This window comes from Lepidochelys kempii, chromosome 6, assembly GCF_965140285.1.
Source record: "Lepidochelys kempii isolate rLepKem1 chromosome 6, rLepKem1.hap1, whole genome shotgun sequence".
Lineage (NCBI taxonomy): Eukaryota > Metazoa > Chordata > Testudines > Cheloniidae > Lepidochelys > Lepidochelys kempii.
Window position 1 is genome coordinate 71,049,131 of NC_136385.1, and position 72,089 is coordinate 71,121,219.

Sequence of the window (72,089 nt, forward strand, 5' to 3'; positions counted from 1 at the left end):
TTCTTGCTTCTGTTAAAGTATTTGTAGAGACATGGGTTTCTGAAGCAGTGTCCGTTTGGTCTGCATTGGGCCTGGAGACTATAAGCAGAAGCTGCTCCTTTCAAGCACACCCAGTTCTTTGCAGTATTTTTTGAATTTCACTTGCTTTGATGTCAGTACTCATCCTCATACCATGTAATCTTTTAGGGCCTGATTTACAAAGGTACCTAAAGATGCAGATAGGCAGCTAGTAGAATTTCCAAAACTGCCTAAGGGAGTTGGGTGCCTAACTTGCTTATGTACTTTTGTAGATCCCACTGGGGTATAGCTACATATTTAGGCACCTAAATATTTTTATAATCTGGCCCTTAATATTTAAGAGTTGAATTTACAAATTCTTCAGAGATTGAGCAGCTCTTTACTGGAACTGTGCCAGGAATGAACTGCTGTCTTGACTCTGAATAAGCTTAACCCAGAAACCAGAATTTATTTCCTGTTTCATGCCAAACCCTCCACTATCTTCTTTGCTTTCATCTAGCTACACATTTAGGCCTTGTCTAGACTAGAAAAAGGTGCTTTTTTCAATTAAGTTTTAGCAGATCAACTTATAGCCTAGGGTTGTGCCTTAGCTATAACTGACATGTTTGAATCAAGCTAAAGGTGTTAAATTCTACCTACATTTGTGTTAAATGATATTTCCAATTGAGTTAATCTAGCTTGACTAAGATAAATAGACTGAATAAAATACCTTTTTCTTTCTTCTAGACAAGCCTCAGAGATTAGCATTTGTGGTCCTGTTTCAACTCAAATTGTTGACCACTGCCAGTTTGAAATGTGGCAGGAAGTTCTGGTTCAGCCACCTTCCTTCAATCAAGAAGGGTTCCAGATCGCAGTCCATTGGCTCAAGTCTGGGAAGGCACCAGCAGTTTGTAACATCACCCTTGAGTTGCTAAAGACAAATGAGAGTATTGTTGTGATGGGGCTGCATAGAGTCTTCCAGCCAGTCTGGTGCATTAATATCCTCCTCCAATAACTAGAAGAAGAGTATTATTTTGCCTCTGTTCAAAACGGGTGATAAATGTAGCAATTATAGAGGCAAAGGGAAGTCTTTGCTTCTGTGTTAATGTTTGGAATCAGCGATGTACTTTGCGGCAAAGGCCTGGACGTTCAGTGTGTCATTCCACTCTTGATCAGATCTTCACTTTGAGATAACATTTTGAGAAGATGGTTGAATTTAATAAGCTCTGTGCAGCACTTCTGATAGACTTCCATCAGGCCTTTGATTCAGTGCCTTGAGCAAGCTTGTGGCATCTGATAAGGCAACTTAGTGCCCCTAGGCTGATAGAGTCATTCATAGAAGAGATCTGTAATGGAACAGAAAATTGTGTTTTAATTCATGGTAGATACGTGACATGATTTCCTATTTCCAGGGGCGTTTGGCAAGGCTGCATCTGAAACCAGGTTGCAGCCAAACCAGCTTGAAGAACTATTTAAATATTGTCACAGGTGGTGCTTTCTCTCAAGGAAGGTTATGTCCCTTTGGGATTTGCCTGGATTGTGATATAACTCCAGTTAATTGATTGCCAGTTAACTCAAATTCACTAACACATTTATAAATGCTAGTCCAGATTCTCCACAAACATTTGTATACTAGCCTAAACCACAAATGTTTGTGTCTTAGAGCAAATGTATGTAGATTATCAAGACTCGCTTTTGCAGATGTGCTAATTTATTCAGCAATCAATTAACTCTCATTAAAACAGGGCCACAAATTTTAGTCTAGACATCGCCTAAGGGCCTGTTTTTCTATTTCCCTGCACATTAAAGAGTCAACTTTATCATTGCCAAGTGGATGTAGAATGCTGCCAACTCAAAATGGTACTGATTTACACTAATTTTGCCCTTATATAATGACTGCATAAGATGCAGAACAACAGAGAATCAGGCCCTAACTGTACATTCTGAGGTCACCAACGTCCATGATTAAACAAGGTAAAATTTAAGGATAACGATATTAAGCAAATACAACACATTACCTAACACTAGAAATTGGATTTTATTCTGGACTTTTTTGCAACTGTAGTTGATGCTTTCTAGGGAAAATAAGTTAAGGCACTCTTCCCATTCTGCAGCAATTCCCCACAACAATAGACGTCCCATGAAATCCTCCCCTAAAGCATAAAATATCCTTAAATATAATTAAGATATGTTTAAAAAGAAAAGGAGTACTCGTAGCACATTTTTTTCCCCACTACATGCATCCGATGAAGTGAGCTGTAGCCCACAAAAGCTTATGCTCAAATAAATTGGTTAGTCTCTAAGGTGTCACAAGTCCTCCTGTTCTTTTTGCGGATACAGACTAACACAGCTGCTACTCTGAAACCTAAGGTATATTTGCGTCAGAGGGATGCTGCTGATGGTTGCTGTTTTGCACCGAATTCGGAATGGCAAGGTGTACACATGTTATACTTAGTAGTAGAGCTGCTCAGGAATTCGTCAAGATATGCCAGTTCATCAGAACCAAAACTGTTGTGAAACAGACTTGGGTTCAACAAATTTCCCAATTTGAAAAAAATGCTGAGAAAAAAAGTTTCCGAATTGTTGAGACATTTTGCTTCAACATTTTCTCAATTTCAGTTTTCTGGTTCAAGACTTTTCATTTCCAAATGTAAGCTAATTAGACTGAAAAGGGTTTCAAAAAGGGTCAAAATCAAAAACATTTCAAAATTATTGAAATCAACTATTTGATTGACCCAAAATTAAAAAAAATTGTTTTTCCATCTGCGTATATTTTTGAGATTTCAAGGTTTCATCCTGATTTGAGGTGGGAAAATGTTTCCAACTTTTGAAAATATTAATGGAACAGGAAAACTGTTTCCCGTTCGCTCTACTTATCAGCAAGAGCGATGACAGAATGAGACCTAAATAAAAAGTGCATTTCACAATGCTATATTATTATAGCCTGCATACAGAGAAATTGCACAATGCATGCAGGTGTTATACTTTGCAGTGTTTTGAAATAATGTAGCCCATGGCAAGAATTACAATATTGTGCTGACTATGCCAATTGCCAAATGATTTGGCATGGCAGTCAGGGAAAGACTGTCTCTAATTTATGTAACCGATTTGTGATGTAATTATTGGTAATACTAGCTGCACCTATGTTTTAATATATTTGGAAATATACAAGCAGTTTCACATGCCTGGAAATTCTTCATTCAACTGCTCCACCCCAGACAAACCAGAAAGGCAACACAAGAATCACAGTTGTAGCTGATGCTGGCAACTGGCCCATAGTTCTGTTCTTTTACAGAGCAGCAAACCCTGGTGAATTTCAGATCTCTGCATAAGTGATGGCATTGTCTTCAAGTTCTGAGCAGGCACTGAAAGAGATGATAACCCACCCTTATTATAGGAAGCCTCACATAATCGTCTGGAGTGGTCACAAGTCATTCCCCAGCATTCAGCTCCTCCCTGATGCCAAGTGAACAAACAGGCCCAAGAGAAAAAGCTCCCAACTGTGGTGGCAGGGCATATACTGAAGAAGTTGGCCTCTGAATTAGATTCTAAGTCCTTGTTCCCAGATACTACATTTGTAGCCGTTAGAAGATCTGGTCTTTGAGGTTGCTGAGCTATGTAATTCAGACATCAGCTTGAACTTGTCCCTTGAACTCCTGATCACTCCTTCAGTGATTCAAGCACTAATGACAGACGCAGAGGCTAATGAGCACCAAACACGCAAACACAGTGGAGAGGAATCCCTTAACAGCAATGTAGGTCAGGGATCTTGGGGACACTCGAAGCAGTTTTAAGCAGTTCAACTCAAGAGGCCAGCAGTTTCTTGTTCCTGGCCAATGCTATAACTATTATTCACATCCAGCTGATTTGACCTCTCATGAAGATACAGAAGACCAGTGTCTTTGATAGCTCCTTGTCTTCAAGTTCATGTGGGGTTTGGGCCCTACCATGCTGTCTGCTAATTGGTTACCGCTGTCTACAATCAGAGGTACTTACGTTTCAGTGGTGCTCTAAGTGCATAGTTTGCACAGGTCTTTTTTGGATTCCTTTGAGAGGAAAAGTGCAGTATAAAGGGGAAAAAATAAATTTTGTTATTTATTACTATTTCCTAAAATCCCCATCACTGGGAAGAATAGGGCACTGTGGCTTCAGCATCTCCGGTCCTCCAACCACTGTATCTGCAAAGGAAATCTTCCCCCTTGCAGTCACCCAAAAGACTCACCTTCCTAGGGTGAGGAAACGGGGGAAGATTCTTTTCGTTTGCGAAGTCAGAGAGGGGTGAGGCTCTGAGTCAGTTTATAAAATAGCTGGTCAGCTGCTTCTGCTGGTTTAAAAACTATAAATATGGTTCAAGAGTCACTACCCTTGAATACTGGATGTGGTATCCAAGTGCCGTTGATCGCATTGGACTTGCGTGTAACAGATATCGCAATGGAATCATGTGCCAGTTTACCTCAGGTAAGAATGCTTGAAATTCCAGTCCATTGAGGTGTGTACAGCACAAAGCAGGTGCTGTTCATCCTGCTTGGTCGTTAATTATTGTGTGTCGCTCTTTCCAGACAGGGGAGAAGGTCCTTGTCTCAGGGAACTTACAATCTCAATGAGAAATGACAACAGGCTGGGAAGAGAGGGGAAACCTCTTTGGAGAGAGAGAATTCACTTACAAAGATATCAGATGGCCTGGGGCTTTTTGTGTGTTTCATGTTTTTCTTGTTTTGATACGTTAGTTTAAACTGTGATATGATTAGCCCCTAGGGAGGGAGTAGGCAGCTGAGATTCAGGTGGAAAGCAAGGCGGGTGAGTCTACAGGGGGCAGGTTTACTGTTCCTTTTATAGAGACAGGTGAGAGGAGCCTTCATCCTCTGCTGTTTCGTACAAACAGCCTACATTCATACCAATTAAAGTAACTAGGGTGTGCAAAATGACAGTATTTGGTGCATCAGACGAGCATTGCCACATTCTGGGGCTCTGTGATCCACAGCTCTGAATCTGGCCTTTTCAGCCTTTGTTATAGCGGTTATGCATTTATAATAGTGAATGATACTGGATGGTGAGAAGTTTCTTTTCAGTGTTACCATTTTTCTCTCTTGCTTCAGGACCTGAACACTAAGACTAATCCATTGGGAATGAGAGAAGCCAAGGAGAGGGATCTGTACACAGTGCAGCGGACTGCTGACAATAAGGTACTATACAAGAGAATTTCAGAGTCAAACCATGTTAGGGTTGTTTCTGCCGGTTGAGGGAAGGGGAGGACAAATTTATTCACTGATAATTTGAATAGCTCCTTAATGGCTAAGCAATCCCAGCTTCGTGGGTGAAACATGCTGATGTTTAACATTTGAATCATTCTTTGTTCATATTAAAGTTCTGTAGCTTTGGTGCATGGAAAATTTTAGTATCTCCGTTACTTGAAAAGGGACTGGTTTAATGGACTTTCTACTGTAAAATATGTGTTACTACAGACGAGGACAAATTTACTGCTGGTGTGAGGGGTAACTGACATCAATGAAGTGGGGCTATTTGCATCTTCAATGAATCTGGCGCAGTGTCTCATTGGTTTTTCAAATGGTGTAAACCCAGTTTCATGGGTCAACATTACTTCTGGCCTCTGCTGGAGGGAAAGTCATCATAACACAGAGCTTCAGGGGGAATTAATACACATTATATTAAATCCTCCAACGGGAAGTCAGGGTACCAGCTTTACTCAAGAAGACACCTCTTCACGCTGGCAAACTCTCCAGTTTTCACCCTGTCTCTAACCTTCCCTTCTGTTGGTGAAGTGTATTGAGATGGTGACGCTAGTGTCATCCAGAATCCTTGCATTTCACTTGGTCCCTGGCTTTAGACCTGGGCATGGTACAAAGACCACACTGGTCTCAATAGTTGGTGATCTCTTCTGAGGAATATATTATGTTCATGTGTCTGTGCTGTTTATCCCTTTTGCCTTAGGTGCAAATTGGAATGGTTCACCGGTGTGTACAAGAGTTTGCACCTGCAAAATGTGCTTTTGTTTACCCAAGTGGAGGTTGATGACTAAAAATCAGGCCCTATAAACCAATCTGTCAAACACAACTCTGATGTATTTGAAGTGCCACTTAACCGTAGAATCATAGAAGTGTAGGGCTGGAAGGGACTTGGAGAGGTCATCTAGTCCAGCCCTCTGTACAGGCGCAGGACAAACCAAACCTGGATATTTATATTTTATGTATGTTAATATTTGATAAGACCTAATCCTGCATCACTGAAGTGAATGGGAGTTTTGCCACTGACTGCAATGGGTGCTGGATTAAGTCCATAGTGCATAAGAGAGTTAAAAAATGGTCCTATTGCTCCCTGTCCATCCACTGTAGAATACACTTCTATTACGGAGCCTCTGAATGTGGCATGGCTGAATAGATTAAAAACTATATATGTAAATGACAGACTTTGTGTTTGTTAGCAATAAAGGGAATATGCTAACACTGAATAATAATTCTCAGATCATGAAGGATTTGAATGGTTTTCTCTCGAATCTCCATGAGAAAATTAGCAGAATTAGAATCAGAGAATCATAGAATAGCAGGGTTGGAAGGGACCTCAGGAGGTCATCTAGTCCAATCCCTGCTCAAAGCAGGACCAATCCCCAATTTTTGCCCCACATCCCTAAATGGCTCCCGTAAGGATTGAACTCACAACCCTGGGTTCAGCAGGCCAATTAAGAGAATCTAGCTCTCTAATGTCATGGCATTTATTAAACTATTTAGGAAACACCACCTATTTTTGTCAGGTGGGATCACAAAATATTGAGTTACAAACATCATACTGATTGTTTAAGAAATTTCCCCCTTCTGTTCATTAATTAGATGTAACACATTAATAGAAAAATAATGCTGCACTTCCCTAGAGTCTTTCATCCACAGTTTAAAAATTGCTTTACAAAGTTTGAACCAAATCCTTCAAGCCTTCTTTAGGCAAAACTGCCATGGATTTAAATGGGAGATTTGCATTAGTAAAGACTGTGTGATTTGGTCCACTAATTATTTAAGCCCTCACAATAGCCTCTGAGATCTCTTGAGTATATAACTTGCACTATGTACAGTGTGTTAAGTTGGAATGTTTTGAGTAATGATTTACTTCAATTAATGTTGTGTCCTATTTTGTTTTTTTCCCTTTCTGGAACCTTTAAAATGGAGGGTTCATCGTAAGTAAAGTGTGAACTGAATGAAAAATATAAATAAAATGGGGGAAATGAAGATGACCCCAAGAAAGGATCAGGGGAGCAATGTGAGAGGTTGGGGGAGAAATGTTAAATCTCACCCCAGGAGACACAGTCTGGTTAAAAGTAATTAAACAGCTGGGTAGAGGAGATGAGGGATTTTTATGTGAAACAGGGTTAAACATGGTAGTTTCACCTGAGTTTCACTTCACATTTCTGGTGCAAACTCCAAGGGTCCAAACCCAGGTAATTCAAAATTAAAGGAAAGATTCTCACAAATCTCTGGTTTCAGAGTAGCAGCCGTAGAGCTTAGCTCAGTGCTCTCATGCAGTTACAAGAAATCACTTCAAAGGAATCCATATTCCATGGTGGGTAGCATGAGGGAGGTATCAAAGTAGAGAGAACTGAAATTGAGACTAGAAGTAACCTGGGGACCCTGGAGTAAATATTGCCCGCTGGAGGCTTCAACACACTAAGAAGAGCTCTGCTGAGAATAGCAGCCATTTCCCCTGACTCCCAAACCATGTGTGCTGCACCAGTGGCAGCTGGATCTCAAAGAACTAAAATTGTACCGTTTATAAAAACCTCTACAATTTTTCCTTTTCTCACCTAAAAACTTCATGAAAAATCCAGCTCCCAACTAGGCCCTGAATTATACATACTAACACAACTGGACTTTAGTTAGAAACCAAACCAAGCTCCCCTAAGGGGGCCATTTGGGGATCTGGGGCAAAAATTGGGGATTGGTCCTGCTTTGAGCAGGGGCTTGGACTAGATGACCTCCTGAGGCCCCTTCCAACCCTGATAGTCTATGAAATTGTATGAATCTGTGTCTCATATTGTTTTAATCACAGAATCTGGCTTAGATGGTTAGTAGTAAAATATCCGGGGGTAGCCGTGTTAGTCTGTATCCAGAAAAACAACAATGAGTCCGGTGGCACCTTAAAGACTACTGTGCAGAGAAAAGCGGGTGACGGCGGACAGAGGGCTCCGCTCTCTCTTCTTGTCCCGTGTCACCTTCCTCCTCCACAAAGCTCCTTTGCATGCCCCCTGCTGTCCCCTTCCTTTCCTCTCTGGGCTCTGCCCCGCTGGGCAGCGCCTAGCGCGATGGGCCACTGCACCTTGTCTGGGTACCCCAGTGACCTGCTGTGGATGTGCCTTTCTCCCCTTAGCCCCCTTCCTTCCCCGTCGGCATGTCCCTGGCGCTCCACAGCCATGTTGCTCAGACATCAGCAGGGCCTCTCCCTGTCCCCCCCGGCAAGTTAAATGCAGGGACCCTTCCCAGTGCCCTTGGCTGTGAGGTTGTTGGCCCTGTGAACCCAGTCCAGCTTAGCCCCCAGTTATCCTTCCCCAAATAGATTTGTTGACCATTTTATTATCATACAGAAGCTGCCTGAGCAGGTTGCTTATTTGTTAGGTATTTCTCCCTCCCTCATGACCATTTCTATCTACTAGATCTACCCCACATTTTAATGTTCACCCTGGCCTTTTGTATGTTTATTCTGCAGACAGAATCATCTCCTTGTTACTTACTCACTGTAAGAGTCATAAGGGCAAGGAATCTCCATCAGACAGATACCTGTGAGTAACTTTCCTGATCTAGAGGTTCCACATAGTTCTGCACTGGGAATGGTGCTGAGCTGTTCTGCTCCAGGGGGACCTGTACTCCTCCAGGGAAGAAGAAGGCTTCCTAGACTTCCTCAGTGCCCAGAAGGAGCCCACCCACTGCTACACCCTTTTAAGAGATGCAGCATATTTACTTTTGTGTGCTGATCCAGGGTGAAGTGCCAGAGTGGAGGGGGAGCAGACAGGGCAATTGCCTGCACCTATTGCACACCTCTCCTCATGCTCAGAGGGAAATTGAGGAAGCAGTTCCTGCTCTCCACTGAAAGCAAGGACTGCAACTGTGTCTGACCCTTATGTAGGTTGTGCAAAGGTGGGGGAGGTTCCTTGGGCTCTCCCCCATACTGTGCCCTTACGTTAGGGCCAGGCATAGATTGGTGCAGTATAGCTATGTTTTTTCTCACAGGCTATATAAAATATTCATGCTTTTTTCCAAGAAAAATAATAGAAAGCTTAATAAGAAAATAACTGCTTCAATGTATAAAATGGAAAAGCTTCTTTTAAAAAAAATGTGTTTATTGCTGCAGTTATATAAAGAAGGATCAAATTCCTCCTCTTCTCCATCCCTATTATCTGGACTGGGCTGGATATGTTGGACAGAAAAGAAAGCTTTCATTTTGTTCAGTGTGTTCATTCCCCCTGGTGCCAATTAGCACTGCATAAATTGCTGTGTTGTCATTTAGCAAGGTTGTTTTTGTTTTAATATGCAGTAAGCCAGTCTGATTGCTATGTGACCCTGTGGCTGCCGACAGCTTCGGCTGAAAAGTTCTGGACTAAAACCATCAACAACTGCAAAGACCCAGTCTGGAATGAAACTTTCTACTACAGGATCCAGAGCCAGGTCAAGGTAAGGCCTTGAGAACTCTCTCTTATCTGTGCTCTAGAGAGTTCTCTCCTGCAGAAAGGATGATGGTAATGTTCCTGGCTGGCAGAAGATGTGAAAATGACACATCTCAACTCAAAAGTTTGCCATCTTGCCCCAGGCAGTGGAAGCCAAATGTATCAGTCAGCCACATGCCTAGCTTTGGGCTGGGGAAAACCCGCATTACTTAGAGTTAGAAGATGTCTTTTCAAAGGTAGATGTTTCCGTCATTTCCTCATTCCTCCTCTCTCCCACCATACACTCTCTTTCTCTCTCCCCCCATCTTTGTGCAATATTTTCCCCAGGAGTCCCTGCTTCCTGGGCTCTGTGAAAGCCAGAATGCAGAATTTCTAAACTCCCTCATCTCCCTTTCCAGAATGTGCTGGAGCTGGGTGTCTACGATGAGGATGATGTTACCCAGGACGATCACCTCTTCACTGTGCGCTTTGATGTGGCTAAACTTCCACTTGGAGAAAGAGTTCTCATGTACTTCAAGTCTGACCCACAGGTGAAGTATGAAATAACAGGGAGGGCTGGGTGAAAGGGACGCACTCTCCTGGGTTTTCTGCCTACACTACTATTTGTAATGTATTACTGTTTTCCTTCCTGCATGTTGGATTACCCACCCTAGTAGTCTGTCATTCTAACCCTCTGGAAAGGCCTCTTTGCTGGCGCTTCCTCCATTACAATGAAGGCTTTTGCCTTCATGCTCTTGGGCAATGGAGGCTGGCGGAAGTGGGATGCTCTTTGCAAAGCAGTCTCTTCAATGAGTTTGCCGCCAAAGATGACCCTAGTGGAGATTATTCTTCCCTCCAACGGGTATCACTTGAAGTTCTCTGTCACAACTTGTTGGCACCAACCCAGCAATTATGAGGTAGTAGTTCTGAGATCTGGAACTGATACTAGACTGTATCTAGTACTAGTTTATGCATAGCTTATAATTATACACCGTGACACTAATTTTGGCACATGGCTACCTAAACAAGATGTCTAAATTGCACAGCTGATTACTTAAATTGACAAATAGCTGTATAAAGTCCTATTTAAAGTCACATCTGGAAAATTGTTACTTTTTTTAACAAGTTTCCTAAATGATCAATTGCAGTGTAATATACAGCTGGTGTGAAGGGGCAATTAACAGGAAAGCTTGGTATCAAGAGATCTATCAGGTATCTTATGTCCAAGCCACCTCACTGGCATTGGTACTATCCATGCTAAGGTAAAGAGTATTGGCTAGGTAGGAGAGAGGAGAATATCCTTTGGGTGTTCATGTGGAGAATCTCTGTGTACTTTCACAAGGTCAAAGCAACAGGGGCATAGGACTATAGTATTTATATAAAGTATCCCCACATGGACACAAACAGTGAGAACAGCTCCTGTGTTGCAAAATAATGTCAGGTACGGTGTTTTTTGTTTTTTTTTAAGACTTGAAAAGATGAAATAAGCTGCATCTGCTGCAAAAAATTGAAGGTGACTTTGCAACAGCACTTTCTATACTGGGGTCAGGTTTATACACGCAACAGGGATTTTCTGAACAGGAAGCATTATCATGTTCAGGGGTTCTTAACGCTTTTCATATCATGGACCAAATCTATTGGAGGGATTGTCACATTTGCCTCCCAACATCTCAGTCATCATCCCATTTGCGATCCCAAAACACTCCTGAGAGAGCTACAATAATTGCTTATATGCAAAAGTAATAGTTGGAAAGAATGTGGGTATGTTTTTAGCTGTCTTTAATGTGATAAGTGTATTGTCCTTTTTAAAAGACTATATTAATCACACAGAATCCTTTCACTCTTCAGTTATCCATCTCCTCTCTTCCCATCTGATCCTCCCACTCCTTTGGACATGGTTTCCTGCCAGTTGATCCCCTTCTTCTCCAGGCCCCATCCATGCTGCCCTAATTCCAGATTTCCTTCTACTCTGCTGCCCTGGGCATATTGCCAAGTGACCTTGTCCTCCTCTTCCACTGTTCCCCTGCATGTTTCTAAGGGATGTCTACACTTCAAGTTGGGGGTGTCATTCCCAGCTCTGTTTGAGGTAGTACACTAAAGAGAGTGTACCTGCAGCAGCACGAGCAATGGGAAATATCTCATTGTGCAACGAGTGTAGCTGAATGCAGGTTAAGTTGAACAAGCCTTTATTAAACACTTTGGACTGCTCTGTCCATGTGACTGAGTTGCTTTCAGCCTAATTCTTAGCATGACCGCCTTTCCTTTTGTCCTCTCAAGAACAGTCCCTTCAGGGAACATGGCCATCTGACTCCACTCCATTGGGATATAAGATGGGGTGGGATCTGAGTTACCCAGGAAAGAATTTTCTGTAGTCTCTGGCTGGTGAATCTTGCCCATATGCTCAGGGTTTAGCTGATCGCCATATTTGGGGTTGGGAAGGAATTTTCCTCCAGGGCAGATTGGAAGAGACCCTGGAGGTTTTTCGCCTTCCTCTGTAGCATGGGGCATGGGTCACTTGCTGGAGGATTCTCTGCTCCTTGAAGTCTTTAAACCACGATTTGAGGACTTCAATAGCTCAGACATAGGTGAGAGGTTTTTTGCAGGAGTGGTGGGTGAAATTCTGTGGCCTGCGTTGTGCAGGAGGTCAGACTAGATGATCATAATGGTTCCTTCTGACCGAAATATCTATGAATCATCACACATGAGGGGCTAACTGCTCTGAATATGTACGTAGTGTCTTGGCCAGGCCAAAGCGACACACTATTTTTAGCCCACTAGCTCAATCGGAGCTAGTGAGAGTACGTCTCCTCGAGCTGGGAATCACATCCCCCTTCCCCCTGTTTGAAGTGTAGACACACACCCCCTCAATCTCCTCTCCTACTAGCAGTCTGTCTACACTGCAGCTGGGCGGTGTGATTCCCACTGCGGGAAGACAGGCTCATGCTCGCTCAGCTGAAGCTAGCATGCTAAATATAGCCTTGTGGAAGCTGCAGCATTGGCAGCAGTTTAAGCTACAGACCTAGGGGGTCAGGGAGGCTTGTAGCCCAGTCTGCGACATCCACACTGCTATGTTTAGCAGGCTAGCTCAGCTCAAGCTAGTGCAAGTCTGTCTACCCACGCTGGAAATCACACCTCCTAGCTGCAGGGTAGACATATACTAGAAGACTTCCTTATATTGACAGCCTCTAGCTCCTCTCCCACTGATGGGTTGCAACTCCAGTCCTACTGGTGGCAGTGATCCCAGACAGCATCTCATTCCCCCCACCCCTATTAGGTAACAGCAGCTCCTGGTCGAGGAAGGCACGCTAACACCTCTTCTTTGTTCACAGCTGCTTTTACAGACATCCAGGCCCTTCTTAGCAATGAAGAGCCTTAGTGCTTGTGTAAAAGCAGCTAGAAGCAAGGAGGAGAAGCCAGCACCAAGTGAACTGACAGGTATCCATGGAGTGCTCCACAGATCACTAGTAGTGCATGGGTCACAGTTTGAGAACCTATGTTATAATAATCCCGTTAACTTTCTTTTTTCAGAGAAAGGAGGAGCTGGAGGTGGAATTCAGACTGGAGAATATGTAAGTAAAAGCCAAATGCTATAGAATCTGTAAGGGAGAGAAGCAACAATTGAGAGACTAATGAATGAATCCATTTCATTGGCCCAGAATGCATCATTCTTTGACACTACCACTAATAAGCACAGTTTACAATGAGATTTATGGTATCTGTAATATCAAAGAATGGCGCATTCTGGGAGAATCATCAGTGAATCACGACAGGCAGGAGAATTTCACAGAGGGGGAAGAATGATTAAAAAGCTAGTTAAGTTTTTTTCTGTGCTGAATACCCATTAAGGCGTGATTAGTGGGACAGTCTTCACCTGTATCTGGTATTAACTCAAATTTCACTTTAGCTTCATAGTTTGACTTTGAGATAAATGGGGCAATATTGTTCTCTTAATGGTATCTGTTTTGTCTGGAATACTTCTTTTACATTTGGAATCTTGATCCAATGAAGCCAACTGTAATCTCACTTTAGTGAATGTCAGAAAACAGTCACATGGTGTGGCCCAGTAGGAAATATTTGTTAGCTTGATGACTAGAATGGCATGAGCTTTAGTGGTTTTGCCATGGCAAAGCACTATAGGGGGACTTGCACCATGAGATTTCTAGAATGATCCTTTGTTCAGACACAACGATTCCAAAATTTAGCACAAAACTAAGATAAGCCAGATAACAGTTGGGAGAAAGGTGTCTCATTAAATTATATTGCACCCATTACTAAATATGCACTTTTCATTTTGTTTCTAGTTCGGATCCCTCTGAAACCATCGTGACTAATGGAGTTCTAGTGGTAACTTTTATGTTCTGTTATCATCCCTGTCCTGTAGCAGTACTCATAATGCAGGTGAGATGAGGGTTGCCAATTTTGATTGGACGTATTCCTGGAGGTTTCATCACATGACATCTTTAATTAAAGATTAATCTTTAATTGCTGGAGGCTCCAGGACAATCCTGGAGGATTGGTAACCCTCAGTGGGACTAGAGAAACTGTGCTGCTTCGCAGTCAGCAGGGCAAGGCACGCTCCTGCAGAGAGAGGCTGAGACTGAAAATAGATGTGATTTCCTTCTTAGTCATCTGACTCACACCCATCTCCTCCCGTGTATCATGTTTGGAGAGCTATGACTGGAGCAGCTGCGAGATCCACCAAGCCAGCACTCCTACAATAATGCAGAGTGATTCCTTCTGGCAAAAATTGGGAGTGGTATAGTGGTGAGTTGCCTCAAAGCCAGCATTCTCACCTTATTGCCTGCAGTGGGAGGCACTGATCTCTGTAAAGCTATGAGCTCCCCCACAGACTTTATTATTCAGTCCCATCCTCTGACACTGTATGAAATGGTGGAGGAACAATCTGCTTCCCCATAGTCTCTGTTCCTATACCATTCCCCCCAAATTACTGGCACTTAATAACAATAACACTTCCCACAAGGGCTTTGCTTGCCAGTGATACTGGTTCTTAGTAGCTTTTTCTCATTATTATTTTTTCTCCTGAATTAGTCCTCTGTGCCCCTTTCTGTATCCTGAGAATGCTGTTAGTTTGGCCTGCCTCACACTCTTCAGAGAAGCTGTGTTGTAAGTCACAACCACCCATCCTTTCTTACAGCTGATGACTACATATGACTCCCTACAGTTATTCAGTTTCATTCATAATCAGATAGCAAGGTCACTGTAGAACATTTGGTTTTCCTAGGGGCTGAGCATGTTGCCTACGAAGCATTCAATTTGTCCATCAACAGTAATACACTAGGATGGGAAGTAGAACCTCAGATCATAATATTCTCCATCATGAGTTATTTTATTGTTCTTCTCGGTTACAGTCTCGCAAAGTCTGCTGTTTGGAAGTCCAGGTGGATGAGAAGAAGAGGGAAAAGAAAAGGAAGCCTTCATCACGTGAGATTGTTGCTTCATTAACTGGCTATAAGTAACCAGATATTGATTCTACTATGGTGACTGGCCATTCTATGAATCATTAAAATAAATAAATGTAATAAAATAATATTTCCACATGATACAACTTTCTTAACACCAATTTTAAAATGAATAATCCGTTATCGGTTACATGGACTGCATCCCATACATCTGCATAGTGAACTCCTTTAAAGTAACACTAAAGCTGAGATTTTAATCACAGAAGGGTTAGAGTTATGATTCTGACAGCAACCTTAATTTTGTTCACTTGTGTGAGCTGATGTCCATTACAAAAGGCTTTTCATTAAATGATTACACAGCTTAAGGGAAATAACTCGAAATACAACATAGAGAAAAGAGTACAATTTCTTTGCTTTACATTGTGTTGAACTGTTTTCCAAATATTGAATCATATTGTCCAGTGTGGTATTAATTTAATGAGAGAGAAATCTATCTCGGGCAAATATTCAAGTGTGTAGAATTAATATTGATTTTATAACTAGAATTGTCTGACCTTTCTGTGATTAAAATCTCAAGCATGGTGTTATGTAATATTGTTTTTACATATTCTTTCCTTTGTTTGTTTATTTAAAAAACATATTACAAATTCAGTGAAAACTTCCAGTATATTACCTCATAATGTCTCCTTTAGAGGCCTTTTTTACAGATTTAGTCTAAAATGTATTGTTCATTTTTATATTGTATTAGCACTGGGGTGCCCCATTGTGCTAGGCATTAAACAAACATACCTGTCTAAACTAGGGAAAAAGGCTTGTTTAAAATCACTTGTTAGTTAAGACATTTTAATCAACATTATTTCTAAAGCCCATTAAGCACTTAGGCTCACATGCTCAAAGGTATTCAGGCCCCTAACTCCCTTTGAAATCAAGCACCTAAATACCTTTGGCCCTGGGGCTGATCATGACCATTTTTAAAGGTGTGAAATCCTGCCTATACTTAGTTTTAAGTAGTGTTTAAAAATGTGGTATTTTAGCTAATAGGTTGGGTTTTTTAAAAACACAACCACCTCTTCCCCCCCTACTCTATATAAGACTATAGTAAGAGATAGCCTGCAGTGAAGAGTTTACAGTCACAATGGACAGAACAAAGGAAGGATTGTGATTCCCATTTTACAGCTCAGGAAATGAGGCACAGAGAGATTAAGTGACTTACCCAAGGTCACACAAGAATTCTGTGGCACAGCTCAGAACTGAACTGAGATTTACTGAGTACCTTAACTACAAGGTCACCTCAGTCAAACAGTTGTGTTGCTGTGGAAATAACAGCCCTTAAAGAATTATAAGGCAAAGTGTAGTAATACAAACCTTTTATTTATAAAGGAACTAAAGCTACAACAGACATACCTAGATAAATTGCTCCATTCATTCATGGAATCAGACCTTTTTTAGTACTATTAGTGATTATCACATATGGTTAAGGCTGCAATTCTTTCACAGAGGTCACAGAAGTCACAGATTCTGTGACTTTCCGCAACCTCCATGACTTCCTCACAAGCTGGTGTGGCTGACTTCAGGGCCGCCTGGCCAGCTGGCCCAGGGCCTGCTGCTCTGGCACTCCACAGCCAGCCGTACTGGCCGCTGCTGGAGTGACCTGGGCCAAGCTGCTCCAGCAGTCCCTGGGGTCAGCTGCACAGGCCCCTGCTTGGGAGGCCCTGGGCAGCTGGCTCCAGGGACCCGCCTGAGCAGCCCCTGGTGCGGCTGGTCCTGCGGACTGCCCGAGCAGCTGTCCTGGGGGCATCCCCAGGGAGCGTCTGAATAGTGGTCCTGTGGGCTGCCCCATGGCTGGCCGCACCAGCTGCTGCTGGAGGGACCCAGGGCCAGCAGCACCGGCCGCTGCTCAGGCGGTGGCTCCAAGGACCACTGGAACAGCGGTCGGTCTGGCTGGCTTTGGAAAGAACCTGAGCAGCAATCCTGGGGGTTCCTTGGGAACCCCTGAGCAGCAGCATTCCTGGGGTGGCTGAAGCAGCCCCAGAAGCCATCCAAAGAGCGGTCCCCAGGAGCAGCGGCTGGGGGACAGTCAACCCCCAGCACTGGAGCAGGTCCTCCCAGCAGGGGCCCCCGAAGCAGCAGGGCCCCAGAAGTAGAGATTTAGTCAGGGGTATTTTTGGTAAAAGTCATGGACAGGTCACAGGCCGTTAGGGTTTTCTTTATTTATTGCCCCTGACCTGTCCATGACTTTTACCAAAAATACCCCTGACTAAATCTTAGCCTTACATATGGTACATTAGTATAGATTTGCTCTATTGGAATAAAATAAAAGCAAATAAATGGTTCCCATATCTCATGAAACCCCACGTATCTGAGCCCCTTCTCGTGCAACTTGATTTTATCCTAATTTCTATCAATATCTCTAGGGTAAATTACCTACCCCAAAATTTCCTTGATTACCCAACCCCTATTTATCTAAATATTATAATATAATAATATTGCTCAATATGTGGTCTCTCTTAGCTCAGTGTAAAGAACTTCTAATCAATTTAATGAAGGTGGGGTTTTTTTAACACCCCTATTATGCTATGTTTCCAGTCCAATAACAGTAACTTCTGTGTGTGCTTTGCCTCATTCCTTTAGGGAAAGACATCTCCCTCACAGTGAAAGGATCCCATGAAGACACTCAAGACCTTACATTGGCCTCTGATCCCATCATTAGATCCTCATGTCCCCCGAAGTTTCACTATGTCAAGTATAAGCAGTCAGCATTGGATGTTATTCTACCAAAGCAGAAACCATATTACTCCTTTGTAAGTTATCATTGGCTTTAATATACTTAGTAGTAACTTTAAAGAAACACATGCATTAGATAGCAAAATTAATCTATCTTCACTTTACTCCTTGTGATATAAACTTCTATGTATTTCTTCAGTGTAGCTGTTCCTATAATACAAAGGCGGACTCGCCAAATGTGGCTCTCAATTCACTTCCCACAGGAGAGAAAGTAACAATAGCAGAGGTGAGTGCCTATTGTTAACTCTTAGGAATAAACACTGATCCGTATCTGGATTATTACCAGTGTAACAATAATGGCCTAGGTTGCCTCCTTCCTTGGAAACAATGTCGGAAAGGGGATAAGAGGAGGAGGAGAATGAGGATAATCCCCTCAATGAGTTTTTCTGGCATTATCCCTATGGTGAAAGAGGTTAGGGAAATTTGATTTCAAAGGCAGGGCCCCTTCCCACCTCCATGAATCTTGGGAGCCAGATCTCTGTCTGTCCCACAGGGGTCAATTGACTCTCCACGTGTTCTGTTGTCTCTGACAGTGGAGCTCCAGCTGTAGCCATGCAACCATAGTGCTCCAGAATGCAATCATTGCAGCCGTTGCTCCGGAATGCAATCTTGTATTTATGCACCTGGGATGGGGAGTTCCAAGATTCCAAACTCATTACCATGGGCCTAAGTGAATGGAAGGTGGAGGACAATGGCTGATATAGCAGAGATCTCAGCCCAGTACACGGGTGCAGTTGCCTGAAAAGGCTGGGAAGTTGGGAACTCCTGATTTATTCTATGATTCTGAAATTTTATGGTGATTAACAATAGGCTTTATGATTGTGTAAACCCATGTTAAAGGGCCACAGTTACATGATGTTGCTAAGAGCCAAAATTTAGCTTTTGAAAAGAAAACACACTACTACTCACAAAAACCCTGGATTCTACAAAAACTAATAGCTATAATGAGATTTTCATGATTAGCCAAGCGAGTCACCTTGAACTGTCATTTATTCCACCAGTTCTCAACCAGTACTTGCCTCTTCAGGCTTTTGTGAGTGACACTCTAAACACTCCATCCTGATCTTAATGATAAATCACTGTGCTAGGTCTTGGGGCACTGCTGCTCATCTCTTCCTGTCCGGGAGGAGGGCATTCTAACTAGCCATGAAACTACATCACACACAGGCGCATGGGAGGAGACAAACACTGGCTAGGAACCCCAAGGTGTTCATCTGTTTAGAATGGCACAGTCACTGGAAAATGCTGAGCAGCTTTACAGAGAATGAATGAGTGGTGTTGAATCCATATACATAGCATCTCAGGTTGGTGTCTGCATTGCTGAAAAGGGACAAGATAAAACTCACTCAAAAGCTGAAGGGAGGGGAAACCTTAACAATGTGATGGCACTTAATGTATTTGTATTCTTGGTTTTCAGGATAAAAAATTTAATTTGTATGTGAAGGCTACAGACTGGTAAGAGATCTATCGTCTTTGGATGTTAATGATTTTATCAGTTGAATTCTGCTCTCTCCCTGTCTGTTTATAGAAAGAGTTTGCTTACTGTATGTCAACAATTTGTGCAAACAAATTAAAAGCACACAACCTTTAATTAATTTATATAGAAAGCTGGAACTTTATATATAAAAAGAACATGGCATATTCTGTACCCAATATTTTCATCAGTTTAATGAGACTCATGTATAAGATAGAAGTAGTGGCAGAGTTAGCAATTTGATATCTGTATTTGCCCTGTTGTGTTGGTATCCTGTTCAGCACAATCCATAATCTGTCATGATGCTGTTTAGATATAAAGTTGATCAGTTACAGTCAGCAAAGCTTATTCTACTACAGCTCTCAAAAAGGCATTGGGCTTTAAATACAGCCACCAGCTTATATCTAAAATATAGCAGGATCCTTCAGAAATTACTTATAGGAATTAATTCCCCCCCCCTTTTTTTTCTTGCTTCTCTCTCTCTCTCTCTCTCTCATGCTCATGTTAAATCAGTTTGTCTATATAGGACTGTGGGAAAGAGTTTTCTGTCAGATTGACTCTCTTTGGAAATGGTTGATTGTCTGCACTGTAAGTTCTAAAATTGGCTATCAGTAACAACATGCAATATGTGTGCCTGTGTTTTTTTTCCTGGTCTGTGCTCCAGCTCAGAAGACCTAGACGTGCGCTTAGGGTTTGACTTGTGCACAGAGGAGCAGGATTTTCTGTGTAAAAGGAAGAAATATGTTGCTGCTGCTCTGAAAAAGGTTCTCCAGCTAGAGGAGGATCTGCAGGATGATGAGGTACGTGCAACAGAATCCCAGATGTTCCCCCTCAGCTCAAATGAGCACTCAGCAACTGGACACCTAATGTGATACATTTACTATTATCAAAACTTCTGAATGGTCAGGAGGCCCTCGATTCAAGCAGTGGCCCTCTGATACCAGTATTCTCATCCATCACATCAATAGACTTAGTTGTCTTATCCCTCCCCTCCTCTGTCTCCAACACGCTTGACTCCTTTGCCACACAGAGTCCATCCCAATAAACCTCAGCCATGGCTCATTCCAAAAATCTGCTTCCTCATTTCCTTTCCCGTGTCACCAAAAGCCTGTGAATGAAGTATCATGACCCCACTGTCTTACTCCAATCACATTTGTTCTCTCTTTTTTAGTTCTGTCACAGTCCTGGTCAAACAATACTACTTTTGTCTCATTGACACCCATGCCCACAATTCCTGTTATTCATTTGTTACCTTTGGCTTCCCTAAAATCTTCCCCCATTCTGCACCCTTCTTTCTTTCCATGAAAGATCCTGTCAATTTCACCAAACAGAAAATTGACACAGTCCTCCATGATCTCTGTCCTCCTTCTTCTTACTTGCCCCATCACCTTCTACTACCCTCTTCTTCCTTTCCTGACTACTCTCTCTACCAATCTCAGCAACTCCATCTCCTCCCCACTCCAACCCTTCCTTACTATCACCCCTCCTATACTTCTTCCTTAACCTATCACTGTGCTCTAGCTACTTTCCGTCACAATATAAGTATGTTCTAGTCTTTATCCATCATAAGCATCTGTACTTCTCACCACCTGCCTCTCTAATGACTGCCCGACCTCCTTTCCTCTTTCACCTCACAACTGACAGAATGCACCATTTACATTTGTTGCCCTGAATTAAATTTCCTTCTGCTTCATCTTGCATCCCATCCCAGCTAGTTATCAATTTCTCCCTCCAGCAAAATTGCTCGCACTCAAAGATTTTAATAACGTCAAAACCTCAGGCTCTACTCCATCCTCATCCTCCTTCTTCTCTCCAATGCTTTGGACACTATTCATAATCATCTCCTTCTTGACATTTTCCCTCCCTGAGCTTTTGTGATACTATCCTCATTTGGTTCTCTTCCTGCCTTACTATTTGATTCACTGTACCTCTTTCTGTATGTCTGTTTTGTCCCCAGGGAAAGAACCGTTCCTCTTTTTGTGTTCATACCAAACAGTACATTTTAGGTACACTGGAAACAAATAACAATAATACTTGAACAAAAGCAACTTCTCCTTCTTCTTTGCCTTCACCTGGAGGCTCTTGTTCTTTATCTCCAAGCATTCCTATCGAGTGCGTCTTCCAACGTGTCCTCTTTACTAATATAGAACTACCTTTCTCTTGGTCTTCCTCATGGTCTTTGATCCATGACAACCAGATCTTATACTCTCTCACCAGCATACCCCATGTCTCATCATTTCATGTAACCCAGAAATCTAGGTCAAAACTCCCTCAACTTTTCTATGATAGGGCTACCCACTTCATGGCTCATACGATTTCATTGTGTAGCCTATCAGCTCTTGTCTTACCCAGCATCCACCTGAGCATTCTTATTTCAGCTGTGTAACATCGTTGTTCTTCTGTCTTCCTACTTAGAGTATAGCAGTAAGAATATATTACTGACCACCTGAACAGGGTGGTGATGGTGGTTGTGAAATGCTCAGGGAGATTATAAACACAGAAAACCTAATAATAATGGGGAATTTCAATATCCGTTAATTTGACTGGCTACATGTCACCTCAGGACAGGATGAAGAGATAAAATGTTTAGACACCATTAATGAGTACTTCTTGGACCAGCTAGTCCTGGAACCCTCAAGGGGAGAGGCAATTCTTGATTTAGTCCTAAGTGTAGCACAGGATCTGGTCCAAGAGGTGAATAAGCTGAACCACTAGGTAATAGCAACCACATTGTTATTAAATTTAACATTCTTGTTGGGGGGAAAATACCAAAGAAACCCACCACAGTAGCATTTAACTTCAAAAAGGGGAAACGACACAAAAATGAGAGAGCTAGTTAAATGGACATTAAAAGGAACAGTCACAAGATGGAAATGCCGGCAAGCTGCATGGAAACTATTTTAAAACACCATGTAGACTCCAAAACTAAATGTATAAACCAAATTTAAAAAAAACAGTCAGAGGATAAAAAATGCCACAATGTCTAAACAACAGAGTAAAAGAGTCAGTTAAAGGCAAAAAGACTTCATTTAAAAACTGGAAGTTAAATCCTACAGAGGAAAATAGAAAGGAGCATAAACTCTGGCAAGTCAAGTGTAAAAGTATAATTAGAAGGCCAAAAAAAGAATTTGAAGAGCAACTAACAAAAGACACAGAAACTAACTGCAAACATTTTTTAAGGACATCAGAAGCAGAAAGCCTGCCAAATAATCAGTGGGACCACTTGATGATCAAAGTACTAAAAAGCACTCAGGGAAGACAAAGCCATTGTGGAGAAGCTAAATACATTTTTTGCATCAGTCCTCACTGCAGAGGATGTGAGGGTGGCTCCCACACCTAAGCCATCCTTTTTAGGTGACAAATCTGAGAAACTCTCCAAAATTGAGGTGTTGATAGAGGAGGTATTGGAACAAATTGATAAACAGTAATAAGTCACCAAAACCAGATGTTTTCACTCAAGAGTTCTGAAGGAACTCAAATATGAAAATACAGAACTACTAACTGTGGTATGTAAGCTGTCGCTTAAATCAGACTCTGTACCAGGAGATGAGATGATAGCTAATGTAATGCTGATTTTTTTTAAATGTCTTCATAGGCAATCTCAGTCTGGTAAACCTAACTTCAGTACCAGGCAAATTGGTTGAAACTATTGTGAAGAAGAGAATTATCAGCCACATAGATGAACATGATACGCTTTTGTAAAGGGGAGTCATGCCTCACCAATCTATTAGAATTTTTTGAGCGTATCAACAAGCATGTGGAGAACGGTGAGCCAGGGGATATAGTATACTAAGACTTTCAGAAAGCCTTTGATAAGGTCCGGCAACACAGGCTTTTAAGCAAACTGTGCAGTCCTGGGATAAGAAGGAAGGTCCTCTCATAGATCAGTAACTGGTTAAGAGGTAGGAAACAAAAAATAGGAACGAAATGGTCAATTTTCACAGTGGTAAGAGGTAAATAGCAAGGTCACCCAAAGATTTGTACTGGGACTATTGCTGTTCAACATAGTCATGAGTGGTCTGGCAAATGGGTAAACAGTGAGGTGACAATGTTTGCAGATGATACAAAATAGTTAAGTCCACAGCAGACTGTGAAGAGTTACAAAGGGATCTCACAAAACTTGGTGACTGGGCAACAAAATGGCAGATGAAATTGAATGTTGAAAAATGCAAAATAATACACATTGGAAAACATGATCCCAACTATACATACAAAATGATGGGGTCTAAATTAGCTACTACCACTGAAGGAAGATCCTGGAGTCATTGTGGATAGTTCTCTGAAAACATCCACTCAATATGCAGCGGCAGACAAAAAAGCTAACAGAATGTTTGGAATCATTAGGAAAAGGATAGATAATGAGTCGGAAAATATCATAATGCCATTATATAAATCCATGGTACACCCAAGCATTGAATACTCCATACACTTCTGGTCACCCCATCTTGAAAAGATATGTTAGAATTGGAAAAAATAAAATAATTAGAATTGCCGGAGAAGGGCAACAACAATATGGAACAACTTCCATATGAGGAGAGATTAAAAAGATGGGGACTGTTCATCTTACAAAAGAAACAACTAATAGGTAAGGCTATCATTTTGTCATAGAGGTCGCAGAAGTCACGGAATCCGTGACTTCAGCCCACAGCAGCTGGGAGCTGCAGGGTCTCCCTGCCATCTCTGGCGGTCAGGAGCTGTGGGGTACTGCGGGGGCCCCAGGAGCTGTGAGCCGCTGTGGCTAGGGTGTCCAGGTGTCCAGTTTTCGACTGGAATATCTGGTTGAAAAGGGATCCTGCGCCAGTCCAGAGCACCCTCCTACACCCCAAACCTGTCATCACCAGCTGGAGCCCTCACTCTCCCCCATAGCCCAATCCCTTGCCCCATCCCTGATCCCCCCCATGCCCTCCAAACCCCTCAGTCCCAGCCCCACCCCAGAGTCTGCACCCCCAGCCAGAGCCCTTAGACCCCCTGCATCCCAACTCCCTGCCCCAGCCCAGAGCTCCCTCCTGCACTCCAAACCCCTCAGCCCCTGTCTGGAGCCCTCTCCTGCACCCCAAATCCCTCATCCCTGGCACATCAGAACCCACACCACCAGCCGGAGCCCTAACCCCCCCTCCCACACCCCAACTCCCTGCCTCAGCCTGGAGCCCCCTCCCATACTCCAAACCCCTCAGTCCCAGCCTTCTACACCCCTAATCCCTCATCCTCTGCCCCACATCAGAGCCCTCCCCCTCCCCTCCCTGCACCCTAACACTCTGCCCCAGCCTGGAGCCCCCTCCCACATTCTGAACCCCTCATTTCTTGCCCCACCCCAGAACATGCACCCCCAGCCAAAGCCCTCACCCCTTCCACACCCCCGCCCCCTGAGCCAGCCCAGTGAAAATGAGTGAGTGAGGGTGGGAAGAGCAAGTGACAGAGGGAGGGGGATGGAGTGAGTGGGGGTGGGTCCTCGGAGAAGGAGCAGGGAATGAGCGGGGCCTCAGAGAAGGGGAGGGGCAGGGGTGGGGCAAGGGTGTTCTGCTTTGTGTGAGTAGAAAGTGGGCAACCCTAGCTGCAGGCGGTGTGGGAATCCATAGCTCCTGGCTGCCACGGGCAGAAGAGGGCTCTGAGCTGAGCACCTCACGGCCACTGTGGGTGGCAGGGGCTCCCTGGAGCTCCGAGTGACCACGGGCGGTGGGGCTACCCCGCAGCTCTGAACTGTGGGCGATGGGGGACTCAGAGCTCTGAGCCAGGGCCCCCACAGCTACCCAGCCGCTGTGGGCAGTGTGGGGACTCCACAGCTCCCCATTTTGTCATGGATATTTTTAAGTCACAGTCAGGTCATGGGCTTCTGTGAATTTTTCTTTATTGCCCGTGACCTGTCCGTGATTTTTACTAAAAATATCTGTGACAAAATCTTAGCCTTACTAATAGGAATTATGATAGAGGTCTATAAAATCATGAATGATGTGGAGAAAGTGAATAGGGAAATGTTATTTACCCCTTCTCATAACAACAGAAGCAGGGGTCTCCCAATGAAATTAATGGACAGCAAGTTTAAAATAAACATAAGGAAGTATTTCTGCATATAATACACAGTCAACCTGTGGAACTTGTTGCCAGGGGATGGTGTGAAGGTCAAAAGTATAACTGGGTTCCAAAAAAGAATTAGATACGTTCATGCAGGATAGGTCCATCAGTAGCTATTAGCCAAGATAGTCAGGGACACAACCCAATGCTCTCGGTGTCCCTAAAACGCTGACTGCTGGAAGCTGGGACTGGATGACAGGTGATGGATCACTTGATAATAGCCCTGTTGTGCTCATTCTCTCTGAAGCATCTGGCACCTGTCACTATCAGAAGACAGGATATTGGGCTAGATGGACTATTGGTCTGACCTAGTATGGATATTCTTTTGTTCTTTATTGGCCAGCATTCTTCATTGGCCAGCCATACATCACAACAGACCTAATCATGTCTTATACACCTTGCACTTTAGTTTACTTAGCATACTCTTACTGCAAAATAAGCCAACTGCCTCCACTTGCACCAAGCACTCTCCACGTGATTCCTAACATCTGCATCAACATTCCCATCATGGCTCAGCACTGAACTATGGTATCTGAATTGTTGCACACACTTTAACTCTATACCAACTAGTTGTACTGGCTTCTCATTGTCCCTCTTAATAAAGCATCACATGGATTCCATCTTTTGTTAGTTAAACTATTTTCTTCTACTGCTGCCCTCCATTCTTCTAGATCTCTTTCCAGTTTGTATTTATCTTCATGGCACAATATAATGGCATTGGTGAAAAGTATGCTCCATACAGCCTCTCCCCAAGCCCCTTGTGTGAAGGAGTCAATTACAATTGGGAATAGAAATAGATTTAGGACTGATCCTTGATGGAGACCTACCTTCACAGTGAATGGCTCACTGTCGTCACAACTGTTTCTTGCTGCTGTTGTGCTACCCTTGCAAATGTCCATAATAGTCTGAACGTATGTCTCCAGCAGATGGTGCAAATGCAGACACCACCATATCACTCGGGTCTCTGTGAACTCTGTAAGAAGCCTTCTCTAAGTCCACAAACTAAATGAAATTTCTTGTATTTCTCCCTCTACTTCTCCTGCAATGTGTGGGCTGCAAACATTGCATCCAGCGTTGACCCTTCTGGCATAAACTTGACTTGGTTGTCACTTATTGATGCTCCAGTTGCTTGAAGTGTCTTTTCTCACTAATTCTTTCCAGCCATTCATCACATGACTCATTAACTTGAGGGGTCAGTGTGATGGGGTGTACCAGGCCCCCTGCTGGACGCCGCACGGTCCTATTGCACCTTGCCCCAGGAAAGCAGTGGCAAAGGTCGGTCCTCTAGGCCCGCCTAAAGAGGCTTCATAGAAGCAGACAATCACAGCCCAGCAGGCTCAGATAAAAGGAGTTGCAGGGCCTTAGCAGCTTAGTGCCTGGCTGGGACCAGAGGGCCAAGGAAGGGTCTTCTCTGGCCACAGGAGCCTGAGGAATAGCCAGTTTGTTCTGGCTGCATTTTGCTTAGCTGGGTTTGCAGGAAGAGAGAGGCCCCAAGAACCTTAACCCTGAAGTAAGGGTGAAGAAAAAAGGGGCTAGATAGGAAGAGGCCCAGGGAAGAATCAGCAATGAATTGAGATTGAGCAGTGCATAGCTGCTGTTTTTAGGGTGCCTAGATTGGAACCTGGGTTGTCAGGAGACCGGAGACTAGGCAGTCAGGCCTAGTGGTTGGAGTCTGACGGCAGGACCGGTTGAGACAGGTCCAGAACCAGGAAGCAGGGCTAAAGGTCAGAACTGGAGTCAGAGTCCGAATGCCACAGCCCAGGGTCAAGACAAAGTGGGTGTTGGGAATCAGAACCGAGGGTTGGAACTGGATTACCGGGAGTCAGAGAAGCCAGGAGCCAGGCTGGGACAGGATAGGAACAAGGCTGGGTACAGGGCAGGATCTGGGCTGGAGCAGTGGAAGACCAGAGCAGGAGCAGGGCTTTGCAAGAGATGGGCACAGGGAGGCAGAGGGTCTGTTGGCACGTGCTTTGAGCAGCCAGCAAGCTATTCATGCTGAGGTTCCTCAGCCAATCAGGCATGGCAGTCCATCAGGCAGCCTAGCTGGCTCATTAGGGTGTCAGGAGTACTGAGCAGTGTCACCTGCAGGGTCTTACTCCTGCCACTGGAGTAGTGGGCAGGTCTGGGTTCCCCTATCGGCTAAAAGCAAAGCAGTGTAAACCACACAAAAGGGCCAGGGCTGAGCTAGGAACCCAAACAAAGGGCTGCGTTTAAAGGAGACCAGAGCCAGGACTGAAGATTCTTCTAAGCACAAATAGACTGTTCCTTTATCAGACAGTTTAATACCCCTAAGGGATTCATTTGGGCTTTGTGACTCGGTCGGAGGGCCAAGCCACGGAAGACTTGCCAAGTGAGGTCAACAAAGCTACAGGAGGTGATAGCAGTGGAAAAAGCTTGCAGTACTGCAGCAGCAGCTGCAGGATGTGCGCAAGAAGCAAGTGCCCTTCCCCATTACAGTTAGTAATTACTATGTTCTTCCACATCCCCTTTATGCTTGAAGATAGAGACCATATGCTCTTCCCCCATTAGCTGGGTATTTTTTCCATTCTGGAGGATTAATTTAAAGAAGTTGATCATCACCACCACCACTGCCTCATGGCCCAGTGATTTAAATACCTCAGTTGCTACACCATCTGGTCCCTCTACCTTCCCATGTGTCATCTTTGGTGCTGTCTGACTCACTAACACAGTGATAGCTCTTGTGAGGTGGTTGTTTGCACATACTTAGCTCAATGATTTCCTCAAATTCTCTCCATTGAGCAATTTCTCATAAAACCACTGACGTCTCCTCATGATTTTGCTACCTTCCACCAGTACTCTTCCATTTTTGTTTTTGATACACTCCACAATTCCCAAATCCCTAGTGCTTCTTTGTCTGATCCTCGTGAACCTCTATATTCCATTTTGCCCTTCCTTCCTCGATAATCCTACATATAAAGCTTTAAGTGCCTGACCCTTAGCTTCTGCAACCATTATTTTCACCTTTTTCTTTACCAGCCTATATTCCTCATAACTGTCCACTGTTCTTACTTTCTGCCATCACTTAAACCTTCCTTCCTTTTTTTATTTTCTGTTTCCTGCACATCATTAGACCACTACCATATCTTCTTTCATTTGTCCACACACAGCTTGTGAGCTTTCTGTATTATATGTGGATATTTTTCTCCAAACCTCATTGGTATCATCGTGGCTGGTTTGGTCATTGTCTTACCTCTATAGAACCTCATCCTTAAATCTCAGACTAACTTCCCTATCTGCAGGCCTCCACCACTTTATCCTTTGTTCCACAGCTCATCTTTTAGTGTCCCCTCCCCCACTCCAATTGTCTTTTTCACCTAGAAGTCTGTTACATGCAACCTATGTTGCTCTGCAATCTGATCCTGGGATCACTTTAAAGTCTCACATTTTTTTAGATCTTTTCTCCTTGTCAGGAAGTAATCTGTCTGGGACCTGTTGGCACTGCTCCTGTATATAACTAAAAAGAAAAGGAGTACTTGTGGCACCTTAGAGACTAACCAATTTATTTGAGCATAAGCTTTCGTGAGTTACAGCTCACTTCATCAGATGCATATCGTGGAAACTGCAGCAGACTTTATATATACACAGAGAATATGAAACAAAACCTCCTCCCACCCTACTGTCCTGCTGGTAATAGCTTATCTAAAGTGATCATTAGGTGGGCCATTTCCAGCACAAATCCAGGTTTTCTCACCCTCCACCCCCCCACACAAATTCACTCTCCTGCTGGTGATAGCCCATCCAAAGTGACAACTCTTTACACAATGTACATGACAATCAAGTTGGGCTATTTCCTGCACAAATCCAGGTTTTCTCACATCCCCCCCACCCCCATACACACACAAACTCACTCTCCTTCATCCGATGAAGTGAGCTGTAGCTCACGAAAGCTTATGCTCAAATAAATTGGTTAGTCTCTAAGGTGCCACAAGTACTCCTTTTCTTTTTGCGAATACAGACTAACACGGCTCTTACTCTGAAACCCTTATATAACTAAGTGCTTCTCCCTCTTTGTGAAATGTATATTGGCAACAATCAGGCCATGGGCTCCGGCTAACTCTAAGATATCCTCACCAGCTTCATTTCTGGTACCAAAGCTTCATCCTCTGGCAGTCATTCTAGCTCTCACTGTGTTCTCTCATATCTATTGAGATCTGCTATGATAATCAGGTACTCAGAGTGTGGTACTTCACTTATCACTTGGCCCATGCTATGTGGAACTCCACCTTCTCTCTCATACAGCCAACCTGTGGCACATATCAGCATATAACATACAATTTTTGGTCTCTGTCAGTGCTATTCTAACTTTCATCAGCTGGTCACTCTTTCTTTGGATGTCCACTATCATATCCTGTAATATTTCTGCTACTATTATTCCTACGCTATTCCTCTTCGCTGCTGAGCATCATCTTGTAGCCTCCTTGATGTACGTGGATTTAAATCCCTTCCATTTTGTCTCTCGTATACAGGCAGTGTGCACTCTCCTTCCCTTCATCATCTCAGCTACTACTTTTTATTTCCTTTTCATTGTTCCCGCATTCAGGGAAACCAGACATTACTCTTAGGCTTGCTATTTTTAGCCATATGTACCACAATGTGGTAACTTGACCATTTTCCACAGTCGTCAGACAAAGAGGTTGTGTGTCACTTCTGGGTAGGGTGACCATATTTCCCTATGCTGAATACAGGACACCTGGTAAAATTACTCATATTCAAGTGAGTTCAATAGCAATCAATAGGAACTATGCAGTACAAACGTTCAAATTAACATCAAGTTGACTGAGACCCTGTTAAAAAGAAATACTGAGTAGTTCGATTCTTTTTATTTACCTTCTTATCTTTAAGGCTTTAGGGTTCATATGGGGAGGGGTGACATCCCCCCCCCATCCACACTTCTGTACACCTCTCTCACACAGAGGGAGTGACCGACCTACCCCACCCTCCCTGCCTGGCGCTCTCTGCCCTCCATGCCTGGCTGGGCCCCTGGGATGGACCCGCCTCTTCTGGCATGGGAGGGATGGGAACGCAGCATCACATACCCCCTGCCCCAGATTTGTGCCAGGGTTCACACCAGAATGTGACCAGCCGCAGCCTTTCCGCACTGTACGGGAGGGAAGGGACAGGAGCTGCTTCCAGCCACAGGGGAGGAGTGGGGGGGGAAAGGAATGACCTGACAAAGGTCTTTGCAGAGCTCATTTCTTCTCTCCCCTTGTCCTTTCCTCCTCGCACAGTGTCAAAAGACAGCTAACAGCTCCAGGCTGCTATTGGCCACCAACATAATCCAACTGCCTCCGGCTACAGCGTGGGCTGGAAGGGGTTAAGCCCTAAGGATGCATTGTGCACCAGGGCCCAGGGAACCTGACTGCAGGGGCTTCATGGAACCTAGCCAGGGAAGTTGCTCAGCAGAGGAGGGTGTCTAGGGGGCGGAGCAGCCCCGCGCTCTCTGGGGACAGGACCCCGGGCGAGGGGGGTTAGGAGAAGAGGGCGCTAAGCTCCTGCTCTGGGGCGGGAACAGGCTGGAAATCACTCCCTGCCCCCACTCCAGAGCTTAGCTGAAGGGCGGATAGGCTTCCCCATACCAGCGCTGTGCGGGGCATTGGCACATACAGGGCTTGGCTCCTCCTGACCAGTGCCCTGGGCCGGAGGGTCTTGGGCTTTCCCGGGGCACCAGCCCAGCCAGAGGCAGTGGGGGAAGGAAGGAGCCTGCTGGCCAGGCTATTGATGAGCTGAGCACTCTGACCAGGGGCTGGTTCTCCTCACAGCGCTGGGAGCGGGATGCACCCTGCAGGTGAGATATGGAGGAGCAGCGGGGCTGGGAGGGGGGCAAGGGACAAAGCAGGGAGAGGACAGCAAGAGGGGGAGCGTGTAAAGGGCCAATGGGTGGGCAGCAGAGGCAACATGTAACTGGCTGCCGCCTGGTGCCTGCCGCACTCACCAGCCACCGCAGAGCACAGCCAGCACCGGCCGGAAATGGGGGGGGGGGCGGAGCCCTGGTGACCGAGAGCCAGCACGCGGGGGGGCTGCACTGACAGACTAGCAGGGGGAGCAGCTGGCCCCACGTGCTGCATCTTTGCCTCGTCACCAGCCTTGCACACCTACCGCCATCATCGGCCACTGGGCCCCCACCCACTCACTGCTGGTGGGCAGGTGGTTGGCTGGCAGGAATCCAGCCAGCAGCAGGACCCGCCAGTACTGATGTGGGGGAGACAGAAAATATGGGACAATTTGCCCATTTTTAAGAAAAAGTTGGGACACCTGCAGGAGGGCTTAAATATGGGACTGTCCCTTTAAAAATGGGACATCTGGTCACCCTACTTCTGGGGGACACCTTACCCTTTGTATTGATATACTTATTGAAGATGAAGACCTGTGGAACATGTGTGAATGACACAACTTTTACAAACTGGTTAGCCACGCTTGACATTCTTGGTTTGAAATTGGAGTTTTTCCTTCTCCTAGGTGGACTGCCTGCATGGTTAGAGAGCCCCCATCTGCCTGGGGCAAGCTGCTTATAATGCGCCAGACCCCCATCCCCCCCCCCCACACACACACACACACTTCCAGTTAAAAACACCTCTGCCATGAGAAGGCAAGTGGTAGGAGTTTGGCTGTTAGAAGCTATGTATTGAGCCAGCCATATGAGGCATTTTCTAGGGCAGTGGTGGGCAACCTGTGGCCCACGGGCCACGCACGGCCCGTCAGGGTAATCCAGTGGCAGGCTGTGAGACAGTTTGTTTACACTGACCATCCGCAGGCACGGCCGCCCGCAGCTCCCAGTGACTGCGGTTCACCATTCCCAGCCAACGGGAGCTGCAGGAAACAGTGGCCAGCACATCCTTGCAGCCCGCATCGCTTCCCGCAGCTCCCTGTGGCCAGGAATGGTGACCTGTGGACACTGGGAACTGTCGGTGGCCGTGCCAGCAGGTGGCCAACGTAAACAAACTGTCGTGTGGCCCGCCAGTGGATTACCCTGACGGGCCGCGTGCAGCCCATGGGCTGCAGGTTGCCCACCACTGTTCTAGGGGGAGCCCATCCTTCAACCCATCTCGGCTTCAAAAACTCTTTAGGAGGAACAAAAGCAACTGAACTTATAATAAGTCCTTCCCTTCTCTATTCCAAATCTATTCCAAATAGAGAAGGCCTGAGCTACAGAGGTTGGGTCCAAATCAGATTCTAAACTTCTCCAGTGTCCAGGAGTCTGTGTATGTATTTCAATTTTGACATTGTCAGAAGAAAGACTATAGTTGTGATTTGGAACTGGATTGGGTCTAGTGTTCCATTTCAGGTTCATCTAAATGTTCATATGTCATTTGCTTTGCAGTAACGTGCTCTCTTTGTATTGAACAGATTCCTGTGGTGGCCATCATGACAACAGGTGGTGGAATGAGATCACTGACAACGTCATATGGCAGTCTATTGGGTCTCCAGAAGTTAAATGTCATAGACTGTGCTATGTACCTAACTGGTTTGTCTGGCACGACATGGTAAGGAAGACGTGAGCAGAGTTTCTCTATGCTCCTGATACAAAGATCTATGCTAAAGAAATATTATGGAGCTGCCAGTAGCAGCTCCCCCATAGCCAGCGTTGTGACCCAAGCCCTATTTTTGATCCATTTTGCCAGAAAAATCTCTTTTCTGGACTGGGGAATTTTTATAGTTAGTGTCAGCACAGAAGTATATGTTTAAAAAAATATTTTAGGGAAATTGGCCGGTAATTTTAAATTTACCAGGCAGGGGAAATGTAATGTTTGTGATTTTAAAAAAATGTAATGTTTTTTGGGGAACCTAGAACTCAAAGGCAGCATAGATTTAGGACATTAAACCTTTGGTGAAGTTTACATTAACCCTTCAAACTGAAAACGTTAAGTTTAGCACCTTCTCTAATAAACGCCTCAGTTTGTTTTTGTTTTTTCCCCTTCAATATATTTCCCAGGACTATGGCAAATTTGTACAGAGATGCTGATTGGTCACAGAAGGATCTGTCTGGGAAAATCCATGAAGCTCGAAAACATGTGACCAAATGCAAGATGGGTTCTTTTTCCATGGAGCGTATCAAGTATTATAACAAGCAGCTGTGTCAGCGGAAACAAGAAGGACACAGGACATCTTCTATAGATCTGTGGGGGCTCATTGTTGAATATTTGTTACATGATGGGGTACAGTATTTCAAAGCATGGTTTTATTAAATCATTATGGTGATTAATATTGCACTAATAATCTTATCCTTATGGCTGAGGAAACACTTCCCTTAAAAGCCACTCAGTTTTCAGAGGCTTATAACTTTCTGAAACTGACCCATTTGGGACAATATTTTTTCATGCTTGTTCTGAATGCAGGGTGGGGGGAGGGACCATTTTCACTAGTAGGTTTTTGGATGCTTTTTGTTGGAAAAATCACATTTTGAAAACGTAATAGTTAAGTGCTGTAGGCATATTTTGAAGATGATTTATTTAGAAATAATTAAATTATAAGTGTTTTAGAACAGCAAACAGTAGGCTATTATCCACTCATTTTTCACAGCACATGCAATTGCAGTACTCCTGATACAAGCATGCCCAGTCCTGTGTACAGCTGCAGTATTGTACATTAAACTAGGATGTCAGCTGGTTAGGAGACTCATTTTTAACTGAGACCACTCCAGAGTCTCTACGCTGTAGGCATCTCTTTCTCCTTTTTAGACATTCCCTATCATGTTGTCTGAAAGTGCCATCAAATCATGTACCATGTAATTATCAAGAACTTGCAGCCACCATGGTTGTCAGCTGTTCATGAGAATTTTGGAGAGTATGGAAGATCCCAGACATATTAACCCCTGCATACAATGCAGTCATACAATGGGGAACGTGGCTGAAATGCAGGCATTTTACTGTATTCTAAGTACAGACATAGTGAGTAGATTCCTGTGTCAGTTCCTTCTCCCCACCCGCCCTCAGTTTAGATACTTTTCTTGTAAAAACAGAAAGACAACCATAAACTCTCGGATCAGCGACAGGCAGTGCATCAGGGTCAGAACCCACTGCCCATCTACGTGGCAATCAATGTCAAGGACAACTATAGCACTTTGGATTTCAAAGGTAAAGATATTCCAGAGCTGTACTTGATCTTAAGTCTAGGAGGCGGCTCAGTTTTGTGTGTAAGACCTCATATAGATTACATAAAACCCCCTCTAAATTAAAGACCAGATCATGGCCTGGTAAAAATTGGCATAGTTCCACTGAAGTCAATGGAGCTACATCAGCTTACACCAGCTGGCATTTTGTAATCACTAGTTTTAATTTTTGTGATGTTTCTATATTTCTGGTGTTTGTGCCGGATCAGAAATGTTTGGAATAAACTTTCAGTGGTTCAACCTTTTTTTAACGCCTTGTATCCATTTGATAACAGCATAACTCTTTATCCTCAGCCCGGTATCTGCTCTAAAAGATTTGTTGGGGTTTTGTTTTTGTCTTTTTGTTTGTGGCTCTGTTTGCAGAATGGCTGGAATTCACCCCATATGAAGTTGGATTCATGAAATATGGAGCCTTCATTCGCTCTGAGGACTTTGGAAGCGAGTTTTTCATGGGTCGGCTGATGAAGAGGCTCCCAGAATCCCGGATCTCCTACTTGGAAGGTGATTTATTGTTCTGGAAAACTATATAAACCAGGCACTGGTGAATCACTGGTATGTGATTGGCAGCAATGGTACAGTATCACCTGCCAGAATATGTGCCAGTACCTTATATGAATTAACATTTAATAAAGTGGTTTCCTTTGCATTGTTAAAGCAGGAAACTTAAAATAACAGGTGAATGGCAACCACTAGACTTTAAACATTTTCTATCTGAAATTTTCTAATTGATTTTGCATAACAATACAGTTTACCACCAGTCCAAGAATGAAATCCTGGCCCCCTGTGAAGTCAATAGGAATTTTCCATTTATTTCAACTGGACCAGGATTTCATCCAGAGGCCGTATCTACACTGTACAATAGGGGTGTGATTCTCAGCTCGCACACACATATGCTAGCTCTTATCTGAGTTAGCGTGCTAAAAATAGTGTAGCCATGGTGCCACGGGATTAGCCATGGATTAGCCACCCTGAATATGTACCTGTGTGTGTGTGTAGTTCGTCGGTTCGACAATGATGTTTTCATTCTATCTCTTTTTGTGGATTCTGCAGTGACTCTGAAGTCCCAAATGTGACGCGCATGCTCGTGACCATATAGGGCAGACAGTCATTGGGCAGCATCTTGGTAGCTATAGCGGTAGTATGACGCTTTTCCCTGGCAGCTAACAATTGATTATTTCTGTCCTCTTCAAAGGCTTGGAAAGCTCTGAGTGTTGTGTGCTGCCCTGCTGATCTATTTAACTCAGCCTTCTCAAGATCTTTCGGTTTTATTGCACCAAAGTGTATGCTGTTCTTGATGCTGTCCTTGTAGTGCTTTCTGGGGCGGCCTTGATTCCGGTGTCCTTGTGCCAATTCTCCATAGAAAATTTTTCTAGGGAGTCAATATTCAGACATCCTAATGATGTGTCCAACCCAGTGTAGTTGGACTTTTATCCGCATGGCCTCAATACTTGTGGCATTTGGCTTTTGGAGAACCTCCAGCTTGGTTATTTTGTCTTGCCAGCGGATCCCCATAATGGCATGCAGAGACCGCATATGGAAAGCCTCTAGCTGTTGGATATGCCATATGTATGGTGTCCAGCTCTCACAGCTGTAGAGGAGAGATGTGAGCACAAAAGCATTATAAAGTTTTATTTTTGTTGAGAGGGTTATGTTGTGGGATTTCAGGACTTTGTTATGTAGCTTTCCTAATGACTAAGAAGCTTTCTGTATCCTGTTCGTGATCTGTTTACCGAGAGACTCTTCATTTGAGATATTGCTGCCGTGATGGGTAAAATTGTCAACTTGCTTTAGTTGGATTCCATTACTGGAGGTGCTGGGGGATATGGCAGAGAGCAGTGAAGATAATTGATGCAACACCACAGTTTTCTCAAGGCTGATTGTGAGGCCAAACAATTCTGATGCTTCAGTGAAGCGATCTACAATGAACTGCAGATCTCCCTCTGGGTGTGGTAGGAGGACATTAGCATCTGCAAAGAGTGCTTCTCTTAGTAGTAGTTCTGTTGCTTTCCTTTTTGCTTTAAGCCTCATAAGATTGAAGACTGAGCCGTTGTGTCTGTATCTGATGTATATGCCTCGGTTGAGCCCATCTGTAGCATGGTTGAGAACTTGGGTGAAGAAGAGGCTGAACAGTGCAGGGGGCAAGGAAACAGCCTGGTCTGAGTCCATTTGAAATGGGAAAGGAGCCAGTGAGATCTCCATCTCTGTAACAGTGTAACAAAAGGTGACTAAATCTCACAAGTTCAGTGAAACAGGAATGCTCTGCAACACAAACACACCAGTGACATTTAGAAAATAATATAATAAAACTTGACCCTTCTGAGAATCTGACATACCAGTGCTGCCCGTATTTCAAAATTCTGCAGCGTTAATACACTCCTTGACGGGGGGAGAGAAATTAAGAGCTGTAAGCAACAGAGAAAAGAAAGATGCTGTGGGAAGGACAAGAATGGGTGATCTGGAGAGATACAAGAAGGCTTCCATCTTATGCGGGATTTGACCTGTAACCTTCACTGTGACAGATGATATGAATTAGAGCTAGGCAAAATTGTACTATTCAGGCAGAGACCTGTAAAGAACTGCACTGCCTGAGAAATTACTCGGGCGGGCTGGCGGGGTGGGGGTGGAGGTGCGGCATTGTGCCCCAGGAGTCATAAATTCCTTTTCAAGCTCTCAGCTGTGCATGATTATGCAAGCTGCACCATGCTTTGAAGTGGTTAAAATTGTTCCCTTGGTGCACCAGGCCTGGTCTACAGAGAGAGCAGCATACATGAAAAGAGAGCATCCCTGCATTTCCCAGAGCACAGGCACTGTCATGGCCCCTTTCAAGGCATAGGCAAGAGAGGAAAAGTCCTTGCATCCCGCCTGCACACCCGCACAAAGCCAGACGCAATCTGGTCCTTAGAATCTAAAGACCCCCAAGTCAGATATTAAAAGCAGAAGTTTGGAACTGTGCAGACAGATGCCTGCAAAAAATAGAAGGTAATGGAACAACTTCAGATGGAAGGATAAAAAGGCAATTTTCAATTAAATGCTCCCAAGACTAGAGCATAAAGGTCTCCATAAAATCTCTAGCATGGCCCACTCTCATAATTTTATCACAAATCTTGAGTTATTTGGTGTTTTTTTTTCTTGAAGTCTACAGTCATGGGAGTACATGAGAATTGCAACTTTCATTTAAAAAAATATTTCTTAGCCCTCATGGCTTTAGAGCAAACCTTGAAAATGTTCACAAAGAGTGCCCTAAAGATTTAAAAAAGCAGAAAACAAATATAAAGAACTCAACATTTATTATTTAAAAACAAATCTCATGATTTTTAATCCAATCTTTTATGACTTTGGAGGGCCTGATTTAGGATTTTTTAATGTTTAGGGTTGGCAATACTGATATCGCTCTCCTTTCACAGGCATGTGGAGTAGTTTATTTTCCCTGAATCTGTTATATATCTGGAATTTGTCACACACTTCAGAGGACTTTTGGCACAGGTGGACCCGAGACAGAGTAAATGATATTGGTAGGTTACTTTATACCATTGCCTTATCATTTATTTATCATTATGCTTCACAACCATCTGTTGTGTAAACCATGCACTTGCTTTCTGGAGTTTTATTTTTAAAAATCTGCAGATGCATCATATCTTGCCTGGAAGGAACTAGTTTCAAGAGACTAATATTGACTACCATCATGGGATCATTTCTGAATAACCCATAGACTGCCCTTTGATCATGAGCAATAATCACTGAATATGTAAGAGAGTAAATATATTCAGGAATAATGATCCTGGTTTGCAGATAATTAGTGACACAAAAAACACCACATGAATATTTGCTGAATTTTTAATTTGACAAATACAGTTCAACTTGGCTTATTTTTCAGGATTATGATTTGTAGGTGGTGTGGCATTGAATGGCTTATTGGATGCTGGGGCTTTGTTTTTAATCCAGCCCTGGGGTATCTTAAGAAATTTTGTCTTAATAGAGCAAAAAAATGTTTATCTACCTTTTGTTAAGGTGCTCGTGAGACCTTTCATCATGGACACCATAGACTAATAGTGTAGAGATTGTTATTCCTATTTTGGGGGCTCCTCAGAAACATTTATTTAAGCAAACAAACCCGTTAATTACTTCTTTTGCAGAGGAAGAGTCCGTCCTATCTATGAGGCCACATGAACAGAAGACTCAAGTATTCACCACGGCAAGCCCCCTTTCCCGTGCTCTTCGTAGTGCCATTACAGAGCGCACATCAGTTGCCCAGTACCACAGTTTCCTGAAAGGCCTCCAGCTGCATAATGACTACCTAGAGAATGACAAATTTTGTAAATGGAAAGGTAATAGCACTTACCTTTCAGCAGCATCCTTTGAAGGAATTTGGGGTCTGCAATATAGTGAGGAGATCTGCATGACTTGGGAGAGAATGAACGGATTTTATTTAACAACAAAACAAAACAGACAATGCCCACTTCCCCCTCGAAAACCCCCCTGCTTCCCTTCATATCAAAGTTTGAATCTACTTTTAAACAGAATTGTTTGATCAATCAATTGAACAATACAGGGCTGAAAATCTTTAGTGACATGGATTTGATGGGGTTCAAGCTCATTTCTCTTTGGGCTGTAGCCGGTTGATTAAATCTCCATAGTTTGGCTCAGTGTGTTGGCAGCATTCATAGTCTTTATGAACAGAGACGAGACGTTAAGGCCCAGAGTCTCAAAGGTATTTAGGCACCTAACTCCAATGGGAGTTTGAGCGTCTGTGCCTTAATGGGTAGACAGAAGAAATCCTTGATCACTAGAAGAGGGTGCCCCTGCAGGTCAAAAGGACCAAATGCCGGCTTCCTAGAGACCCCCGTTCTGCTTATTTAATGCTCCAGTAAAGGATCTGCATTTTAAACAGAACGACAAATTAATTTATTTTTTACTGTTAGCAGCTAAATTCTGTGGGTATGTCTACGCTGCAATTAGACACCCGTGGCTGGCTCATGGGGCTCGCGCTGCAGGGCTGTTTAATTGCAGTGAAGACTTCCAGGCTCTGGGACTCTCACAGGGTACCAGAGCCTGGCCTCCAACCCAAGCCCAGTAGTCTTCACTGCAATTAAACAGACCCACAGCCTGAGCCCTGTGAGCCTGCCAGCTGGCACAGGCTAGCTGCAGGTTTTTAATTGCAGTGTAAACATACACTGTATTGCACATTATTGGGAAAATGTGACCCGTCCTATGGCACTGTGGTAAAATAAAATATAGACTGATCTTGTAATGGAAAAGCTTTCAAAGCCAATACGTCCATGAGAGAAATACCAAAAGGTATTTAGGAATTTGGTCACCCTTTCTAGTGTACTCATAGGAGAAGGGCTCCCAAGCCAGCAAGCCAGAATCTTTAGCCAAGTTCTTTGAATATTAATCTGATCCTGAACATGTAACGTGCAATGTAGTGTGTTAATGTTTTCTTGTAACTTTGCCTTAATAAAAAAAAAATCAAATAAATGCATCCAAAAGAAAAACAAGTGGGAGGGAGGATGGGTGGGCTAGCACAATTTGAATGAGCCAGGTATAGAATGAACATGGAGAGTCTGACTTCAGAAAAAATAGTTGTTCTAATTTAAGGCTGAGCAACAGTGATGTAAATAGTTTGTCAAATGTCTAATGAAATTAGAGATGTGGAATGGGGCTGCAGACCCTTTTTTCTCGAACACTGTGTTCATCAGAGCATCAGCAAACCGCTCTTCTGTGATTTCCCTTATGGCAAGAAATATATTCCTTTTAGATACTGTGCTGGACACATCACCCAACCAGCTGACTGAAACAGCAGAGTACTTGTCCCTGGTAGATACTGGATTCTTCATCAATACCAGCTGCCCTCCACTTCTGAGGCCAGAGAGGAAAGTGGACGTCATTCTGCATTTAAATTATAGTGCAGGATCACAGATACTGGTGAGAGAAATCAGTGTATTCTGTTTTCTCCATTGATAGTCATTTGTCTGTACGTTTTTAGCGATATTGTTCCTATTAAAAGCCCTGTGTTAAGTATTCTGAACCACAGTATTTTAGCTTAATGCTGTAGCTTAAAGTTGTATTCACACCCTGTAACCTAACCATTTTCTTTTGTGGTACTGAGTGTTTGTTGTTGAGTACTCCAGGAAAAATTTAAAAACCTGTCCATGTGTTTTCATATAATGCATGTTTCTCAAACCACATTCTTTCCAACAGGAAAGCCAGTGCTATCCCAGAGGTAGCCTAGTACAATTTAGTCTTAGTTGCTATGCTTTTAAGAAATCCTGATCTCAGCCTAGTCTCTGGTTTCTCATATTGTTCTCTTCCTTGATCCAGCCTCTGGATCAGTCCTGTAAGTACTACTCAGAACAAGGAATTCCATTCCCCAAAGTTGTGCTGAGCGAAGAAGAGAGGAAAAAGCTAAAGGAGTGCTACCTCTTTGATGATGCCGAGACTCCAGGAGCTCCCATATTGCTATTTTTCCCATTAGTGAATGACACCTACCAAAGTTACAAAGCACCTGGTAAGTTATCAACAGTAGCCAAGCATTCAACGAAGGTCATCCTGGCTAGCTTATCAACTGATTGAATTTCACTCTTTAATTCATTCCTCTCCACTTGTTCATTTCCCTACAACAAACCTCTCCATTGCCTAACTTACCATTTTTACTTAGATCTACTACATATTTCTTATTAAGAAGAATAGGACCCTGTTTTATTTCCATATTCACTTTCATCTGTTATACACCCCTAGTTATCTTGCTGTATATTAGTGTAAATTGTTGTAATAAAAATGCAAAATCTTTAAGGTCAAAGGAAATGTACATTTAAGGAGAAAACCCAAAATAATTACAAGCTTTCTTCTCTTTTAGCAGACTTTTCTTTCCTTCTTTTGGTGTCTCTAATATTGGGTCTCTGTCCCAAGTACTAAAAGGCCTGTGTCACAACTCTGAGCCTTGATGGGTATGAGAGCTTTGCTTTCCTTGTAAATAACCTGTTCACTGACTGAATCGCTATTCCTCTTTTCAGTAGGAATAGCCTTTCCATTGAACGGGACACTGTTTCACCTATTAAATACCTTTTGAGGCTTCTACTCTTCTTTCGGTTCCATTCCCCTTCCCCAAATCCTGCCATTTGCCATGTCAGTATTTCCCTTTCCTGCTTGAGTCACAGATGTGAAGACGTCTCTAAGACTGTTATGAGCAGACAACAGGAGACACTCATAGGGATAGTCACCTATACCCCTCCCTTCAGCACATCAGGCAACTGACATTCCCCTGATCCAGGGATCAAATTACTGGATTGCAACAGAAACACTTGTAAAACATGCCCAGAGCATTTAAATGGGTGAGCGCTCTTAGTGCAGAGAAATCTCCCTCTCTGGGCTGTTACTGGTGGTACATGACAGAGATAAACCCAATACTACAGCAATTTCCTGTTGAATTTTTCCCTAGGTGTGAAGCGCTCCAGCTCAGAGATGGAGGAGGGCAAAGTTGATCTCACCAGTTGCTTTTCCCCCTATTCTACATATTCAGTCACATACAAGGAGCAAGATTATGATCAGCTGATTAAACTGACTGAGTACAACATCCTGAATAACAAACACCTGATTCTTCAAGCCTTGCGTAAAGCAGTGGAACGGAAAAGGCAACATAAAAAATAGTCACCATGCCAGGTGCCTTTATCCCTGGGAGGATGTTTATGTATCCTCTGGCATATGGATAACCACAGCTTTTCTGAAGATTTCAATGGATTCCAGTTTGACCCTATTAACTGGCTGTCCCTGATGAGCAAAGGTCACCAAATAAGGAGAGACCTTCCTTATTCCCCAAAGAATTTCATTGCTACAAAATTAATTTAGGAGAATAAAGTGCAATTTGCAGCATGTTGGAAATACAGTACATGGGTAGCCATACACAAAGAGCTGCTGTGGTGGTGGCATGGTCTAAATGCCAAGAGAGTGAGTTTAAAAATATATAAGTCCAAACTACAGTGTACACACTGGATTCAATTAATCTTTAAATAATACTAGTTCTGCCTTGTTTTAGTGGCTGTTCTGTGAACTATTGTCCATGTGCCAGAATGTGACTTGTTGCGCGAAGGTGCACTGTAGGGAAGAGGACTAGGAATCTTGCCAGTCAACCCATTCAAGGCTCAAGGACAGCTACCACCCCTTTGCTGAGGGGGAACACAAGGACTGCTCTCTCTTAGATACTTACAGGTGGTCTTTAAGGTATAGTCTTGTTTTTGTTCCGAGATTGCTGCAGACCTCCCCCTCGGTGCCTACAGGGTTAGGCAGCAGCCAAGTGGATTGCAGTGGAGCCTAAAACTGGGATTTAGGTTTGTCTGAGGTTTAAGTTCCTAAGTACCTTTTGGATCTGGTCCCCAGTTCTTGGAACACACACTGCTTAAGTTTATCTTGAACTGCCACTTCACATTGGTTTTTCAACATATAAACTGAAACTTCTAGTCTTTAAAGTAACATAGGTGCCCTTGTCATTATTATCTGTTTTTAATCAACAGTTCTAATTTAAAATAAACATATATCCTGACTTGACCATTGTCTGGGACTTGATGGTATTTAAGGGTGATTTTAAAGGCAAACTGACCTAGAGTGCACTTTCCTTTTCTTCTTCACTCCATACCTGTGTAAAGCAGCCTAGCAGGTCGTCATATATAACCACATGATCGGACAATTCTTTTTTATCACTACTCTTCTGTGTGGAGTCAGAGCATTAGAACCATGTGAATACTAGTTGGCGTAGCCTGTTCAATCTGGCATCAATATGTTTAACAGCAGCTTCAAGTGTGTAGCTCCTATTTTTCTGCAGCTCTGGTGATGGAGACTCAGAAGTATTGACTCCTTCAAATTCGTCTCCCCTCAGCATGCATTTCCTCTTTGGAGAGTCCTGATTGACTTTCATTTCTGAGTTTTAGTATGGAACTTTCAAGCTTTTGTAAATCCTCAGACAAGAGATCGACTCCTTGAAAAATAAGAGACTTCAGTCACAATTTTGATTAAAACCAGCATGAAATAAGATGTGCCTACATATTTATCTATCTTGATCTCCTTGAAAGGTTTTATTTTATATGCATTTCTGAGAGATTTCCCTAGGAGATTTTACAATTGCTTTGGTAAAGTCTTTCATTGTCTGGTTACTAATACAATTTAATCCTTTCAGTCAGCCCTATTTTGAGGACCAAAGTGGTGCATTGATCTTGTCCTGGACTTCAGCATAGGGGTAAATTTCCCCCTGTGAGGGTTTATGGTATGATGACTAGATCCATCTACCTGCCTATTCCCAACTCCTATGCTCATGTTAAAAGCAGACTGCAGTGTTTTGGCACACTCAGAGGAATTGCTTTTTATTGATAGTATCTGTGAAGAATCAGGCATTTTGCTTCAGTAAGTGTACAATGTATGCACAATTGACTGTACTTGTGATATGGACACAATATGGCATGGTAATGCGGGGTAATTCTTAGCAGAACCTGTGCTTGCTAGCCATCGCCTGCATGATGTGCTGTGTACAGCTCTGCATATTGCACAATGGGTCACAATGTAGTAAGTCATCATAGCATTGGAAGGGCTTCAATATAGGGTGAGATTCCAGATGTAAGAGCTGCTACTGTGTAAGTATCATTCCCATACAAGAACCAGGCAGCATCAGTGACTGGGAATGTTAACATCTTGAAATAGACATGGGTGAACACGTCATTCAGCCCTATGTTTCAACATCTTAACCAGCCCATACGTGACACCATATCGAAACAATGTCCAAAATGTGTAGAACACCTTTGTCTCTTCCTCTCCCAAGTCACACTGTCACCACTACTGCTTCTTGTATTCTGTTCCATCCACAGCCTGTGCTTCCTCACTCTCTCCCCAGGACTATAACAGAGGAAGCTATCAGCCTTGCAGCAGAACTCTGGAGCACTGCCAGTAGGAGGAGAAGCAGGCAGTACGTACTAGTGCAGTAAAACTGGCTGGCTCTGTCTAGCTCTCTCTGATTAGCAGCAATCACTTGATCCTCCTGCTGTATTGCATCAGTGACAGGGAGGTTCTAATCTGGGAACCACTCCCGAAACCACAGAAAAAACTCAAACTATTGCATTTTCACTGAAAGTCAATAGGCCTCCCTTCAGCATTGCCATGTGTTTGATGTTGTCAGGCTTCTGATGGCTGCAGCTATGTTATGGGAATGAATAGAAACATTACTGAAGAACCCGCACAGGCTCCTTTCAGAGGAAGCATAGGGAATGCTGGTTGGTCAAGGGAAATGCTTTGAAGAACAGGCAGAGCCTGCAGCTATAAGGCGTACACAAAAGGGAGTGCACAATGGTTGAACATTTTGGACAATACCCAACTGTGTTCCCCAAAGGTGGTAATTTTTAGTCACTCCTTACTGGTTGGGGTGCTGTGGTATGGGTGCAGTCGCTTTGTTTTGGAGCGCTGTTTTTCCACAGACCCCTAGGTCTCTGCTCTGTGTTACGGGGGTGTGCTGTATGGTTGTGATGATAGAGTGTTTCCAAAGGACAGAATCTGCGTTTTGAAGCATGTTACATTTGGTCAGCCAGTCATGAGGGGGTGTTAGCTGCTGGTCCCTGGAGTTAAAAACCAACTCTTCCATAGAGCAGAACTTAGAAGACAATACAACTAGCAGCTGCAGTTGGGAGTTGTTAGCCGACGGCCAAGGATGTTTGGTGAGGTGCCAGCTATGCCCGTTTATACCATCCGTGACTTTAACCGCTAGGATGCACTGTCCCTTCGCGGCGGGCAGCCCGGGCTAGGCTGACGGATGCCCCAAGGTCCTAACCACCCGTGACTTTAACTGCTAGAGCTCAGAGCTCCTTCGCAGCGGGCAGTCAATACTGACTGACAGGTGCCCCAATGGCAGCACTAAGAGCCTCTCCACACCCGTGACTTTAACTGCTAGAGCTCAGAGCTCCTTCGCAGCGGGCAGCCAGGATTGACTGACAGGTGCCCCAAGAGTTTGCCCCGTGGAGGCGGCACAACTCAACGCTAGGCTCTTAGTACTCTCACCTAATGGCCAGGTTTTAGAGCCAAAACGGCTGAGGTTCTTTAATTGTGTTGGCTGCTTTACAGTAAACCAGAAAAAACAAGTCAGGCTTATGCATAAATGGTTACCAAAATTTATTAAGCTAGATTCTAATCATGTGGTTACAAAATTGCTAGTGCCTACTTATTTAAATGTAGAGATGTTACACACACAAACAAGTTACAAAACTGAAGCCACAATCCCAAAGAAAGAAAACAAAGTATAGAGCTCTATTTCAAAATATGTGTACACTAAAGATAGGAGATCAGGTGTGGGTGCTTCTTACCCTCCTTGCATCTCTCGATTCCAGCGGTGCCAAGCCAGGATCGGTCACTCAATTCCGTGGAAAGACGAATAAGGGACAAGGCGTAGGGACCCTCTTAGCTGCAGAAGCCTTGGGAGGCTGTCACTTATCTGACCAGCAGATAGATAGTGAAAAGCACTCAAAAATCATGGTGCTGTAGGTCCCCTACTTATACCTCTGTACTCCTTTATTCTCTTTCTCCTTTCTTATGCCAAATTGAGGCTGGTCTGTCGGGGTGACGCCAGCTTTCGCAAGAGTAGTTTACACTTGCAAGGGAGAGAAACAATAAGTTTCGACTACTGGACATTTCTTTTATCAGGGTAAATATTTTCCCACCTAGGATGTTGGTGTGTGTGCATCACGCTATTTAGTAGGGGCTAAGAGCCATGTCTGTCACAGGGCCTCTGCCTGCTGTGAGCTTAATCCTTGTATCTGCTCCCAGAGGCACATTGTAGCAGCACACCTGTGCTTTCACAGCTTCAAAGGCTGTGCTGGAATATATGTTAAGTGCCCTGTTCCTGCTTCCTCCTGTGTTTCCAGCAATGCTGGTCTGGGGGGGGGGGGGGGGGCTGGCTGTCTGGCTACAGGAGTGTATCTGTATGGGAGATACTGAGCACAGGAAACAAAGATAAGAACATGACTAAGACTGGCCAGACAGGCTTCATCAAGCCCAGTATTCAGTCTTCTGACAGTGACCAGTGCCAGATGCTTCAGAGGGAATGAACAGAACGGGGCAATTATTGAATGATCCACCCCTGGCATCCAGCCCCAACTGCTGGCAGTCAGAGGTTTAGGGATGGGGTTGCGTCCCTGACCATCTTGGCCAACAGCCGTTGATGGACCTATCTTCCATGAATTTATCTAATTCTTTTTTGAACCCAGTTATAGTTTTGGCCTTCACAGCATCCCCTGACAAAGAGTTCCACAGGCTGACCGTGTATTATGTGAAGAAATACTTTCTTATGTTCACTTTAAATCTGCTGCCCATTAATTTTATTGGGTGACCCTGAATCTTGTGTTATGTGAATAATGCATCCTTCTTCACTTTCTCCACCCAGTTCCTGATTGTATAGGCCTCCATCATACTCCCCATTAGCTGTCTCTTTTCTAAGCTGAACGGTTCCAGTCTGTTTAATCTCTCCTCTTGCAGAAGCTGTTCCATATCCCTGATAATTTTTGTTGACCTTCTCTGTACCTTTTCCAATTCTAATTTTTTTTTTGAGATACAGTGACCAGAACTGCACTTAGTATTCAAGATGTGGGCGTACCATAGATTTATATAATGTCTAGGGCTGTCAAGCGATTAAAAAAATTAATCATGATTAATCACCTGATTAAAAAAATTCATTGCAATTAATCATGCGATTAATCACACCGTTAAACAATAGAATACCAATTGAAATTTATTAAATATTTTTGGATGTTTTCTACATTTTCAAATATATTGATTTCAATTACAACACAGAACACAACATGTACAGAGCTCACCTTATTTTTTATTACAAATATTTGCACTGTAAAAAACAAAAGAAATAGTATTTTTCAGTTCACCCAATACAAGTACTGTAGTGCAACCTCTTTATCATGAAAGTTAAACTTACAAATGTAGAATTATGTACAAAAATTAACTGCATTCAAAAATAAAAACAATGTAAAACTTTAGAGCCTACAAGTCCACTCAGTCCTACTTCTTGTTCAGCCAGTCACTCAGACAAACAAGTTTGTTTACATTTGCGGGAGATAATGCTCCCCACTTCTTGTTTACAATGTCACCTGAAAGTGAGAACACACGTTCACATGGCATTGTTGTAGCCAGCATTAAAAGGTATTTACATGCCAGATGCGCTAAAGATTCATATGTCCCTTCATGCTTCAAGCACCATTCCAGAGGATATGCATCCATGCTGATGACAGGTTCTACTCGATAATGATCCAAAGGAGTGCGGACCAACATGGTTATTTTCATCATCTGAGTCAGATGCCACCAGCAGAAGGTTGATTTTCTTTTTTGGTTGTTTGGGTTCTGTAGTTTCCACATTGGAGTGTGGCTCTTTTAAGATTTCTGAAAGCATGCTCCACACCTCATCCCTCTCAGATTTTGGATGGTGCTTCAGATTCTTAAACCTTGGGTCAAGTGCTGTAGCTATCTTTAGAAATCTCACATTGGTACCTTCTTTGCGTTTTGTCAAATCTGCAGTGAAAGTGTTCTTAAAATGAACAAAATGTGCTGGGGCATCATCCGAGACTGCTACAACATGAAATATATGGCAGAATGTGGGAAAAACAGAGCAAGAGACATACTATTCTCCCCCAAGGAGTTCAGTCAAAAATGTAATTAACGTATTATTTTTTAACAAGCGTCATCAGTATGGAAGCATGTCCTCTGGAATGGTGGCCGAAGCATGAAGGGGCATATGAATGTTTAGCATATCTGGTACGTAAATACCTTGCAATGCCGGCTATAAAAGTGCCATGCGAAAGCCTGTTTTCACTTTCAGGTGACATTGTAAATAAGAAGACATCAGTATTATTTCCCATAAATGTAAATAAACTTGTTTGTCTTAGCGATTGGCTGAACAAGAAGTAGGACTGAGCGGACTTGTAGGCTCTAAAGTTTTACATTGTTCTGTTTTTGAGTGCAGTTATGTAACAAAAAAAAATTTCATTTGTAAGTTTCACTTTCACGATAAAGAGATTGCACTACAGTGCTTGTATGAGGTGAATTGAAAAATACTATTTCTTTTATCATTTTTACAGTGTAAATATTTGTAATAAAAATAATATAAAGTGAACAATGTACACTTTGTATTCTGTGATGTAACTGAAATCAATATATTTGAAAATGTAGAAAAACATCCAAAATATTTAATAAATTTCAATTGGTATTCTATTGTTTAACGGTGCGATCAACAGCAATTAATTTTTTGTAGTTAATCACATGAGTTAACTGCCATTAATCGACAGCCCTAATAATGGCATTATGATATTTGGGTCCTAACAGTCTGTTAGCTTTTTCAACTGCTGCTACACATGGAGCAGAGGTTTTCAGAGAACTATCCACAATGACTCCAAGATCTCTTTCTTGAGTGTGTAGCCTTTTATTTTATTTAATGTTAATTATGCTACTGTGGGTTCAGCTCTGGCAGCTACAGTTTCAAGTTCAACAGAATCATTTGTTTGTTCTGGATCTAGAGCCCATAGGAACACCTGAAACCATAGGCAAGTAACACATACAATCACAAGAACAAGGTCCACTATCTCTTAGCAGTTTTATTAAAGTTACCAACAAAGATATAAATGTCACAGCACATACAATTCCTAAATATATCCATGTACCAGTTATAACTACAGACATACTCACATCCTCCTAAATGATAGGAGAGTCTGGTGGCTCTCTGATGGATTGATCATCAATACGGGGGTGATTCCTGCTGTAGGTTCTCCTAGGAAGCTCAGTTTTCCTGCTCTGGGCACCCTTTTTTATAATGTAATTTCTGTGCATGTACATGAAAGTGTCAACCCTCTCTTTCTTATTATCTGTGTCCCCTAGAAACACAAAGGACCCCAAATTCTACAGGATGTGTAGGTTGACATTAACATTGATGTACCACCTTTATCCTGTGATTAAGACACATATTGGAGACAATATTTGCTGTTACAGCAACTGCAAATTTAATCTTCAGGCTAGACTTTTGAAATATTACCAGTTAGTACCTCTTTTCCTATAATCTTAGAGCATTGGGTTATTTCTTCATCATTGACTTATGTTAGCATTTCTTGTCTCCAAGGCCTAAAATAGCTAAGCTAAAATCTTGCAGGCGTCAGCCTACAGGTTCTTGAGTTTCAGCTTGTCTTACTTATGTCTAATACACGATTCTGCTAAATACTGATCAATCTTATATTTTTATAATCCTACAAATTAACTCTAATTAACATTCATTGAATATATATGATAACATGTTGATTAATCATAACATCACACAATAAATGAATAATAAACTAAAATAATTAGCTACAGCTCCTCCCCTTGTCAGGGTGACTGTTTTCTCATTATCAAGTGATAATTAGACAATAAGAGCCCCGTCACATACACATGATAGTATACAGCAATGATTAATACAATACAATTGATATATTGCTCAAATCTTATGTGTAACTTAAATCTATGCTTAAGGCTATATGTAACTTAACTCTATCTGCACACCATTATTCTATACTATTAGAGATTGGTTTTTACTCTAGGGATCCTTTCAAGTGGTAGATCAATTACTCCTCTGCATTGTGGTACATAATTATAATCATATGGAGCTTCTGGAACATGATGTGGATTTATGTTTCTCAATTCTTCGTAAGTATCAACATCCTCATATACCTCCCTCATATTAGATCTGGCTGCTTCTGGTGATGTGACGGTTTGCTTCTGGTGATGTGACGGTTGACAACAAGGGAAAGGAAACAGGCTGAATCGTGTGTGGCAGGAAGTTAACCCTTCTTGTACATATGGTTCTAAGTTTTCCTCCCATGTAACATAGGGAAAAGATGGTGCACATCATAAGGATACTATGGCCAATAATCCATCCCTTCCATCCAATTCCTATTCCTTCAGGTGTACTGTCTTGTGAACTGACACTATCTAAAATTTTAACTATTTCTTGATTTGCTTTATCCATGTCATTACTAATTTTAATTAAATGTGAATCTTTTCTTTCTAATAATTGTTTTAGCTGTAAGGTTAGTGGTGGTATATATGCGTGAAACACTGGAGTACTTTGATCAAATCCTGATAATCAGGGTTACTCAGAATAGTGGTTTCATTTTCAAAAGTGGGTATTGGAGATATTGTTGTGTGACCAATCATTTTAGGCACTTGTAGTTTAAAACAAAAATTTGCATTTATGACCATATATCTGCATTGACCATGATAGAATTCTGTATGGTCAGTTACTACGCAATACTGTCTTCGTCCTGCATAGGCTATTCGTTCCATAGGAGATATCCATTTGCTTAGTTATACTGGACATGATATCTGTGTTGCATTCACTGCCAGTAAATCTCGTTGGCACCTTTCCAGCTGACCAAATAGTGGAGTTACTACCTCAAAGACATCACACCTACAGATCCATTGATGTCCCTTTTGAGAGCAACAAGCCATCTTCAAGACTCTCCATGTTTGGGTATTGTGAGGATACACTACAGCAGAGTACTTGCATCTGTTCCTTGTAAATGTCATCTTCTAGGTGGCCTATAGACTGGACAGTAGCCAATTGATCAAATGCATCTTTATCCGGATTGAACACAGGTAGCGATAGCGTGAACGAAGCATATAAGGATTGTTTCATGTCACAGGGTTTTCTTAAATAACCTGTCGTGATTTGGATGTGGTGTCACAGATTCTAGGTTTCTAATTGCCCCAAATTCTATTTTTTTACATTCCATTTGGCATTCAACTTTCTCTCCTCCACACTTTTGAACACGTTGTGGACTACACCAATTCAAAATTTGCTGGTCTCTAATCAATTCTGGTACCTTTTTCAGTTCCAAGAATTGTAAGGTATTCTCAACGGTGTTGATTACATATTCTCCATATGCTGAAAAAATAATTTCTTTCCCAAGATAAGGGTTTCTGTCCTGATCATTATTATAGTTTACCAATTGATTTATTTTCTTTTGGGTTTCATAAAATGGTCTAGCTAAAAATGGAGATCACCGCTATCCAAGTAGTTCTGAGAGCACCCCATTATGACAGAAGGAAGGAGACCATGCTAATTTATCCCAAAGAGAGCACCTCAGAGGTGGGGCTCTCCCCCCTGCTAGAAGGAGAATGAAGGCAATACTTGCAACCACTGATTTCAGTGTGGAAATGAAGAGCGCAATCAGTCTGGATGTTGTCTCATCAGGAAGCCAAAAGGAGTGGACCGGAAGGGAAACGATCCCCAGTCACTCCAAAGGGACCTTAAGTGACCAACTAGCCCCAAAGGTCCCACTGAGAGACAGTTGCCAGAAATAAATAAGAAATTGAGAAACCCCTGGGACTAATAAGGTGAGACATGTTAAAATCTGGTATAGATGTACTTGGACAGAGAACCAGTAACCATGAGTTTAATTGTAATATTTAAAGGATAGAAGGGAATTGTTCATTGACACCAAAGCAGCATGCTAAGCTAACTAACACAGTGGGAAAAAAATGTCTGGTTTGGTGTATCTTGAATGGGTTTAAGTAGCATCTTTGTGGGACACTGATGCACAGGTATGCATAGTGCCATGCCAGTGTGTGAAGGAGAGCCTTCCTAATGTACTAGCCAGGGAGCTCAGAAAGTTGCTTGAGAGAGATCAAAGCCTGAGGCTCACAGATGCTAATGGTACCCCTCTTCCCTAAGATGGGTGGATTGCAACACAGTGTCAGCTGCTAAATGGTGGGAAAGTACTTATAGCTCCCATGCTGGTCACAACTCAGGAGATGCAGAGTCCTATAACTGGATATAATGTGACTGAAGAGGACGTTAAACAGTATTGTCATGAATGGCCAGAAGACACAGTACCCCCAGCCCTCTATAGTCATTTGTCAACTGCCTTTTCCCAATTCAGCAGAAAAAAATGAATGTGTTAGTACACCTTTGAAAGGCCACAACGTCTGCGGACATTGGTATGGCATGCATAGGTAAATGTGGGATCAAAATTTTAAAAGGGGACATGATACACTTGAGAGGTTGGACTTCTATAAATTGCCTTTCTGCTGGGGTACCAAGCATTTTGGAGCCAGGGATTTGGGGTTATTGGCTAGAAAGGTTAGCGATTAAGGAGACCCTACTCAGAATTCCACAGGGGTCATGGCAGAAAGCCAGTATTCCCATCAGTAATTCAATCCAACATGGATATTACATTCCACCAGCACACAGTGCTGGGATGGTAACAGATGATTCAGACAGTAATTCCACTGCCAGTATTAGACCTAGCTCTGAACCAGGCCAAGTTCAAAGAGAGCTGGGTGTGACACTGTTCCTAGTGGTAATAACACCAGGTCAAATCAGCCAGCTGGGAATTCATGCCCTTGTAACACCTTAGGCTACCACTAGTTAACCTTGATCACTTTAGTAAGGAACAGCAGGAGGCCATCTAATGCATGTTATGAGAGGTGTCAAGAGCTTTTGCAATGATCAGGACATAAACCAGGTTGAGAGTTTAAAGATGCACATAAAGCTCCATGAAGCCCAACCCATAAAGAGGGATTATCTAGCAGTCCCCTGCCCCCTCTACTAGGAATTAAAGAATTATCTGCAAGATTTATTGAACTGTGGATGGGTCATGAGGTCCAGCTCTTCCTACTCTTCATTGGTTGTCTGTGTGCAGAAAAAGGAGGGTAGTTTATGGCTCTGTATTGACTACTGAGAACTGAATCAAAAGACAGTGCCAGATTGTCCACCCCTTCCCCATATATGAGATGAGTTAGATGGCATGGGTGGGAAGTCATGGATTTTTGTTCTAGTCCAGGGCAAGGCCTACCAGAGTGCTGAGATCTTACCCCCTCACAGCCTTTATTACACCCTGTGGGTTGTCTGAATGGATTCACATTCCATTTGGGATTATGGATGCTCCTACCACCTTCCAGAGGTGTATGGAAGACTGTCCTGATGGTCTGAGAGATCAGAGTTGTGTCCCATATTTAGATGATGCCCTAGTCCCCAGTAGAACTTTTGAGGAACACCTTAAGCATGTTTGGGAAGTCTTTCAGCAATATCAAAAATATGGGATAAAACTAAAGACTGAAAAGTGTGACTTTTATTTAGAAGGGAGGTCCAATATCTGAGTATGATTGTAACAGCTGAGGGATATAAAATGGACCCATCTGACAACTTTGCAGTAGCAGCATTGGAAGAGAAGAAAACATTGCAATGTGAGCAAGTTGTGGAAGGTATTAGGCTTACTAAATCATTATCACTAGTACATTAAGGACTTTTCCAAAGTGGCAAGGCTTTTGTATGACCTGTTGTCTTTTCCACCTCATAATAAGGTCACTAGTAAAAGCATCCGTGGGGAAAAGTGCCTTGCAGAAAGAAAAAAAAGAATAGGGAAGTCAAGTGCCTCCTAGCCAACCAATCACCTAGACTGAGGAACATCAGAAAGTATTAGAAAAGTTGCTTGACATTCTGATACAACCCCTAGTAATAGCCTATTCAGATTTTCCCCTGCCATTCATTTCACATACAGATGCATCTTCTGATGGGTGGGGAGCTGTGGGGTACCAGTGACAGGAGGGCAAATTCCAAGTGATATGCTGTGGCTCTAGGACCCTTTCTCCTGTAGAAAAAAAGATATAATTTGCATTCTGGGAAACTGGAGATTCTGGCTTGAATTGGGCAATTACACCATGATTTGGGAATTATTTATATTATGTGTCATCCTTTCCTGTTTACCCAGATAACCCATTGATGACATATTTACTTATGTCAACTAACCTGAATGCCGCTGGACAGCAATCACTGGATAGTTGGTTGACTTTAATTTCTATACCAGATACTGGCCTGGAAAATCTTACATTGATGCTGATATTTTGTCCTGCATGCCATTTGATATAAGTCAGTTCATGGAAGAGTGTACTGAGGAAACCTCTATTGCAGTTGTAAACGCTGTACTAAAATTAGTACAGGCCCAGGAGGAAGGGCTCATATCCTGTATAACTGCTATCACTATGGATGGGAGGAGATAAACTAACAAGTGCATCTTCAACAACAAGGCACATCTCTTGGGAAGAACTATGTAAAGCACCAGAAGCCGACCTGACAATAAAAGTAAAATCCAAAGGATCCAGGCCACCAGTATGGAAAAGCTGAAGACCTTTTCTCCTTTTGTATGGGAGAGCCCCTCATTTGCCAATTAACTTTATATTTTGTTTAATGGGGAATCAGGAATTAGTGGAGAACTGTGGTGATTACTTGCAAAAGTAAAAAGCATAGATGAGAGAAGCTTTTGACTTAGGCAACAAAAACTCCAGAAAATTGGCGGCAAGGAACAAGAATTATTATTATTGCACAGCAAACATAAAAGGGAGTGCACAGTGACACAAATAGGGTTGCCAATTTTGGTTGGACGTATTCCTGCTCTGTGTTATAGGGATGTGCTGTGTGTTTGTACTTAGTGAGATCATAAGGAATCCTGTGCTCTCGAAGGACAGAATCCATGTTTTGAAGTGAGTTACATGGAACCCTCTCAGTTAAAGAAAGCTGTCAAGGAATGCACAACCTTTGGACTCTCAAATAACAATGGTGGCTAGAAATGCCTTTCTCTGCTTATAGCTGGCAAGGAAAGTGCATATTTTCTTGCCTGATGAGGACTTGGCTAAGCTGAGCTACCACTTTGTCATCTCCAGGGTAGATGCTTTTAATGGGATCTGCCTATCTGAGGCTGACCATAAAGAGCAGCTGAGGTTAAAGGTGATACAATATACAATGGTCCACCTGCTGAGCAAGATGGAGAATCAAGAACATATCCTACAAGAACTTGGTGCTTTACATTGGCTCTGCAGTGCATAGGAAGCCAATGTCAAGATCCCAGTCATTTAGAAAGACTTAAAAGGGCTGGAAATTGGCTATCTCAGTGACTACCTCTTATTCTGCAGCCTAAAATGACATCTTCATGCATGCATCTGGGATTCTCACACTATTGTAGTCCAGGATATGTCATACAGGTTGTAGGGGTAAAGCTCTAGTTAGTACAGCAGCCATGGCTATGAAACTAGAGATGAAATTGACTGGGAATCTTGTCAGCTCTAAGAGATTCAGGTGTTTTCTGATGTAAGCAGGGCCTGAATCAGCTCATCCCTGACATCTAGTGACGAGCTCAGGAAGAAGATTTCAGGAACTGACCTTGTTTGCATAGACACACGCACTCTGCCTAGGTGCATAGCATGATGGATCTGCTTTGCCCAAATGATCACTTTTGGTGGATGTTGGATTGTAAGTCACTTTGTTATTGGGTATAGGGGTGATAAAGTGTTATCCTTGTTCTGTGAATCAAGGGGACCAGAGTTGTGCTTGTCATGCTCTTATTGAGGGGTTCACCCTCAACTGAACTGTGCTTGCTAAGGAGCAGGTAGGGGTGCCAAAGGCCAGTGGAGATGAGAGAATGCAGGGATACATGTTTGTACTTAGTGGCATGGGCTCTGCCTAGGGGTCCTGGACATCATTTGACCCTCCTTCCCTCCACTGTGTAACGAAAGAGCTGACTAAGACTCAGTTGAGAATCTTTAGTTACAGATCAATAGAACTGTAATCACTGAGAGCCAGGTCTAAGCATTAGACCTGCTATGGGGTAAAAGAGACTGCCTAGTCTGCACTAGTAGTGAGGTTCCCCCACGAACAGCTGAAATCAGGAAGAGCTGAAAGCCAGGTTAAGAGGTAGGACCTCAAGACATCCCAGGGGTTGCAGTGAAGCAAGTGGCTGGTGGAGTGAATGAGCAGCAGAGCAGCCAACGGCAGAGTGAGCAGCTGGCGGAACAAGCAGCTGACCAGCAGAGCAAGCAAGGTGCCTCCCTGTCAACCCCAGAGTGGGAGATGAACTCAAATGTGAACTCTGGGTCTTCACTGGCCAAGGACAGCAGCAGTGAGTGGGGTGTGATGGAGAGAGAGGAGCGGAGAGGGGCACATTGAAGGAACTTTTGTTTGTTGGACTTTCTCACCACAAGATGAGAACCTGAGGTAAAGGACACTGCCCAATTTACTCTGGGGTGGGTGTTTTGCTCATGGTCATATTCTTCTAAATCATGCTTGACGTGTTTTCTGAAATTAATGCTGGGTTATTTTCCCCTTTTTATTAAAAGTTTCTTTTCTACACACAGACTCGGAGCTTGCAAGAGGGGAAGTATTGCCTCTCAGAGGCATCCAAGAGTGATGTGTATTTTCCCAGGTTACTGGGAGGGAGCTCAAGCCGGTTCTGTGTTGTCTTGTTAAAAAGAATCCCTAGATATTCAACCCGGCCCTTATCACTGTCACCTCCACCTGGCACCTCCACCTGGTTAGACTTAACAAATGGATGGGGTTGCTTAGCTCCACATGGAGTCTAATAAGAAGCTATGAAGGAAGATAAAAGGTAGGAGAGTTATGATCCTGTTTGAGACATGCCTTGTAAAGGACAAGGTTTATGCCAGAACTTTAGAAATTAGTATAGTTGTAGCAGTGCACTCCACCTGTGCCTATTGCACAGGTATGCTACTGTGTAAAGTAGTAAATATGCCAGACTTACAATAGCTATTATCTTCCTTACTTATGCTTAAAATCATACCTTTTAGGTTGCAGGAATTTACATACTATATTCAGTGGCAAGATTGGTCCAGGATGCTAAGCACGTCCTGAACTGTCTGTTCAATGGCATGTGCAACAGGGCTTTCTCTGGGTTTTAAAAATGTCAGCACTGAAGCATTTCATTCACGAGAACAGGCAATAACAAATTTCTCCACTATGAAGCCAGTACTGGAGAGAACGATCTGAAGCTCTCACAGGAGCCAGAAGAGTACCCTGGTGACTGCAAATCCTCCTCTTCTCCCTTTTCCCTATATGGGCCAGATGAGGCACAAGGGCACCTTCACTCTACAGTTCCTTACTCTTCACAGGAGCGGGGAACACTGATGGGTTCTGTCACTGTGCTTCAGTGGGTCGCAGCCGAGAATACCAAATTCAGGACAAACTGCTAAGAAATAGGTCAGAAGACACACCCCAAAACTGGTGGTGGTTCTCCCATAAGATATACCAGACCAGCAACAAAATTAAACTTCTGTTTCTCCATACTGGCTAACAACAAGTCAGAAAAACAGTCTCCTTAGGCATTCCAGTCCTCATATCACCACCAAAAGCACTAGACTTAATGGTGAATGGTTATTTAAAACCAATTTCATCAACCAAAGGGGTCTTCTGATCCCAAAGGACCAGCCACATACTCAGGTCAATATATAACTCAGATCTTACCCAATAATCACGCTTTTGCCAGTCCTTTAGTATCTAATATCTAAAGGGTTATTTATAAAAAGAAAGAAAGATGAGAGTTAAAATTGGTTAAAGGAATCAAATACATACAATAATTGCAACATTCTTGGATCAGGCTTGTAGAAGTGATGGAATAGACTGCTGGCTTGTTAAGTCTCTGGTTGTTTCCAAATCATTGAAAGGTCCACAGTCCTTTCGTTAGAACGCTCCCATTAGTATAAGTTCATAGTTCAGGAAAGGGGCATAATGGGGATGTTTTCAGGGCCTTTTATATCTTCTGTCATGTTGAGAGAAACCTATTATTCTAGTTTGTGGGAAATAGCAGGTAACAAAATAGAGTTTGGAGTCATATGGGCAAGTCACATGTCCTTGCATTCTTCTCTTAGTCATAGCAGAGGTCATTACCCATACTCTAGTTAGAACATTCATAGGAAAGTCCATTAAGTGTAGATAGGTTTCAGAGTAACAGCCATGTTAGTCTGTATTCGCAAAAAGAAAAGGAGTACTTGTGGCACCTTAGAGACTAACCAATTTATTTGAGCATGAGCTTTTGTGAGCTCATGCTCAAATAAATTGGTTAGTCTCTAAGGTGCCACAAGTACTCCTTTTCTTTAAGTGTAGATAGGCATCTTCTGGGGTCCATTGTGAGTTAAGTGTTCTTTGATGGGCCATTCAACTTGAATAGTTCCTTCACAATGTGCTGGCTAAACACCTTGTTGGTGTTACCACAGGAGCAAGCATTTGAAATACAGGTACATAGTTAATATTTATAACTTCTGATACAGAAATGATGCATGCATACAAATAGCATAATCAGACTCAGAAAATCATAACTTTTCCATAGACATCTTACATGACAGACTTTGTACATGATCTGTTCCAATTATATAACAGTGATAGCAACAATTCTCTACATGATCATATTTTAAACATATAACATCATGCCCACCCCAAACTAGTGGTTATTCTTCCATAAGATATACCAAGCCAGTAACAAAAGTAAACTTCTGTCTCACCACACTGGTTAACAAGAAGTTAAAACTTCAGTCTCCTTAGGCATCCCAGATCTAGTTTCACCACCCTGACACTAGACTTTATGCTGAGTGATTATTTAAAACCAATGTAATCAAACAAAGTGTTCTTCTAATCCAAAAAGATCAGCCACATCGCCAGGTCAATATATAATACAGATCTTACCCAATAATCACACTGTTGCCAATCCTTTAGTATCTAATATCTAAAGGTTTGTTTATAAGGGAAAAGAAAGAGGGGAGAGTTATAATGGTCAAGGAAAACAATTACACACACGCATGACCAAGTTCTTGTATCAGGTTTGAAGCAGTGATGGAATGCTACTGGCTTGTAAAGTCTTTGGTAACTTCGAAAAGATTGGAAGGTCCTCAGTCTATTGGTTGGAATGCTCCTTTCAGTGTAAGTTCATAGTCCAGAGATCAGAGTAGGAAAGAGGGAAAATGGAGATACTTCTAGGTTTTTTTTTTATACTTTCTCCCATGTGGAGGGATTGCTCTCTGTCTTAGTTTGTGGAAAATGACAGGCACAAGATGGAGTCCGGGGTCACATGAGCAAGTCACATGCCCTTGCATGCTTTGATGAATCATAGGAGCAGCCATTACCCATATTCTGGCTAAAATGTCCACAGGAAGGCCCATTGAGCAGGGACAGGCTTCTTCCATCCTCTGTTGTGTGAGCTAAGTGTCCTTTAATGGGCCATCAACTTGAATAGTCCTTTCACATGTGCTGGATGTAAATTACCATGTAGGTGTTAACCCAGGAGCAAACACATTTGAAATATTGGTACATAGTCAATATTCATAACTTCAGATGAAAAATGATACATGCATCTAAACAGGATAATCATGTTTAGCAAATCATAACTTTTCCATTGACACATGACATACTTTGTATAATGTTTGTAACAGTGGCAATATTAATGATATAAATGGTCATGTTTTAATCATACAGTGTCACAGGTGCTGAGAAATCTTTTCCCCTTCTCTACTCGTACAGCAGCTAGAACCATCCAGCTGCTGCACCCCGTGTATTTAGTGTTTGTTATTATGTAGTAATAACAAACACCAAATACATGGTTTCCATCAGCAGTAGCCCCACTATAACAATTGTTCCGGCACCCCTTCTCTTCTCTCTTCACTGGGGAAAAAGGGGCTCCTATGAGAAGGGGCTGAGAACTAAGTGTAGGAAGGATAGTTTAGTGGATCGAGCACTAGACTGGGTTTCAAGAGACCTAGATTCAGTTCCTGGCTTAGTCACCGACTTCCTGTGTAACCTTTGATAAGTTATGAGGATAATATCTATTAATCCTCAAATACTATAGTGATGAGGTCTAAATAGTCTTTTCTACCTCTGTACATTTATAAGATATACTGTAGGAAACATAACTTTGCCCTCTAGTATGCGTGCAGGTTTGGATCAACATATATTTATGAACATCTATGTGTCATTTTTCATTATGAATTTTGTTAAAAACAAACATTGTTCCAGTGTCCCCAATTCTCACTTCAGTGACTTATTTCAGTGTCAACAAAGCTGAACTCAAGTACTGATGACATGATGGACAAAAAGGACATTTAGAAACCCCCAGTAGACTGCTGTCAAGACACCCAAATAATGGTCAGTTTTTTCTATGTTAAGAACATAAGAATGGCCGTCTAGCCCAGTATCCTGTCTTCCAACAGTTGGCAATGCCAGGTGCCCCAGAGGGAATGAACAGAGCACATAATCATTGAGCGATCCATCCCCTGTTGCCCATTCCTACTTCTGGCAAACAGATGCTAGGGACACCATCCCTGCCCATCCTGGCTAATAGCCATTGATGATCCTATCCTCCATGAATTCATTTAGTTCTTTTTTGAACCCTATTATAGTCTTGGCCTTCACAAAACATCCCCTGGCAAATAGTTCCACAGGTTGACTGTGTGTTGTGTGAAGAAATACTTTCTTTTGTTTGGTTTAAAACTGATGCCTTTTGATTTTATTTGGTGATCCCTAGTTCTTCCCTAGTTCTTGTGTTATGTGTAGGAGTAAACAACACTTCCTTATTTACTTTCTCCACACCAGTCATGAATTTATAGACCTCTATCATATCCCACCTTAGTCATCTCTTTTCCAAGATGAAAAGTCCCAATCTTATTAATCTCTCCACATACAGAAGCTGTTCCATACCCTTAATAATTTTTGTTGCCCTTTTCCAATGCCAATATATCTTTTTTGAGATGGGAAGACCACATCTGCACACAGTATTCAAGATGTGGACAAACCATGGATTTAGATAGAGGCAATATGATATTTTCTATCTTATTATCTATCCCTTTCTTAATGATTTCCAATATTCTTTTAGATTTTTTGACTGCCATTGCACATTGAGTGGATATTTTCAGAGAACTATCTACAGTGACTCCAAGATCTCTTTATTGAGTGATAACAGCTAATTTAAACCCCATCATTTTATATGTATAGTTGGGATTATGTTTTCCAATGTGCATTACTTTGCATTTATCAACATTTAATTTCATCTGCCATTTTGTTGCCCAGTCACCCAGTTTTGTGAGATCCCTTCGTAGCTTGCTTTGGACTTAAGTATGTTGAATAGTTTTGTATCATCTGCAAATTTTGCCACCTCACTGTTTACCCCTTTTTCCAGATCATTTATGGATATGTTGACGAGTACTGATACCAGTACAGACCCCTGGGGGACACACCACTATTTACCTCTTTCCATTCTGAAAACTGACCATTTATAGACATTTACCAACTCTACAGTCCTTCCAAGCCTAGTTATAGATGACTTCACTATTTTTGATCCTATCTGGCCTTAAGTCTATGAGAACATTTCCCAGTGAGGGCAAACGATCTCCAAGAATGGTAGTAAATAACATAGAAGGGTTTAGACACTTAGGCCCTGATCCTGCAAACACTTATGCATGTGCTTAACTTTACTACCATGAGTAACCCCATTGATTTCAAGTACTAGTCATAGTAGTAAAATTAAGTACATGTGTAACTGGTTAGCAGGAAGTTGACCCTAAGGCCATGTCTACATTACCCGCCTGATCGGCAGGTAGTGATTGATCCCTGATCGCTCTGCCGTCGACTCCGGAACTCCACCACGGCGAGAGGCAGAAGCGGAGTTGATGGGGGAGTGGCGGCCATTGATCCTGCACCGCGAGGACGCGAAGTAAGTGATTCTAAGTCGATCTAAGATATGTCGACTTCAGCTACACTATTCTCATAGCTGAAGTTGCACATCTTAGATCAATTCCCCACCCCAGTGTAGACCAGGCCTTAGATTGGGTGTTTCAAAATAAAGATGGTTAAAAGGATTAAGGTCCTGAGTCTGCAAAGCATTTAAGCTTTTGCTTAACTTTAAGTATGTAAGTTGTCCCATTGAACTTCAAAGTAATTATTTGTGTGCTTAAAAGGGTCATATGCTTAAATGCTTTGCTGTACAGGGATGGGATTAGTCATGTGTTTACAATTAATCACATATTTAAGAACTTTGCTGAACTAGGGGCCTAAAACAGTTACAATTTTGTAAACAATAAAGATACAAAAAGATGAAGATGGCAGAATGTTGTGGGAAACCATCAAAGTGATTGTAAGAGGAGAATGCATAAATGTTGCTGTTAATAAAACAGAAGATATTCAAATTGGCAGTGTGCTCTTTCTCAGGTGTTGCAATTTAGACCTAAGGTGAGGATAAGAAAGATAATGAAGTCATTTACAGGAATCTTGCCTTTTACGCCCATTGATGATTATCTTTGGACTAAGGTGAATTGTAAACAGAAGCTTATTAGAGTCCTGCATAATAATAATAATAATATATTCACAGCTGTATATTAGTAAGGTGTTCAGATCTTTACAGAATTACTTCCCTCCCCACTTTTTCCTACATTTTGCAACTGAAAAAAGTGGGGAACTTAGGGGACAAAAGAAGAGAAAGGAAAGGAAAAAATCAAAAACCTGAAAAATGTTTGGTTTTCTGTTTTGGTTTTTCATCAAAAATCCAATTTTTTGTTTAATTTTCAGAAAAAACAAATTGGGATTTCTCAACCATACCTTGTTATATTCCTGACTCTGCCAAAGATTTCTTGTCTGACCTTGGAGAAATCATTTAACCTCTCTCTGCTTCAGTTTCTTCATATGAAAAATAGGGATAAAATACTTATCTACCTCCCCACAGTATAGTATGAGACTAAAATAATTAATGGAATTGTATTAAACGTGTTTCACACAGGAGTGGTGGGAAGCATGTGTTTCAGTTCCTGGTTTCAGTAACCTGACCCCTCAGGCAGAGTTGCTAACTTTCATGATTTTATCACATCTTGTGACATTTGGCATGGTTTTTGTTTTTGGTCTTTCTTTGCTTTTGTTTGTTCATTTAAGATTTTTATGATCTCTTGATTTCTGGAATGAAACTTGTGAAAGTTTGCTTTTATTCAAAATGGCTACCATATACTATTACTTCTAATATGAATGAAACTGCTTGTTTTCCTGCTTGTTTTCCACTAGTTTTCTGCTTCCTTTGCAGGTCAAAGAGTGACTGGTCCTAGTAAACATGGCCATCATCTCCCAATGTTTCCAGTAACACTGAAGCCAAACTGCTGTCACGCAAGATGGCTGCTCCCTTTCTTCTGAGGTTAGGAGAGTGGACAAGAAACGATGAGAGGACAAGGGTATGTGCTAGAGCAGGAGGGAGGCTATGGAGTTTGTCATAGAATATGGTGCAAGATAAGACTGAAGGGGGAGGTAAAGAAATGTGGGGTACAAGAGGGAGCTGAGAGAGTACAGTGGAATGTGGAGCTCAGGAGGAGATTGAAGGGGATGCATGCAAATTGTGAAGGGAAAGGAAGGCAATTGAAGGGAGTTGCAGGGGAGTATGGTGCAGAGAAAAGCATGTAACCTGCCACTGATCTTTTACTTTATCCTTAGCTGTCACTGCTACAAACCTAGACATGACCAACTCTCTCATCTAGTCACAGATATTTTAGATTATAACATCAAAATTAATTTAGTTCACTCATTGGCTGTAGCCTTGGAGAGAGAGAAAGAGAGAGAGAGAGAAAAAACAGGCTTGTAGAAAAAGGATAATAATAGGCTTCCCTCCAATCTCAACAAAATGTCTTGGCCCCAGACTTTCCCAGGTTCCATTTGGGAGGGAGGATAGCTATGGGAATTCTGAGAGACTTGATAAAAAATTAACATTGCCTGCAATTGCTGTTAAGTGAACATTTAACTCACTTAGACAGCCAGAACCATTCAAAGTTTGGGGAACTTCGTAAGCAGAAGCATCAGGTCCATGAAAGAGTGCATAAGAGATGGCACTTTATTTAGAAACCATGCATAACTGTAATAGCACACAGTGCCTTGGAGTGAGATTAAGGTACAGGAAAGCAAAATAAAGAAGTAAATAGATTTGCTATTAGCTTTATTACCAGAGGCTGTCGTGCTCCTTACTTTTGCCGCAGCACCTGTAGGGTCAGGCTCAGATCCCCAGGAGGAGTCAGAGAAAAATAAGCATCTTTACACCCCAGCTATGCCTAGCTACCAGAATGATCCTAAGGGTCCAATGACAGCCAATGCAAACTGTAGCAACTTTAAGGCTGCTCTATCTTATGCCAGGGAGTGAAAAGCTGCCCCCAAGATGGCACTGGAGTAAAGGCATAAAAGTGGCTCAACACTATTTTTCTCCTCCACCTTCCTCCCCTTAACATCATAAAGCACATCGCCAGGACCTTAGACTGACTGAAAAGGAAATTTGACAGTTTAATTTCTACCTTATATATACAACGAGGAGACCAGTGGCACCTTAAAGACTTAATAGATTTATTTGAGCATAAGCTTTCATGGGTAAAAAACTCACTTCTTCAGATGCATGGAGTGAAAATTGTTGTATTTGTGGATACAGGCTAACAAGGCTACTCCTCTGATACTTGATACCTTATACATATTTCCAAAGTCACTGTTCTGAACAAAGTTGATGTACTGGCACTTACAATATTAAATTTTGTATCCTCTACTAACCTTTACAGCAAGAACTGTGCTATTCATTACCCAAATGCATGATCAATGTAAGCTTTTCATTTGCATATTAATCAAGCTCTGCCTATGGAGTTTTGACACAGTTCTTGCAATACAAAACAACCACCGGTTAACAAAATGCCCAAGTTCCTGATTGTTCTGTGTTTTCAGTATCGGTGAAACTTTGGAAACAAATAATTGAAGAAGATGCATTTTAAAGATTACTCAATGTGTATGTTGTAACAGGAAAAAGACAATTGTAATTTTTGTGTAACTGTGAATGGGAACACGCTTTGCAAAGAAAACCTAATATTGAACTCTGACATCACTCCAAGTAGCTAGTTAATTGTGTCATCTTTGAATCAAAGGAAAACTTGCTTGCATCTGCTTTGGGGCTTTGGCAACAGAGATTAGCTGTTAGACAGCAAGCAGCTCTTAGGGCTTGGCTACACTTGCAAGTTAGAGTGCATTAAATCAGCCCCGGGCTCCCTAACTCCTGAGGTGTCCACACTGGCAAGGCACGTAGAGTGCCTGGACTCTGTGGCTGGTGTGCCCCTGGTAATCCACCTCCACGAGAAGCATAGAGCTTGCTGCGCCCCAGCTGAAGCACCACGGTGCCAGCGTGGAGGCCCTGGTCTATTAATGCGCTCTGATTGGCCTCCAAGAAGTGTCCCACAATGCCTGTTCTAGTCATTCTGGTCATCACCTTGAAGTCTACTGCCCTGCCCTCAGGTGACCAACAGTCAGACCCGCCATTTAAATTCTTTGGGAATTTTGAAATTCCCCATCGTGGAGTGCTCTCAGCACATCTTTCCAGGTGACCATGCCTCCATGCGCCAGGCGATCCCTGGTATTGTCTCTCTATCCTTCCTGTTTAGAAGATGATGTTTCTAATGCCACATCTACACTACTTTTGTCAGTATGACTTAAGTCACTCAGGGGTGTGAAAAAACACCCCCCTGAACGACGTAAGTTACACCAACAGAAGCACCGGTGTGGACAATGCTATGTTGGAGGGAGAGTTTCTCCCGCCCGTCACGTGTGGAGGTGGTTTAATTATGTCGACTGAAGAGCTCTCTCCCGCTGACATGGAGCGGCTATATGAACGATCTTACAGCAGTGCAACTGCATCAGTACAGCTGGGCCACTGTAAGCACACTAGTGTAGACATGATCTAAGTGCTCTAAAATCCCCATGCTTGCACAAATTTTCATGGCATTTGCTATGCCTGGTGGGAGTGCACAGTGGAATTAGTGACTCACATTTGGGGGTCTGTTGAGCCAGGGGTTCAGGACATATAAGTCCTGAAAAAACAGCTCTTTTCCCACCAGTTTCTAGGTGTTAGGTTTTTTTGTTTGTTTTGTGCAAAGCTAGAGATCAAGCTGTTGATGTGATGCAGGTCAAAATGGTCTCAATCAGTCCATTTTTACCCAAGATACTACATGGCGCCCACTAAGTCTTTGGGGAACCAAACCATGAGCAGTATTTAAATAGGGTGACCGTGAGCCCTGCCTGCCCCACTTTCTCCCCCCCGCCCCCCACATGGCTGGCTGTTGCTGTTTGTCGGAACCCTGTCTGCCCCCTCACAGATGTTGCTGTTCACCTGAACCCTGCCTCCCCACTGTGAGGCTCTCGTCGCTACTCACTGGAGCCCTGTTCCCACCCTACACTGACAGGGCTGGCGTCACCGCTCGGCTCCTCGCACGTTCCTCTGTGCTCCATCAGTTGGCAAGAGCAAATGGGACAAATGCCCACTTTTGCCAAAAAAGTCAGGATGGCCGGGACAAGGCTTAAAAAAGGGACTGTCCCAGCCAAAAAGGGACATACTGTATGGTCACCCTGTATTTAAGAACATGTTCACTTCTTCACTTTCATAGATGTGCACTCTGGAAGGATTACACTGTGCATGCACTAATAAAGAAAACACCATGAGAGGGTTTCTATGCAACCTCTTTTTGACTGGCCTGGGTATTTTGAGGGAATGTGTCAACACAGTTGCCCCTTTCAACACCCCGCCACTGTGTTTTCTTGTCCAAATCTTAGTACACATCTGCAATAAAGATTTAATAACTCATGTAGCTTGCTACAAGTTGTCTCTGTTATAATAAAATGTGCTTTTATTTTATGGGGAGGTTTACTGTGAACTCAGAAGAATAGTCAGCAGATGGTCTAACCAAAATGATTGTTGTATTGGGGGAAGAGCCGAAACTAGAAGTCTTTGTGTGTATGTGATGGAGAGACTGGGAGAGGGGTTGCAGCTACAGAGGGGTTAGGCAATGGGGATGGGAAAGCCTTGGATTGTTTGTTTGAGAAAATCTTGGGACAGATTAATATGGTGTTTCCAAAGACCAGTGCAGAAGTGTGGAACTGACTGTGCAGGTTCCTTGATCACTGAGGGAAAAGAAATATGTGCGCTCCCAGAGTGGCTAGTGTGTGGACTCTGGCTGATTCCTGGATCACAAGGTTGCAGAAGTTTGTGGGAGAGCAAAGTGGGAGAGCATGACATGGAGATTGCTCTGCAGGTTGATTTGCCTCTGTGTGCAAATTGTGAAATACGATGTGTACAACCAACTAAATGACTACTAACTCCTGCCAATAATGTATCTTTTCCTGTTAAAAAGACTAGGTAATTCAGTGGCAAAACTGACGTTAGTACAGAGTTAAGCTTGGTAGGTGGTATGTTGACCCCTTGCAGAATGTTGAGTAGAGCAGCACTCAAATTTCAGAAAACTAGGAAATGCTGAATTAAGATTGTCCATGCAACCTTAACTCTGCCCTCTTCAGCAATGCCACGATATGCCCATTAACACACATCCCTTTACTCTACTAACCCCACAGTTGCTGAAATATACAAACTCTTCCCCTCCTTGTACTATTCATTCACTCACCCACCCACAGGATTCCATGTAACACTGTTAAAGGACAAAAAGTTTTTTAAAATGTTGCCCTGGCACCTTCCCTCTGTTCCCCTCAAACTAGCAGTAGCCAAAGGGAATTATTTGCATACTCTCCAGGTGCAGTCAGTGTGTTAGTTGCACCTACATTAAATGGTGGAAGAAGGGCGTATTGGGATGTAAGGACACAGGTGGCTTCATTTGAGGTGTGTGACAGAGCTGTGATTATGAGATGAGGAAATCTGTTTTGCACCCTCCAATGTGTGTGAGGAAAACGAAGAGGTGCATGTATATCTTCAGGATGCAGTATGCATGGGTGGCAGGTATTGTTGGCCAGGGGAGGTTGAGCCTCCTCAAACAGCCAGGTGTGGCCCTGCCCGTGCTCTGCCCCAAGGGTGCATCCTGCTCTTTCCCCGGGGCCCAGGCTGGGGCTGGGGTTAGGGTGGGCCAGCCTCAGCTGCCTGTCCAGCGCTTTGGGCTGGGGGTGCTGGGGCTGCACTGCCCGGTACTCTGGGGAATGGGGGCTCTCAGGCTGGGGGTGCCTCCCTGGTGCTCCAGACCTGGGGGCACTCAGGCAGCAGAGGGGGTGTGGCCAGAGGACGCAGTAGGGGGATCAGGATTTTGGCGGGGCGGAGAAGTGGGGCTGGGGTCTAGCCTCCCCAAATGGGTGGTTCACACGCCACCCATGGCAGTATGCATCATTTCTATGCAGAAGTGTATAGGTTACGTCAGTAGCAGGGCATAGGGCTTTTATGACAAAGGCTATTGTCAGCAGAGAGGTGGAATGCAAGAAGATTCTAATGCTTTAATGATGGTGTCATAAATATAAAGGGAAGGGTAACCACCTTTCTGTATATAGTGCAATAAAACCCCTCCTGGCCAGAGGCAACATCCTGTTACCTGTAAAGGGTTAAGAAGCTCCGCTAACCTGGCTGGCACCTGACCCAAAGGACCAAGAAGGGGACAAGATAGTTTCAAATCTTGGGGGGGGAAAGGCATTTGTTTGTGCTCTATGTTTTACGTGGTTGTTCTCTCTTGGGTCTGAGAGAGGCCAGACAGAAATCCATCTTCTCCAACCCATCCTAATCCAAGTCTCCAATATTGCAGCCAGTATAGGTAAGCCAGGCAAGGCGGATTAGTTTATCGTTTGTTTTATGTGAATTTTCCTGGTGTTAAGAGAGAGGTTTATTCCTCTTTTCTGTAACTTTAACTTTCTGTAACTTTTGCCCAGAGGGGGATCCTCTGTGTTTTGAATCTGAATACCCTGTAAAGTATTTTCCATCCTGATTTTACGGAGATGATTTTTGCCTTTCTTTTTTTAAAATAAAATCCTTCTTTTAAGAACCTGACTGATTTTTCCATTGTTCCAAGATCCAGGGGGTTGGGTCTTTGATGATTTTGTAACAAATTGGTTAGGATATTATTCTCAAGTCTCCCCAGGAAAGGGGGTGTGTGGAACTTGGGGGGATATTTTGGGGGAAGACGTCTCCAAGTGGGCTCTTTCCCTGTTCTTTGTTTAAAATGCTTGGTGGTGGCAGCATACGGTTCAAGGATAAGGCAAAGTTTGTACCTTGGGGAAGTTTTTAACCTAAGCTGGTAAGAATAAGCTTAGGGGGTCTTTCAGGCGGGTCCCCACATCTGTACCCTAGAGTTCAGAGTGGGGAAGGAACCCTGACAGATGGTTAAGTGAAAGTGTAGGTGAGATGGTATCCTGTAAGTGTAAGGGAGCCGTAAAAGGCTGTGAAGTGGTTCTTAAACTGTGAATGTGTAGTATTCTTTCTCCAGAGCTGGCTAAGGATCTGGAACTTCCTGAATCTTATAGTGCCAAGGGCCAGTGTGGCTATGTGCATGCAGAGGCATTGTTCAAAGAGTGTAGAGGGAAGGTGGCATGGGGAACCTTCTCATTCCATTTTTATCCCTTTTTTGTTCTGTAAAAGTGCTAGATGGAATCCTGTGGGTGAGGGTGAATCGGTTATGAAAGCTGGTGAAGAGCATGTACATTTCAGCAACTGTGCAGTTGGCAGAATAAAGGTATGTGTGTTAATGGGCATATTTTGCTCAGTTCAGTGTTCTGCAAGGCAATGACATACCACCAAGCAACTTTAGCTCCGCAATAACATAGTTTTTTGCCATTGAATGCATTTACATTTAGCACTATATGAACATATTGTTTGCTTGCACCCAGTTTACCAAGTAGTCCAGATAATACTATATAAGTAACCTATCCTCTTCATTATTTACTGCTCTTCCAATTATCGTTTCATCTGCGAACTTTATCAGTGATGATTTTATGTTTTCTTCCAGGTCATTGATAAAAATGTTAAATAGCTCAGGGCCAAGAACCAATCCCTGCAGGACCCCACTAGAAACACACCTCCTTGATGGAATTCCCTATTTACAATTACATTTGAGACCTATTGTTTAGCTAGTTTTTAATTAATGTGGGACATATTAATTTTATATCAGTCCAGTTTTTTAATCAAAATGGTGTGCAATACCAAGTCGAATGCCTTGCAGAAGTCTAAGTATATTAGATCAACACGATTATCTTTATCAACCAAACTTGATATCTACCTAGATGTATTAGATATGTTTTTAATGACACTTACATTATTGTTCAGAACATATAATCATTCAGCCCACTCCTTTGAGGTGCTGAGAGATCCTTCCAATTTACTAGCCCCAGCCCAGTAAATTCTACTGGTCTTAATAGTAATGCCATATTACCGTGTTACTTGAGTAGAGCTGGGCAAAACTTGGAATCTCTGTTCCAGGTGAAATGCCGACATTTCAAAATTTGTTTTTGTTCTAATTCGGAACAAAAATAAAAATTTAGAAATTTCCCACAAAATAAAATTCTAAAGAAAAAATTAATTTCAGGTTGAACAAAATGTTTTGTTTTGACAAACTAGAAATAGTTTGTTCTACTTTAGAATGTTTAAAAAATATTTTATTATATAATATTTTTAAAATTGAAACAGAAAGTCATTTCAATATGTAAAGTCGAAACGTTGCATTCTGAAAATGGAATACTGACCAAAATGCTTTTCCAATTTTTTTTCTTAATGAATTTTGTCAAAATCAGCACATTTCCATAAAAGATTTTGACTGTGAAAGAAATGGCATTTTCCAAAGGAAAAATGTTCCACTGGAAAAATCTCAACCAAGTCTAGAGTTGAGTGCTTTTGTAGACCTCTGCCTGGAGACACCACTTGGTATGTGAATTGGTACCTACCCTGCAAAGCCATCAGATGTCTGGGGTATATGCCAGGCTGGTTACTCCTGAGGGCATTCTGTGGCAAAAAATTAAAAATACTGTGCACAATATTTTAAAATTCTGCAAGTTTTATTTGTCAATAAATAAATGCAGAGGCTCCAGCATGGCAGTGGGGAGCACAGACGACTGGCTGCATAAAGGTGGGAGATCACCACACACCACACACCCCACAGCCCCCCTCCCTTCCCCCACCCTTAGGACATAGACTCAGCGGTGAGGCTGCACCCAACCCTGACACAGCACAAGGCCTGGGCCTGCCCCAGAAACACCCAGGGGCCCTGTCCCTCTGCAGCAGGCACACCAGGTGTAGGGCAGGCAGGCTCAACCAGGCAGAATCCAAGTGTGGAGGGGCTGCTTGTGGGGAGATCAATATGTAAAGTCGAAACGTTGCATTCTGAAAATGGAATACTGACCAAAATGCTTTTCCAATTTTTTTTCTTAATGAATTTTGTCAAAATCAGCACATTTCCATAAAAGATTTTGACTGTGAAAGAAATGGCATTTTCCAAAGGAAAAATGTTCCACTGGAAAAATCTCAACCAAGTCTAGAGTTGAGTGCTTTTGTAGACCTCTGCCTGGAGACACCACTTGGTATGTGAATTGGTACCTACCCTGCAAAGCCATCAGATGTCTGGGGTATATGCCAGGCTGGTTACTCCTGAGGGCATTCTGTGGCAAAAAATTAAAAATACTGTGCACAATATTTTAAAATTCTGCAAGTTTTATTTGTCAATAAATAAATGCAGAGGCTCCAGCATGGCAGTGGGGAGCACAGACGACTGGCTGCATAAAGGTGGGAGATCACCACACACCACACACCCCACAGCCCCCCTCCCTTCCCCCACCCTTAGGACATAGACTCAGCGGTGAGGCTGCACCCAACCCTGACACAGCACAAGGCCTGGGCCTGCCCCAGAAACACCCAGGGGCCCTGTCCCTCTGCAGCAGGCACACCAGGTGTAGGGCAGGCAGGCTCAACCAGGCAGAATCCAAGTGTGGAGGGGCTGCTTGTGGGGAGATCCAGGTGTGGGGTGAGA

The 72,089-nt window shown here is 42.9% G+C and overlaps 1 protein-coding gene across 1 annotated transcript; it reads left to right on the top strand.

Annotated features, from left to right (window-relative positions):
- Window positions 1-4,341: 4,341 nt before the first annotated feature.
- On the top strand, window positions 4,342-42,892 carry LOC140913864 (cytosolic phospholipase A2 epsilon). The gene is made up of 21 exons (XM_073350675.2): window positions 4,342-4,455; window positions 5,094-5,180; window positions 8,701-8,773; window positions 9,526-9,662; window positions 10,054-10,185; window positions 13,163-13,203; window positions 13,936-13,978; window positions 15,004-15,076; window positions 17,686-17,855; window positions 17,978-18,064; window positions 19,256-19,293; window positions 19,977-20,112; window positions 32,747-32,883; window positions 33,333-33,555; window positions 34,359-34,473; window positions 34,872-35,009; window positions 37,913-38,020; window positions 38,642-38,833; window positions 40,264-40,430; window positions 40,827-41,013; window positions 41,944-42,892. Exons 1-21 carry the CDS (start codon window positions 4,342-4,344, stop codon window positions 42,150-42,152), a joined length of 2,607 nt encoding a protein of 868 aa, XP_073206776.1. The 3' UTR covers window positions 42,153-42,892.
- Window positions 42,893-72,089: the final 29,197 nt, after the last annotated feature.

Excerpts from the sequence above, each read along its gene's own strand:
- LOC140913864 (XM_073350675.2), top strand. The coding sequence starts at position 4,342 with ATGGTTCAAGAGTCACTACCCTTGAATACTGGATGTGGTATCCAAGTG. Across the intron at positions 20,113-32,746 it reads AGGATCTGCAGGATGATGAG|ATTCCTGTGGTGGCCATCAT; the intron begins GTACGTGCAACA and ends TGTATTGAACAG. Across the intron at positions 38,834-40,263 it reads CAAATTTTGTAAATGGAAAG|ATACTGTGCTGGACACATCA; the intron begins GTAATAGCACTT and ends TATTCCTTTTAG.